This window comes from Aythya ferina, assembly GCF_964211825.1.
Source record: "Aythya ferina genome assembly, chromosome: 2".
NCBI lineage: Eukaryota > Metazoa > Chordata > Aves > Anseriformes > Anatidae > Aythya > Aythya ferina.
The window spans coordinates 100,390,202-100,462,290 of NC_140297.1; the positions used below are offsets into that span (position 1 = coordinate 100,390,202).

A 72,089-nucleotide genomic window follows, 5' to 3' on the forward strand; every position below is an offset into this window, starting at 1 on the left:
TTGAAGTTTATAAAATGCAAATTTAAATAAAAACAATCAAACAAACTGATTTTGATTGGTAACCTAATAACCTTCAGATTAAAAGTTATAATAATCAATAGGTATTTCAGAAGGCACCAGTTATCTCCCAAGAAAACTTCTATGAAGTATTAACTTAAATATTTTTCTGGTGACCTCATAAATTGCAATGCTACTCTGTGGAGATGTAGCTACAGCTGGAAGTTCACCAATCAATTTTTAAGCAAATATTGGGAATATTTTCTAATGTTGTTTTTTAAAAAGTAAAACAAAGCAAAGCAAAGCTCTTGGTCCTATTGTGCAGAACTCAAGGCCGCCCTCATCTAGCTCTCTTCACAGCCTTGTAAATGTTCCCACAGTTCCCACATCCTTCTCACTTTTTTTTTTTTTTTTTTTTTTTTTTTTTTTGTGAGTTAAATAGTTATCTGAAGGCAGAATGTGGCTGGTCTTCTCCATAGCATTACATATCTCTAAATGTTTGTATCCTCTGATTACAGGGCATTTAAAATAAGTGCCCTTCTGAAGATGTATTCAGGTAAAAGGCAAAGAAAAATGTGGAAATAATGTGCTAAATGTAAATTACAATAAACATTGGGAGCTGTGTCTCTTCAGCAGCTTCCTAGATACTGTCTATGTGGAAATAAGTAGCTTTAAATACATTAGGAAACTGCAGGAGAAGGATCACAGCTGTGTGCTTCCTGCATTTTGAGCATTATGTTATAAAATGTGTTTTCTGTCTTTCCACTTTAAAATCATTTCTATGAATGCTTTTAATATAAACATATTGTTAAGGTGTGTGTGTGTTTTTTTTTTGTTGTTGTTGTTGTTGTGTTGTTTGTTTTTTTCCCTGCCTTTCAGCTTTTACAGCAGACTGGTGATGTTTTCAGGTCTTTCCTCTTTTGTTATTTTTTTCACTGTTTTTCTGATTGTTTTCTATCTATCTACTGAACAGAGTGGCTCATTTAGAACTATATTTAACAAGATTTTTTACCAGCTTTTTCGTCATTCCAGGAAATAAGGTAGCTTTTATATAATCAAGTCATTCTCTCACCACTGCTTTCCTGTACTTGCAAGGTAAAATGATAATTTTGTTTGTGATTCATTGAGGGTAATTATAGCATTTGCCAGAGTACATGTAGGCAGGTAAGTACATATACAAGTTAGATAATTGGGTCAATAGTGAACAATTTGTGCTTAACAGGACTTGATTTAATAAAGGTAAGTTTAATTTAAAATTAGATACCATTTGATAGAGAAGTTTCCACAGAAAGCAGAGATTCAAAAGTATCTTGCCAATGTATAAGAAGAGTATGTATGTGTGCTCTTGATATATACTGATATATAAACATAAATGCTATTTTTTATGTTCAAGTCAGTTATTTGAACATCTGCCAAACTCACAAGTGTTGATAATAGTTTGGGGATCAATTTTGGATATCCAGAATTGGCTTTTCTAATGTATATAAGCTTTTGGAGGTTTGACTGTGAATAGCACATATTTTGTCCTTCTACTTTTGCCTTTGATGTAAACCTACAGTTAAGGTGAAGAATGAACAAGAAAAAGGGCATATATATATATTTCAAAGGAAAGACCTTCTGGACAACTGCAATAGCAATCCTGGAATATTGGGGGACTGGCACAGGCTGACTAGACAGGTACTCATGGCTCTGTTGCTGCCATCTGCAGTGTCCTGCCTTCAGCAGCTACTGTCTTCATCTGTGCCTACAGTTTTTATTGACAGCATTCAAATACCCAGAGCAGGGATGCATGAGATGGCTATTTTCAGGATTTTCTCTAAGCTTTGCTCTGCAGTACTTATGTTTTTCATTCCAAGCTTTCAGATTTTTTCTCAAAATCAGAATATACTAATGTAAAAGAGACAAAAAAGATGGCTTGGTAGATAGAGACGTTGTGAGCAGGGGGAAACCCTCATTCAGACCTCTTCTCTGTGTAACTCAAAGCACAGTTTTCTTTTCAGGCTGCTGTGATGCAAACCTGGATCCCTAGCATCATAAGGCGGTTCTCTGGACTATCACAAAAAGTAAAATTAGAAAATTACAAAAAGTAAAAGAAAAATACCCCACTGCTTCTAAATTCAAGGTAATGACCTCTTCCTTGAAATTAAAATGATTTAAATGTTTTAGCTTCTGTAAACAGGATCTTTCATTATCTACTGACCTCCTGCAATCCTTACATGATGGTTCGAGTAGTTGCCATCTACTGAACGACAAATTGAAATAAAAATTACTTGCTATACTTCTCAAATAATTGGTACCAATCCCAACCTCTCTCTGCATTTCCAGCCTCTAAAATGGTAATTAGATAGAGAGAGCACAAACCGAAACTGTCAAACATTTGTGTTCCAAATTTGGATGTGACTGGGTTTGAATCTGCTGCACTTTCTGTAAATGTCGTAAAGAGATAATTTTTTGTCTACAGAACCTATAATGTGTGGGCTACTGTGCATATGTTAAATACAGAACCTGACCTCATCTGTGTGTCAGTGTACAAATTTACACATTTTATATGTCGTGATGTGGCTGTAAGTAATCACATGTGAAACTACGCTCATGGCACAAATGAAAACTAGACTTCACATTGATTCGTTTTCTGTTCTCCAACTTATATAGACATGGTCCCAAAGTTACTGCCCATGTCAGGAAATGCTGAAATGATCCTTTTGGTGCTGAAGTTTTGTTTCTTCCTTTTGTCTTTTATAAACACTTTTGCCTATGACCTGGTATAATACATGCAACTTTTCCCAAATTATAACAAGGAAAAAGAGAAACTTATTAACACTTATGACAAGTTTCTTCTTTAACTAAAGGATTTAACATTGCAAGGTTATTAACACTAATTTCTGTTTTCCATAAATAAAAGTTTGTAATACTGCATCACCTAACAAGTAAAAAAGCCATGTGAGATGTAATATTACATGAAAATGATTCATTATGTGATAATGATTCAAAATACAAAAACGGGAAGTGAGGTTGCTTTGAAAAATGAATCAATTCCAGACCTTGTTTATAAGTTTTTCTTCCATATTCAACTCTTCTCATTTCTGAGTTTGCTCATTTTCTCCATTTCTACTTTTGCACTAGTTCTAACTTCTTGTCAGCTAAGATAAATAGCATTGAAATGATTTTTTACTTAAAAAGAAATGTAAAATTAAAAGAAAATGCAAAACTGCTGTAACAGTTCTGATTACAGTTCCCCCTCTTCCTTCCACTCCTGACAAGAAATGGAGATAGCTGCACTGAATCTTTTTTTTTTTTTTTTTTTCCTTGCAAAGGATGATCTACTTGAACTCCTTGTTCCAGGAGTTTCAGCAAGAAACATGACAGAAATAAAGAGATCACAGACCAAGAAAAACCTAGAGAATACAAGGTATCAGATAATTTGTTGCTTAAGACTTTTGTTTGTGGTGTTTATTATTACCACTTTTGTTATAAAATCCGAAATTCTAAAAGTTAGGTGTAAATTTGTACACTGACACACAGATGAGGTCAGGTTCTGTATTTAACATATGCACAGTAGCCCACACATTATAGGTTCTGTAGACAAAAAATTATCTCTTTACTATATCTCTTATTATAGGCCCCATCACAAGCAGTGTCCTGATTTTGATGCATCACTTTTCTCATTTAAAAGAACAACAGTAAAGGATAGTCCTTTACATCCTAGATGGTTTTTAAATTACATAAAGTCTGTAGTGAACTTGGTTGAACCTTGTGTCCTGAATTCCAGTCCAGTGGCTGGATGACTACTAAGTCATCTATTCTGACTCCTAGAGTTTTTTCCAGTATTCCTCTCAAATTAAGGTGTGTAGTGTATTTATTATTATTATTTATTTTATATTAGGGAACTGGAAACATATATTTTGACTATAAGTGGTAATCCAATTGTGAGTTTGCAATGGTGCCAACAATTTTAAAAAAAATTGTCTTGAGGTTTTATGCTACATATTAACATCTACACAAACAACCTCGCCGAACTGCTTTCTGCTTGTGTGTGTGACCATATTTTGCATTCACTTTACTTACTCTACTTTGATAGCAGATGTGAAAAGGACAGAGAGAAGAAAGGCAGCTATACCAACACATGTTAAAACTGTATGTATTTCTGTAAGAGAGAGAAAACACATGCATTTATGTGCAACCTCTCAACATGTACACTCTTCATGTGTGATAATCTGATTTGCAGTTGCAGTTTTGATGGGCACATCCATTCGTAAATGCAGGAAAGAGCCATACAACTTAAATCAGGATCCCTGTTTTAGTCCTTTTTTAATTAATTAATTATTTTTTTCTTTCTTTTTTTTCTGTGTGTCAGGCAGGCATCCTGGTACCTTTTGTTTTTCAAAGCAATTGGATTGGGTCTTCCAGGCATGCCTACCTTGAAGCTTGTCCAACAAGCTTAATGGCATTTGAACAGCTACATACCATTTTTATTGTGTACTTTTTATGACCATTACCATAGCACCAAACTGCAAAGTATTATGATAAAACTGACTTTTTTTTTTTTTTTTTTATACCTACAGGCTTTTGCATATCTTGTAATACTATATTTAAGCATTCTGTGATGAACCAATTTCATTTTAAAATATGCAAATTATAACAGCAGGCTTTTTTAACATTTTAAATGGTCTTTGTCTAATAAAATGAGTCATTTTTCACTTATCAAATTCAGAAATGCAATTGCATACAGCTATTCTTGTTCTACTAAATGAGAGGAGGAACAATATTTCTTTTATTGCCTGTCAGTTCTGAATTACTTTAAGTGCATTGTGGGTGGACTGTGCTCCTAAGCTCTCTCTTCAGCAGAGCACCTAGAAATCAATCAGGGTCTAAACTCACCTTTTCATTAGAGTGGGTTTGACTGGTGATTCAAAAGAGTACTGCAAATAGAACCTATGATTTTTCTTCAAGCAAAATGATATTTTGTTCCTATTAGTACCTCAGTTCTACTTAAAGTGGAGCATGTCACCCTTTTTCCAACATGGTGGTTGCAAACTGAGGTTGCTAACTAAGACTAGCCATATTCACTGTTAATGTACCAGAGTGTGAGGTCTTCCAGGAGGCCCTTCTTTCTTCCCTGTGATTTTATGTTGTTTAAAAAATAAAAAACAAAAATAGGGATGAACTTTGTTGTCCTAAAAAACAGCATGTTTCTTACGTGAAAATGAATACAAGCAAATTTCTAAAACACTGTATGGCCATGGTATTCAGATAATTTTTTTTCACTGGAGGCAAATTCATCTCCAAGCTGCTATTTATTACTAGGTCTTCTTATAAGCTGTATTCTAGAAAAAAATAAAAAAATAAAAAAAAATAAAAGCGTATATGTATATGCAGGATACTAAAAATATAAATCTATATTGGCTGCCCTTGAGGTCTACTGTCATTGTGGGAAGGTGAGTAAAGCTGACATGAGCTCTTCTAGAAACCATGTTCATAAACTGTTGTGAGATATCTTTCTAATATCTTTATTTACTTTGCCCCATGAAGACCTGTAATATGTGGGATGTTTTTTTTAAATATTCGATGAATCTAAACAACATTAATGGAAGCTGTGTAGTATGTGCTGAGCAGTTTGGTATTAGAAGTTGCTGCAGGCATTAATCTAACACAATAAAATGGTAATACTTTACACTATTTGAGGTGTTCTGTCTTTGTCTTGGTAGGTCTTTCTTATACCTGAAATAGAATATTTCTTGAAAGATCTTGTTAGAATTACATCTGTATTATCCAATGCAAAAGTATGTCCTTCAGAAAGTGCGTGAAGAAATGTTCAAATGTTACTTTGTGCTCATATCAAAATACTCCCTAGATGAAGCTAAGGTGTGTAGGAATTACTGTAACGGCACAAAATAGAGACACTCCTGATCTGTTCTCCAAATAACACATCACCTATCAGGTTTCAAGATGTGGCTGGAATTCGTATAGGTATAACTTCTCTGGCTTTAAAAGAGGCAATTTGGCACTGCACAGAATTATGGATTGTGGGAGACATTTTGACTAAGGACTTCAGACAAACTGCTGGCTCTGTGAAACCCAAGCTGACCTTTCAAACAGATACCAAGGTAATGTATGTCCACATTAGCTGGAATTGCACATCTGGGCTGTGGTAGAGAGATGCCATGAGCATAATAAGCATGGTTCCAGTGTCAAAATCAACCAGGGCCTTATGGGATTATGCAACTAAAGGGTCTTTTAAATTAGGGAAGCAGATAAAATCATGAGAAATTCATTGAGACTTAAATACTTGTGATCAGGAATAGTGCTGCAAGCAGGACCAGGGAGGTGATCATTCCCATGTACTCAGCTTTGGTGTGGCCGCACTTCGAGTACGGTGTTAAGCTTTGCGTCCCTCAGTACAAGAAGGGCATTGAGGCCCTGCAACGTGTCCAGAGAAGGGCTATGAAGCTCGCGCAGGGCCTGGAACACAAGTCCTGTGAGGAGCAGCTGAGGGAACTGGGGTTGTTTAGTCTGGAGAAGAGGAGGCTCAGGGGAGACCTTATTGCTCTCTACAACTACCTGAAAGGAAGGTGTGGGGAGCTGGGGGTCAGCCTCTTCTCATAGATGAGTAGCAATAGGTCTAGAGGGAACGGCATCAGGTTAGAAATTAGGAGACATTTCTTCTCAGAAAGAGTAGCCAAGCATTGGAACGGCTTGCCTAGGGAAGTGGTGGAGTCACTGTCCTTGGGGATGTTCAAGGAAAGGTTGGACCTTGTGCTTAGGGACATGGTTGAGTGGGTGACATTGGTAATAGTGTGATTATTGGACTAGATGATCTTGGAGGTCTTTTTCAATCCTAATTATTCTATGATTTAAGCTTATAGGTAAGAGGTTCTTTAAGATGGATCTTTGATAAAGGAGGGTAAGGTGAACTACAGAAGATTATCAACTTCTTGTCTTTGCTAACATTTCTCAGGACTAACTGGTACAGTGGATGGAAAGATAGTTTTGAAGGGTTGTATTCATGATATAGTAATAGGGATGCCTGTCTCTGTGTTATGGGTACTGACAGTATGTGAATCTGGTAATAAGGCTAATGCTCCACAGTTTTGCCACTATTAGACTCAGGTACTCTGTACTTTAGCTTTTCCAACAACATCTTCATGCTAAGGGTATTTTTTCTTCACACTAACAAAAGAATTGCCCTAGTGATCTGTGATCTCAAAAGTCCTGTTTTTTATAGCTAAAATGTTAATTACTGAAGAATTAGGAAGGCTGAGTGTAAAAACCCTCAGAAATATTTGATTTGTTTATGATTTTTGAAGAAAAAAACATCCAATTTTCACCAAAGGTGAAAACCATAAAAGTACTGGCACACTTTAAGAGTAAACCTGCCCTGGGATGCTGATACCAGTGCCTCATACTGTAGCCTCTTGCTTACATCCTTCAAGGTGATTTATTTATAACATGGATTTTCTCTGTATTTAGTCTGATCTATTTAATCCATTCCTTAGTGAAATACAGGGGTAAGAATGGAGAATTAAGGGATTTTTTTTTGATTATAAGGAAAAGAAGAAGGAAAGAAAAACATTAGAATTATTTTTCAGTTCTGCTCTTTCTTCAAATAATCTTAAGTCACATTTTCGTCATTGCAAATGCCTAGCTTTCTAGCTTTGTCCCTACTTTTAAATGAAATGAATTTATCTTCTGTCTTGGCATTTCCAAGTGAATATATATCCTCTAATTTAAGCAAGATACATTTACATATTGACAGACATAATATCAGCAGTTGATTCTAAGGTTTTTGATTTTTGAAGGAATAAAAACAGTGTCTGGTCCAACTAAATACCAAGGCAGGTACAACCAGTAGAGTAGACTTATGTGGCTGTTCATACAGAAAGCACAAAATGTTTTGCCTTTTTTTTCTTCTTGTTTTGGAGTTAATGTATATTGTAAATTGTCATCACTTTGTTAATATTCTGGGCATCATGTTAGTGCCTTTGGTCTTTGAGTGAGTGCTGAAACAGTTTGTTGGATGTTAATGATCACTGAAATCCTGAAATGCCCAGGGGTGCACTTAATGTGACTACAAGTCTCTTTACACTGGAATATGAGTGTCCTTGTAGCATAATGCTCTAAGGATCTAGACCAAGAAAAGTTTTGGTTTGCACACTTGAAAGTCTATCTAGTTTTTGTTTGTTTACTTGTTTTTCTCTCCCTACTTATGAAGGAGGGCCTTATGAACATTATTACCTTCTTCTTCATCTTGCTTCTAGTGTAAACTGGAAATACTTGAACCCATCCTAGTGGTGTTATGAGTGGCAGCATTCAGGCTAATTTGTCTTGAAGAGTGTATTTCTGAATATCATGGCAGGTGTCATAAACTTATAGTCTGGTGCTTTTCTGTACTGAAGTTACATGCAACAAAATGATTTTGTAGGCAGATAGCTCCTTGCGATCCAACTGGTTTAAAGGTTTGTAGAATATTACACCAGGGCATCTTATGTAGACATATTTAAAGACATATTTGATGTTAAGTGTATTTTTGCTGAAACAGCACCCACAAGAAACAGCACCTTGCAGGGTTAAGTCCCTGGCAAAGTGAGGTACCACTGCAAGCCTGGGAAGATAATCCACTTTGGAGTGATACGATACCTAACAGCCTTCCTCTTTTCCTCTTTCCCCATCCACCTCTTTGCTAAACACCTCATCTCAAATATATCGTGGGCATATGGCGTCATGTCAATTTAGTTACCACTCTAAAACAACAACAGAAAAGGACATTTTGTTTCTAAACTGTTTGTTTGTTTGTTTGTTTGTTTGTTTTTTAAAAAAACTTTTGGCATGTAACGGGGATTTCTTTCTTAAAAATAAAAGTAAATAAGGGTCTCTTTAAAAAAGACATATCTATATTGCTGTGAAGTATTTGGTATTTCTTACAATTATTAGGAATACTTAGAATATCACCAAAAATTTCAGGCTTCTAACTAATTTCTAAAGACAAAAGGATAGCTGATTGATACAATACCTTCTCCTCCAAGTTATGGATCTGAGACTAAACAGTGAACAACCTCAGTCTCAAAGGGGTGAGTTTCAGAAAAAAACACACACCATAAATTGCTAAAATTTGTGCTTTAATCAGAATAGGTCTTGCAACCTTTATTCTCAAGACACTGTAATTAGATCAACTTAGCACATACTTCACTATAAATCTAACAAATTATGTCTGCAATAGGCTTAGTAGAGAGTTCAGTTTTAAAGCAAGGAGAATTAAGCTGATTTTATTGTTTTTTAAGGTGCAATAAGTATAAAATACAGTAGGATCTAATGAAAAATGTAACTTTTATTATGGCAAAACAGCAAGTCTGAAAATACAGTAAAACTAAATTCTTGATGATTAAATTGTGAGGAGGTGATTTTGAGATAATCTGAAGGGATTTTTATACAAAACAGCGTGTTGAACCTGTTGGGGACAGAGTTCAACAGGAGAATGTGGGTAGAACTGAATGTCTCAGAAGAAATTCAACCACTAGTGGAAATTAGAACTTAAAATGAGAACATTGCTTCTGATGAATGCCTTCTATTTAACCTATTTTATCTCAGCTTTCAGAACCTATTCTCTTATTGACTTTAGGATGTTGTAGCAATAGGAGAATAATTATTCTTATTTTAGTTAGAAAAGGACATATAACGTGTTCAGTTTATGTTCCTCATGTAGCATTAGCTGACTAATTATCACCTCCAAAAGTGATAATGGTTGACATTAAAAGCAATTGAAAATGGAAATTTACTCTTCTAAGCCTAGTGAAGAATAGTAATCATATACTACTATAAGTTAGCTTTTGGCACATACAGTTTCTTAGTGTTGATCTCTCTCCTGTTATTTTAAGTCTTTTTCAACAAGAGCACGACTGATCTCTTGAGGGGTATTACCATCTGCTTTTCTGCTAATATAACGAAGTGATCATCCAAAAAGAAAATGAACAATTTCCTCCTAATGAGTATTTCTACCATTAATGTTTAGATACTAAAATGTTGAACTATTGAAACTCAGAAACATTAAGTTATGCAGTTCTTGTTGATTTGTAGCAGCTATCCCCATCAGGGCCTTTTTGATAGATTTGTGTCCTAATCCTAACTGGGAAGTAAACATAATGATATTTCCTTTCCCTTTTCCAGTTATTCTGTCTTTAAAATGTGGAAAGAAACATGTAGGAAATCCAACAGTAATCCTGAATTCTATATAACTAAATTATGGGCAGTCCTGTGATGATCCTTGAAATATTTCCCATTGCTACCTGAGTGCATAAGGTGGTCTTAATATTTGCTTCTCAAATAATTTCCATAGTGATAGATTACTGATAGATTCTATGACTTTCCTTTTTTTTTTTTTTAATTTTTTTTTTTTTTTTTAATTTATTTTTTTAAACAGACAAGTTAAAAATTCTGGCCCATGCTGGTTTTGTTTATGTTTCATTTATATAAATAACAAATCATAGAGTCACAGAATGATGTGGGTTGGAAGGGACCTTAAAGACCACCCAGTTCCAACCCCCTGCCATGGGCAGGGATGCCTCCCACCAGACCATGTTGGCCAAGGCTGCATCCAGCTTGGCCTTGAACACTTCTGGGGATGGGGCATCCACAGCTCCTCTAGTCAACCTGTTCCAGTGCCTCACAACCATCTGAGTGAAGAATTTCCTCCTCATATCTAATCTAAACCTACCCTCTTTTAGCTTAAAGCCATTACTCCTTGTCCTAACCCTATACTCCCTGACAGAGTCCCCAGCTTTCTTGTAGGCCCCCATTAGGTATTGGAAGGGTACTATAAGGTCTTCCATGAGCCTTCTCTTCTCCAGGCTGAACAACCCTGACTCCCTCAGCCTATCTTCTTAGGAGAGGTGCTCCAGCCCTGTGGCCATCCTTGTGGCCCTCCTCTGGACTCATTCTAATATGTCCATGTCCTTCTTGTGCTGGGGGCCCCAGAACGGAATGCAGCAGTCCAGGTGAGGTCTCATGAGAGAGAGTAGAGGGGGAGAATCACCTCCCTTGACCTGCTGGCCACACTTTTGATGCAGCTCAGGATATGGATGGCTGCAAGTGCACACTGCTGGATAATGTTGAGCTGCTCATTCACCGACAACCCAAAGTCCTCCAAAGGGCTGCTCTCAATCCAGTCATTACTCAGCCTGTATTCGTGTTTGGGAGTGCCTTGATCTAGGTGTGGGATGATAAAAATGTTGATAAATATTGTCCTCCAGCTTCTTTCAAGAACAAGGTTACAATTAACTTGGGTAAGAGGAAATCACATAAGGATCCTGGCCCTCCTGTCTTTGTAAACTGCCTCTCTTGTCCATTCAGGAGTATTCAAGAAACTGGGAATATAATCTGATGTGTGTGGCTGGAAAGATGATATGTTTAAGGAGGAAAAGGTGGAAGTCTTTGTGTGGTAGCTGCAGAAGGGAGAAATTAAGCTTGTGTCTAGGAAGCAAAATAAAGGCTTTATGTCACATTGTAACATTTGAGCATTTGAAAATGGTGAATTCTCAAGTCACAAGATCATTCTAAAAATCTGAAATTACACTTTAGAGTCATGTGTTTCCAACTTTCACTTCTCAAGCTGTACTCTTGTAGTAATTTGAAGTGTTTTTTCAGCTATGAAGGCAGAGACTGTAGAAATTAATGGGGCATGATGTTCTCATATAGTCACTTAACTCCTAGTAGGTAAGGTCTCAGAGGAAGATGTATAAAAGCATGCAGTGGAATGATTGCGTTACAACGCAGTGGCAACTGTCAGCCTTTCTGCATTTCCTTTGCCTTTATTTGTTGATTTTATGCGATGTTTTGTGTGTATAGCAACTTAACTGTTTTATAACGCAGCAGTGGATTAATTCTTTCCTTTCTTTTCTAGTTCCGGGGAATAAGCTCATTCAGCCACAGGTGACAACATTTAGATATTGTGAGAAGAATGCAATGGAGCTTTGCCAAAGATCAACTGAATTCAGGAAAAGCGTAGGCTAAAGACTGACCTAGTCAAGTTCTGTTACGTGGATATTATTCACATTCTTGCCACTCTTTGCATATTGCAGAAGTTTTAATTGTAGCTTCTGCTCTTGTTAGTAATTTTGTCACAGTAGACAAGTGACAAAATTAAAAACGGATGCTATAGTATCTAAAACCATACAGCAATTAGCCAGCTGCAATCAGGAATTTTGGCATATGTCCAAATAATGCTAAGCATACCAACTCTACATGTTTTATTTATACATAGTAAGTGGTAGTGTTGTTAAGAAACCTGATACTTAATTACTTGTACAACCTTAATTCAAGCTGGGTTTTTAAGATGCATATATTTTTGTCTTTGGGAAGAATACATCTATCTGAGAAGTCGGCAATTTTAAGGTTGCACCAAATAATTAGAAACCAAATTTTTTCCTAATAGTGTATTCTTAATAGTCCTAATAATGATGGACTGTTGTGAGAAAATAAGTAGAAAATATGTTTTGATGCACTGTTTATCCTTGGTCAGGTGCACCAAAAAGTATATATTTTTTTCTCCATTGAAGTAAAGAAATAATAAATAAAGCAACCAATTATTACAATGGGCGTGGAATCCTACTGGGACCCTGTTTATACATAAACATAATATATTGAAATCTAGGATCTACATGACTAACGGCAAAAATGTGGCAAGAGATTTTATGATATGGATAGTATATTGTCCATTACAATTTGTTACCCCAATAATACAGTTTCTAATTCTGGAGACCAACAATTTCTTTTGTACTTTTTTTTTTTTTTTTAGGAAATGAGATACACTGTCTCACTAGACAAATTCTGTCTGAAGTCAAGAGATGGAAGAATATTCAAGAAAAGTATTACTGCATAATTGCTTATTTTTTTATGCTTAAGTGCTCACTGCTGCTAATCATCAGAGCCAGAAGAAAGTGGGTGAGATGGAGCTTGTTCTGACCAAGCATAGCTCTTGTACAAAGCAACATTATTCTGTGCAGGTCCAGGTGTGTACACGAACAGAGGATATCTGTAGGGAGTTTCTTCTATTTTCAACTCCTTTCACAGTCTTTATAACATGACTGACAGATGTAGATTTAGCTGAGACAGTAAAAGGAAATTTACCTCTTAGTCTCCCACTCCTCTGCCAAAATCAGTACCACTAACCTGATGCTTGTATCAGTCTCCTGGAATGAGCTGCTCTGGGAGCAGTATGAGAAGGTGAGAGAGGTTTGGCAGACCCAGTGTGGGTGCCTTTTTATTAGGAATAACTGTGGAGAAAAGATGGTGTGCAGCTCTCGCTATTTTAATGGGTGAGATAGGTGCTGTTTTGCTTCAAAATAATGAGTGAACTCCTACTACTCTAACCAACAGCAGAACTCTATCTGAATGTAAATCAGAAAGAGATAAGTGTCTTGTTCCATGATTTTTAGTCATTTTTAAGTTTTCAAAAAAATTTTTCATATTACTGGGGATAAAGTATCTAGATTTCAAGAAATAACAGAAGAAATAACAGCAAAAACAAAACAACCAAGCCTTATATACCCTTGTGATAGTGTAGTTTTTTTTTTTTTTTTTTTTTTTTAATGTGTTCTGTAATTTTAACATTTTATATGGAGAAAAATCATCTGATTACTGTGTTACAGTTTGTGTGACTGTAGCCTCCTTGTGAGTTCATCAAAATACTGAACATATTGTGGACTGTTTGATTTTATGGAATTGCATACTTTCCCCCTCCCAGTTCAAACAGACTGGCATGGTTATTTGGGGTGAAGTCACATAAAATTCTATTTCTCTTCTGTTGTTGTTGCAGTTGATGTGAAACTTGCCAAAGTTTAGCTACTTCTGTATCTCTGAGGCTAATAAAACCTCCCAGTCTTTTTAGACAGGTTAAAACATGGAAGAAGAACCTCCAGACCATAGAATAATCAAATACAATAAGAAAAACTCCTGACATCCTTGTTCAGAGGTCAGAAAGATTGACCCAATACAAGGGAAAATGAAAGGGAATGGAAAAAATGTTATACTTAAGAGAAAAGTAAGGATAATTAGTTTAACAACTAAAGAAGTAACTTTTGTAAACTTTTTTTTTTTATTATTATTTTTTTTATGCTTGAAACTAGGGATACTAGCAATCATAGACAAGCCCTACTTAAGAACTGGAGACCCAGGCCTATTTTCAGTTTATTAAATCCACTCAGAACATCTTTGCTATGACCTTTTCATTTCAGATACTTTAAAGGTAATTGTGTTTTGGAAAATTCAGAAGATATTGTACATTTTAGATTAGACTAATATCATACGTAAAATGACCCTGTCAAGAAACAATACACAGGAGTACTTGAAAAAGGTCCGTGAGAATTTTTTTGAAACAACGGGTCATTCTTTAGATTTCCTTCAATAGATACTGAGGGGTCCAATTTAAAAGTCTGTGATCTGAGTTCATTCTCGATGAAACTGAAGTGGCTTCAAAGGCATTACAGCAGGGAACAATCTGTTCCAGAATGCAGTTTTCCCTTAATGGTGCCATAGGGTGACGTAGTGCCATGGCTGTAGGGGATAGCTTCTGCACAGAGAATTCATGGGACTGAAATTGGATATTAAAGTGAAGTTAACCCTGTGGGGGTTGAGTTATCAAGGATGCAGGTATTTCAGTAATGAATACTCCTATCACGTAACTTGGAAATCATACAGCCTGACACTTTGGAAAGACTGAAACTTATAACACAATAAAAATGTACATCACATTAAGAAAGGTTGTGTATTTGAACAGAGTTTGATGACATCAGCTTCACTGATTTTAAAAACCTTATCTGTAAGTTAATTTCAAGGCTGCATACAGCAAATTTAGTGTCAGTGCTGCCTACTCTGTGTTAAATCCATGCTAAGACTAAAGTAAATCTTAGGTATCAGTGAATGACCTGTGGAAAAGGAATACTCTTTATTGACAAAGATTGTTATCTAAGAATGATAATCCACATTTAGCACAATTTGGTAGCCTAAACAAGCAAATTGCAAATTAAACTGTACTGAAGAAGAGCTCACACTTTGCCAAAAGTGTGACATTGTTACGATCGAAAGTCAGATCGTTTCTTTGGTCTCTATTACAACTTTTAATACTTTTAAATGGCGTTTTTCTTTCATTCTGTTCTCTGTTTCCCCCCATGTTCTAATATGTCTGATTTTGCATAGGAAAATATAAAGAAATAATGAAGGACCAGGAGAGGCTGTTGTAATGTTTCAGTTGTTGTTAAAAACAGGTTACTGGAAATGTCAACAGAGACCTGATTCCTATGAGCTCTTCAGCTCATTAAGTTTGAGAGGATGTAAGTCCGTTCAGATGTTTCTCTGAATTAAACCTTGAAATCTTTTGAGATTCACTCATTATTATTTACCCTGGGCTTGAATATGGCAAACCATTAAGTAAAAAAGTCTTGTCTTACTTGGAATAGGAAGGGAAAGAAGGGCTGAAGTGATGGCTCGGGTGAGATGTCAGGGCAAGCAAAATGGCAGTAGGCAAGACGCTAGCAGGATTTGCTCCCACTTTTTGCTTTCTTTCCCCCTTCAGGTGAACTCATTTGATACTTTATTTTAGTGGTTATGTTGTACCCCTGCTCTGTGCTAGTTGCCAGGATTGTAGGGGAATAAAGTGGGATTAATAAAGGTCATTTGCATTTGAGTACATCCAGTGATCTCTTTCACTGATGAAAAAAAATATCTGTTTTTTATTTATTTATTTTTTTCCTGCAGAAATATGAACACCCTCAAGAAAATTTCACAGCAAAGACTAGCCTTCATGTACAGGCTCTTAAGAATCCACTTTCCACTGATATTTTTTTGTAACTGAGGGAAGATATGGACTTGCCTTCATCCACGCAGCATGCTTGATTTTACTGACTTTAAGGCTGTGTTGCAACCAAGTTTGCTACAGGAATGTTAGGGACACTTTCCTACCACTCCCTTCTCTTTTCTCTCTCTCCAGACCCTCTTGCCACTGCCAGAGAACATCATAGTGTGCTCTGTCTGGCACAGACAGGTGGTCTGCTACTGCCAAGGGGATGCAAGCAGCAGCCACTGCTGCCAAATGCTTGCTCTGCCACTGGCTGGGGGCCTGGGCTGTGGTGGCAACCCCTTCCTCACTGCTCAGCTTTCTCTCCACAGTGTCCTGTGGGGAACCAGGAGCATCCTGTGGGCCCTGGTCCAGCCCCTATGTCTCCAGATGGACAGTGCTGTGCCAGCCTAGTAAGCCATTCAGTGCCAAGAATAGATGACTTCCTGCTGTGGGGCTATAGCTGTAGCGTTTTGTAGGAGTGTTGCATTAAGATGTCAAACTGTAACATTCTATGTATGAGTTGTATTTTCCTAGTGTAATGAAGGTTGACCCATCACTTTGGATAGCGTTGAGGGCGATTCTGAATCAGACAGAGCTACCAGAGCTACTTTATTACAAAGCTTTTCTTTCTTGATGTACAAAACTCCAGCTATGAGAAAAGCTGCCTAGCTCTTTATTATTCATGTACTGATAGTAATCAGCATCTTGGGACTGTTTTAAGCAATAGTTTTCTGATTAGACAGGTGTAAATGTGCTTTATTAAACATACCTATAACAAACTTTCTAAATCATTCATTTACAGGTTGTTAATTGTTCATTTCTAAAGCATTCAGAATTTATATTTAGTGTGCTTCTCCACACTGCTAAAATATGATGTTGCAGTTCCTTCATTTTTCTTCAACAGTGTTTCATGACACAGTTATGGTGCATCAGCGTTATATAGCATAGCTAATTAATGAAAAAAATTAACCAAGTTTTAGACCAGAAGAAAAATTTTAATTGTCCCTAATGGAGAAAGTTAAAACTTCAGGCGAAGGCAAGTTGCATAATTAATATGTACTCTTCAGAAGCTCACTATTTTCAGAATATACTTTCAGGCATGTGATTTTGATTTTATGGTGTCTAATAACACCTGTAAACAGTTTGAGTGGGGGCAGTGTTTTCACTCTGAACGATGGCATCTGTGCATAGAAATTGAAGAGAAAAAAGCTTCAGTTATTCATGTCATGTATTAAGTGATACAAAACAAATCTGTCCTTGTCTTTTTCTTCTTTTGAATGTGTAGTTACATTTTCTTTTTGCTGAAGTCTATATAGGATTGGCAGGAAAAGCAGCCTGTTCTGGGGGGGGGGGGGGGGGGGGAATGGAGGGGAAGCAATGTGGCTTTCACCTTTTTGCTAAAGCAGGGGAAGGAGAAAATATGTTTCCTAGTTTGCTGCAATATACTTGATGCAAGTATATTCAGTGTGATGGCTAAATAACTTAACAGTAATGGACATTTTTCAGTCTAATACATATATTAGGGGCATATATAATTATATGCCCCTAATATTTATTTATTTTTATTTATATTTATTTTATTTATTTATTTATTTATTTATTTTATTTATATTTATTTTAAACTAGAAACTCAAGTATTTGATTTAAAGACTTTTTTTTTCTTTTTCTTTTTTTTTTTTTTTTTTTTTTTTCACTTTAAAACCAGGTATTTGGGCAGAGAGCGTCACACCAGTTGGTGTTCCAAAGGACCTGGATATCAGTCTAGTATTCTCAATTTATTTTGTAGCTTTAGCAAAGTGGTACTCCGCTACTACAGCAGGACTGGGTCCCATTGCATCTGAAGGAGAGTGTGAGTGGAGCAGAAGTGTGCCTTGACATACACATCCTCCAAAATGTATCCTAAAGCATAGGTCTAGTAATTCAAAATGGTTTCTGGTCTTTCTGTTTGAGAGAAACTTGACCCAACTGTTCTCTAGGACTTAGAGTAAAGCAATCAGAGAGAAAAAGAATAATTGTACCTTAATCAAAGGCTTTATCTGCTTAGCTAATGAAGTTTTAAATGCTTTGGATTAATAATAATAAACACGTTTTATAAAATTTGGATATATTTGGATTGGATATAAAATAAGTTCTATAGCTTTGATTCAGTGATCCTCCATAAAGTTTCTATTCTTGGCCCATGAAGAGTTGTGCATCTAGGATTGATATAAAATTGATATACAGCTAGTACTAAAAAACAAAGTTATTTTTACCTTGAAATTCATCCAATTTTTCCTATGTCTTGTAATGTTTTGAGGTTTTGGAGGAGGGGCAAGAATGTATATGTGCTGGGAAAAAATTGTAGTGAAAATTGCTAAAGATATCTGAAAACAAAGCTGCAGCTAATAATAATAAAGCTTTCTGCTTTATTTTGAAATATATGTTTTGGACAACAAAATTACTAGCATGTGGAATCATTTCTCAGTGGGAAATAATAAAGACAGAACAAAAAGGTCTTGTAAGAAGAGAGACTACAGAAACAGGTATTTTCAATCAGCAAGGAAAGCTTCCATTTTTTTGTAGTTCCTTCAAAGTTAAGCAAGTGAAAAACTGATAAATATACTATGTGGCAGTGTTCATGTAGAGGTTGTCCTGGAAAAAAATTCCATTTTTGGCTTTAAATTTACAAAAAGAGTGAGAAAAAATTATGATGGGGCTACAGTAACTCTTTCAATTTTCAAGATCCAAACTGAGTATCAAAACTGAATATTAAAAGAGAACTATTTCCTAGATTAGTCTTTTTGCTCCATGCACGCTACTCATACATACTGTATTTTAGTGATTAACCTTAACTTGGGAAGACAGAGAATAGCTGTCTTTTAAACATCTTAAAGAATTCTAAAGTAGATGCATGTACAATACAATGTCTAAGCCAACAGTAAATGGGATGAAGAAGCACTTTTCCTATTTAAAAAAGGAAGAGATCTTAAAAGTGGTCTTAAAGAGGAAGAGTCTTAGCATAGTGTAGTCATAAACTGCCAGAACTGGCTGCACTAAAGAAGATATTGTCCAGCTGGTAATTTTCCAGGCAATATTGCCCAGGCACTAATGAGAAGCTAGCAATACAGCTATGTTTCATAGTTGCATTGTGTTTACATATGATGTATATGTCGATGATCAGTTAGAATAAGCTATTGAAACACAAGCCCAAATGTTAATCTAAATATCTAATACATATATATATATATATATATATATATATATATATATATATAAAAATTTTACTTTAACCATAATGTAAAGGAATATGAAGAAGCTGCTTACTGATTTTTTGGAGGTTTTAGTATAACTTTACTCGAGTATAGGAATGTAGATGCTTTTTTTTTTTTTTTTTTTTTTTTTTTCCCCTCTGTTTGACTGGCATCAAGGATAACTGAATAGAATTCATATTAAGTGTCACCTAGGAGATATATAAAAGGAGCTTTCCTTTACTGTCACTGTTTAGATATTTCAGGAGATATAAAAGAACCTTTTTGAGCTGTCATCTATTAAAGGGAGCAAAAGCAGCTATTTTCTATTAAAACCAAGCACAATATTTTAGGCAGTTATAAGATTTAGGATTAGCCCTAGGGCAAGGCTATAGATACGCAAAACCTCATTCTAGCTTCCAGTTAATTAATTTACTAAGGCATTTGTTTAGAGTACACAAACATGTATTTGCAGGATTTATTAGCTTTCTGCAATGATAATTTGCATTCATAATATCGTGAAGGATTTTTTGTTCTTTTTTAATCAATCAGTTAATATGTGATGCATATTTCTCAACTCTCTTTTGAGGTCCTTTTCAATTTAAGGGTGAGATTACATTTTAAAACACTTTAATCTGACCCTAATTTTACCTCAGTTCCAATATGTTTGAATACAATTTGAATATATATAATGGTTTGATCTGAGACACGTTTCTGTGCCTTTTGTTCAGTGATTTTTTCTTTATATAGCACACCACAAAACACTTTGTGAAGATTTTCATTTTCTTCATGCATTACCTGTGTCAATTTGTAATTTTTCAGTTCTCTGGAACTTGAGTTCAAGTGGCAATAATATTCACTATATTGTACTGGTAGTGCTGGTGAAAATTGCTTTTACAGTTATGATGCCTGAATGACAGACATTAAGAGCATGTTTTTTGTCAATTAGAATTGCTTGGATTACTGACAAAGTATTGCTTTCTATGGATGAAGTGAAAAACATTGTAATTCAATATCAGTGTTTGCAAGGAAGAAGCTTTACCGATGACATCTAGACCTTTAAAAGTATGTTCATAGCAGAGTGAATTGATTATTCAAGCTGTGAGTGGGAAATAAATGTGGAATTGCAATGTTTTCTTGTTGTTAGATTTATCATAGCTGTACTTAGAGACATGTGCATAAAAGGTGCTGATGGAGACCACAGCGCAAGTTTGGGATTAACAAGCCTATATTTAAAATGGCTGTGGTGGGTTGACACCAGCTAGTTGCCAGACTCCCCCTTCCAGCTGCTCTCTAACTTCACCTCCTCAACAGGACAGAGGGAGAAAATATGGTGTAAAAGCTCATGGGTTAAGATGAAGACAGAATATCACTTTCCAGTTACTGTCACAGGCAAAATAGAGCTGACTTAGGGAAAATTAATTTATTTCCAATTAAATTAGAGTTTTACCAAATTCAAATCAGAACACCTCTCTCCACCCATATTTATGAGCTGTCATTTAAGTATACATTTGTCACAAACTCTTCATGAAATTTGTTTGCATAAAAATCAGATTCCAACACTAATATCAAAGTAAAGTCATCACAACACAAACAAATATGGATAATATAGACAGACAATAAACCTCCAGCCCTCACCCCTTCACTGCAAAAAAAAAAAAAAAAAAAAAAAAAAAAGATTCCCTGCAATTATTCCACTCCCTGACAAAGGTCTGGTTCATTTTGCCTGTTTCCTCTCCCAGTTACTGTGGTTATCTTGAATCCTCTAACCCCATGTTGGGTGCCACTGTGGAGGTTTGACCCTAACTGGTAATCAGGTAATCAAACACCCACCCCGCCTCTTGCTCGCTCTCCTCTCCCATGGGATGGGAAGATAACAGAAGCAAGGTGAGAATCTTTGTGGCTTCATATAGAGAGTTTAATAAGGAAAGAAAAAACTACATGTGCTACCAAAGCAAAATAAGTACCTTATTCACTACCTGCCTTGGGTAGTGTTAACTAACATCTTAAACTACTTCCAGGAAGCAGGGCCTTGGTATGTCTAAGAGTTATTTGGGGAAACAGCTACTTAAGGAAGACATAACCACAAATGTCCCCCCTTCCTCCTCATTTCCCTGAGCTTTTATTACTGAGCATGATGTTGTATGATAAAGAATATCCCTTTGGTCAGCTTGGATCAGCTATCCTGGCAGTGTTCTTTCCTGATTTCTTGCCCAGACTGTTGTTTTTTGGTGAGGGGTGTCTGAAGAGAAAGCCTCAAGGCTGTGCCTCAAGGCTCTGCTTAGCAATTGCCAAAACATTGATGTATTATCAACACTGCTTTAGCCACAACACCACATGCAGACACATTACAGTATTGTTCTTATATCACCAGATAAGTAAACTTGTAGTTTCAGGATATACTTTGCTTGTTGATCTCTGATTTAAGTCAATGACATAATAAGAAATGTAACATGAAAGAATATGAAAGAGTAATAAGTGGTGCCATGTAAGTGCACTGACAGAAACAGCCATACTATCTGTACTCTTTGATGCATTTTATGAAGCCAATAACCAAGTCAAATTTTATTTTCCCTGTGATATTCTTTCTGCCTTGTTAGTGTGTTAATGATTTCTTACGTCTGAAGGTAATGGCATACTCTTTGGGAGTCGTGAATTTAAAGCATGGGTGTGCTGTGATATTTTAATAGTTTCATAACTACAAATACCAAGCATTTGTGCACCAAAAGCAAAGTGCTGATAGCTATAAAATAGTCTCCAGGTGGTACTCAGAGAGTCTTGTTAGTCTCTTAGCCCAAGTGAAAGAGAAGGCTGATAGAAGTGATGTTTAGGTTTTGTGCAATGTTAGTGTCTTTGTCTTATTGTTTCACTTTGGGGCTGTGATAGCAGATAGAGTGCTACAGAATTCCTACAGGGAACCAAAGATGCCTCAAAGAGTATATTAGTACTTGTTCTTGTTGGGAACTGCTCAACATGTATGAAAAGAAAAGTAATTTTGAGGTATTCATAGGAAAAAAGAAAACATGACCAATTATCTGTAAAAGATTTATATAGTGGTATTTCTATTTCTAGTATACACAAGCCCAGAATAAAAAGATATTTTAAAATATGTTTGACTGGACTGTTTTGATGTTGTTTATTTGTTAGTTAAGATTTTTTTTTTTTTTTTTTTTCCTGCTGACTTCACCATCCCTTCATTGGGGAACAGCAAACCACATCTCTTTCTCAGCCAGCTGGGGATTTTTCCTACACAATGTAATTTCTGTGAGTTTTGTATTCTCTTGAAGTCCTTGGAGTTTCAAGGTTAAAGGAAAAAAAAAAAAAGATAACAGGTAGAGATACCTGATAGAAGGTAGAGAGATAGAAGTCTCTCTATTTTTTTTTTTTTCTTTTTTTTTTCCTTTTTTTTTTTTAATCCCAAGTAATTTAAAAAATCACTAAAATCAAGGAGGAGACCAAAACTATATGACTGTAACCACTAGAAGATAAGATAGGTCATGTTGAGATTAAAGCTGATGAAGGTTACTAGACATTTCTAATCTTTTTATTACTGGAATTTCACTTGCTTTTCAGCTTGCAGTAAGCAGCTGTGGAATAAAATCAAAACAACAAAAAAAACAACCCTTATTTGTATAAAGAATCAGATATAGTTGTGGTTCTGTAGGAAAGAGATAGTCAAGTATGCTGTAAGAAGCCATAGAGCTATCAGACAATCACAAGTATTTGTTACATAAACAACTTGGCAGAGCAAAGGTATAGTCATATTACTTTATAGCAGCAAAAGTTTCAAAGGCTGTGGGTCACTTTCATTAACAGAGCTTCATGGAGCCTGTATGTGGATTCCCTTCCTAAGATGATGGTTGAACTTGATCTTTAAGGTCTTTTGCAACCTAGATAAATCTATGATTCTATGATCCTTTTTAATATTGTGCTAATTGATCCAAGAATCATGTTCCTTATTTAGAAGAAAAAAAAATAATCTTGTTTACTCATCTTAAAAATCAGATGACTTACCAAACAAAAAATCACACTTACTGAAGCCAAGGATAAGGAAAAATACATAAAACTTACTTTCTTTACTGCCCACAGCAAGAATCATGAGAGCATACATTCCTTGCAGGGGCTGGAACAGACTGTGTGAATAGGATTCAAAGCATTCTTTTCAATTTTTTTTTTTCATTTTTCATTTGTCATACTAAGAGTATTTGTAATCCTTTGTACTGGGTGAATGGTAAAAGCTACAAACTAGGAAAGCCTGCTGCTTTTACCATATTATTTCTTAGATCCTGCTGAAATGAAGATGGGAAATTCAAATACTGATGTGGGGGATTCAAATCTTGTGTGGGAGAAATCTCATAAACGTGGACGTTTTGATCTTATATTTACTGAGAAAACATAGAGTATTCTATTTAGAAAAATAAGATCTATAGTCAAAGCATGAGATTCTCAAAACGTTGAGATTAGGTATAGTTTTCCATCTGTATCACCAAAGACCATGCAGCATATTGGGTAATATGCTAAATGATCTGATTTGGGTAGTGGGAGATGTAGAGTTTTTAAGAAATATGAATGTGGGAAATTACCTGATTTACCCAAACTGTCGCCTTGACAATATCTTTTATTTTCGGCCTTGCAGTGAAAATTCCTTCATGGACACATTTTGTAGGCAGCCACTGCAGATTGGTGCATCAATACGCAAGAGGATGTAAGGGACACAAAAACATTTCCACTAGTACTGATATCCAGTGAAAATACTAGTAGGTTGGCACAAGAATGGTAAGATAGTTAAAGATGATGAGGTAGAAGTGGAAAAAAACAATCTCGAGGGAAAATGTATTTGTGAAAACATATTTTATTAGTATCAAAGTGATCTTTAAAGCATTAAAATGTGAAGCCTGCTACAGGAAAGGGTTTACTTGGTTATAAGTACCTTCCTAAGAATAGGGGGGAAAAAATAAGTAAAAAAATAAACAAAAACATGCCATGTATTTAGTGGTATAATATGCAATAAAATACATGTATTTGAAAATCTTGGCTACAAATCTTGTCTTTTGATTTTAGTTGTGTTCCTTTGGGAAATTTTAAAGAACTTGACCTAACACTGATGGTAGTTGAAAGCTATATAAGACATATCAAATGGGCCCTGCTTGTTTTAGAATTGCCAAGGTTGTAGAGCTCAAATGAAGATATTTTTAACTCAGCAACTTTTATTTCTCTTGATGCTTGCAGCTAAGCATTTTTACTTCCCAGGCATTAGTAGCTTGGGTAAAAGCTGGCATTTTATATTTTAAATACACTGGCTTGTATTACAAGTCAGCTATGGATCAGTGGTTATTGCAATTGAACTTATACTGATCAGTAAACATAGTTTGCCTCAACATTGTAATTTGATCTGTCACATTGGTTTCTAACAGTTGATAGTAACTAATTATAATGATTCTTTGTCTGAAGGTGCCGTACCTCTTGAGATTATGAATCGCAGGCAGAAACATTCTCAGCAGCCATCATAAAGTTGTGTTTAAATAGCTGGGATGTGATTCTGACAAATCAAAAAATAAGATAAATGCTCAATTTGAAACCTATTAATGAAAAATAAATAGTAGAAAAATATTTATTAGTCTGATGTGTGTTAAAATGAAGAGAGATTTCTTTATCAGATCAGATTAAAAAGACATAAATATATGTGACATGACCAAACTAGAATGATTTAAAATTCCATTTGTGCATATGAATCTGTTGGTTTACCTCTCTCTTTAAACTAAGTTTGCCAAATTATATGTGCTTTTTCAGTCTGATCTTAAAATTTAACTTTTTTTTTGCAGTAATCATTGCTCTTAGCCCAGGCATACCCTTTCTTTTTTGAAACTTAGGAACATTTCTGCTTTTCTTGTGCTGGGTTCTCTGTGTTTGTACTTTTCATAAATACCCTCTTTCATTTGTCAAGACATTGCCTACTTATATCTCTTTGCTGCTGTTCTGGTTTGTGTGACACATTTTACACAACTTTGCTTAGGGGGCAATGAAACCAAAACATGCCAGAAAGTTTGGTTTTCTGACAAGTTCATGGGAGATCATCAGAAGAGAAAAACAAAAAAACAAAAAAACAAAAAAACACAGAGATACAGCTCATCAGCAGCTGGTCCCCATCAGCATGGTATTGGGGCTGTCAGGCAGGTGATCCTATATCCTTGGCAGTTACCAGAATTCTTTATCCTTGCCCCTTGTCTGTGGACAGTGCAAGAGGGAAATCACTAGTCCTTCAGCAAGTGAGCTTGTTGGGAACACAGGTGAGGTGACCACTTCTGCAAGTGATTCTGCAGGGTTAACATGGTTTGTTCCTGTTCTGTTAGATGCATAGTGGTAACCGCTTCTGGCAGTGGGAAGCAGGTGTTTTATTTGGAGGCTTTAAAGCTTCCTCCACTTAGCTCTTTGACATGCTGTGTTTCTTTTTGAGGTTTCTTTTTAAATGAGGATCTGCTGCAGCTGAGGAAAAAGACAGCCACAGATCAAATTTGCGTGAGATTGCAGTGGATTACAAACTTTGATGGAATAAAGCCTGGACATCTTTAAGTGTTTAGAAACACTTTCAAAAACTATTTAAACCTATTACTAGTGATACTGACAATGATTTTGCTGTAGTCATAAGGGAATTAACTTATAATACTGGATTATAAAGGCAATTCACTTGAATGAAGTAAACTGCTCATATCGTCACTTCCCCTGCCCCTGAAAGAAACCAAATTAAGCAAAGGATTAAAATAAAATGTGCCTTTGTTCTCGTTCCTCCTTCAGCCCACTGCTGAACTTGAAAGGGCATAGTTCTGTGGAAAGCTGCCATCAGAAGGCATTCTCAGACTCAGAGTAAAAACAAAAACTAGCAAAAATGATGGCATTTCTTATATCAGTGTTAGCCATCATGATTTCCTACAAGAATCTTCTGGAGTTACAGCAAAAGGAAAAGGAGCAAGATAACAGAGAACTTTGTCATCCTGGGGCTTTTTCTCAGACTTTCCTAGATGTTGCTATTCCTTGAATAATAATCTAGAGATCAGTTTTTAGGCAGTGGCTGGAACTCCTCAGAAGTGCTGGTTTTATTGAAGAGGCTGATATTAAAAAAGACCTCCTTTATAGGTCTCCTAGATCAGTATTTTCTTTCTCAAGTTTTATACTTGTCCTCTTGTGATGGAAATGGTGGGAGGAGAGAGATCACATCCCCCTTTTTTTTATCACTCTGTAAGATGCAAAAAGTGAAATAACTTTGGAAAGGGATGTGACAATACCTGCTATTCACTTATACTGTCTGCCTGTATCCCATTGTAAAGAAGAGGGTGATAAGATGTATGGTATTCGTTAGCAGGGAGATACTTTCAGTAGGGACATTTGTTACTGTAGTATCAATAGATTTTAAGTAGAATCTTTAGATACCAGTGCTTTAGCGAGATGCCAACTAGGACGAAGACTCCAGAAACCATACACTTATGCTAAGCTGTTTTGGGCATAGATTAAATTCTGTTCTGAAAAGTTCCTTGAGGAAACTGCAGAAGGTGATATCTGAATATTTTCAGTAGGTGAAGACAAATACAATCTACTTTGACAAATACAGTCAATAGACGGGAGAATAAGAATAATCAGTAAAGCAGATTTGTGAGCTGATGATAGAGACAAGATAGAAGTCGCTTTAGTGTCAGTTGATGCTTTGCATCATGTTAGACTTTCTTCTGACTATAATAAGTATATGAATATTGGGAGGGATTTTACCACTGCCTGTTTATACCTGATATTTGGGTGTGAGAGTTGGCTCAGGTAGTGAGGATTATATTAGCTGGTCAGCTCTGCACAATCAGTGACACATGCAAAAATGTTACTAGATTGGACCATCCTATAGCAATCTTCAGAAACAGCTGTCTTTTCAACGTTTTTACTAGGGCTCACTTTACATGTATCTTGACTAGTTTGTTTCCTAAAGTTTTAGGCAACTCAAATTCACATGTGTGCATACCTTAAGTGAGTTGGTCCCACCATAAATTATTTTTCTTGAACCTGTGTCATCCAGCTCACTAATGACATCAAATACCATAGACATCAAATACCATACCTTATAATTGTAATCATGACACTTTTTAATGCAACATGAGAGATATATCAAAAGCTGAATAATGTAATGGAAGGTAAAATGTTTCCTGTTCTCTTGAGTACTACAATGTGCTTGTGTGTGGCATTAAATATTGTTATTAATGTGTGTAATTAATTCAGGAATTGATGTAAAACATTTTTATTATTTAAAAAGAAATCTATGTAAAGAAATCCCTAGGATTATAAATGGCCTTTCCTTTCCTTTCCTTTCCTTTCCTTTCCTTTCCTTTCCTTTCCTTTCCTTTCCTTTCCTTTCCTTTCCTTTCCTTTCCTTTCCTTTCCTTTCCTTTCCTTTCCTTTCCTTTCCTTTCCTTTCCTTTCCTTTCCTTTCCTTTCCTTTCCTTTCCTTTCCTTTCCTTTCCTTTCCTTTCCTTTCCTTTCCTTTCCTTTCCTTTCCTTTCCTTTCCTTTCCTTTCCTTTCCTTTCCTTTCCTTTCCTTTCCTTTCCTTTCCTTTCCTTTCCTTTCCTTTCCTTTCCTTTCCTTTCCTTTCCTTTCCTTTCCTTTCCTTTCCTTTCCTTTCCTTTCCTTTCCTTTCCTTTCCTTTCCTTTCCTTTCCTTTCCTTTCCTTTCCTTTCCTTTCCTTTCCTTTCCTTTCCTTTCCATAAAATATCTGTTGAAAGTCAACGTGACAAGTCCATTTAGACACAACATAAATTATCAAATACCGTATATTTAACTAGTTGATCAGTGCTGCGATGTTGGGAAGAAAAAAGATACCGTGTATTTAAGCAATGTGACCTGAAAAAAATGAAGTGTATGTCACCGTTTGATCATGTATTGAGCTCTTCCAGGAAACAAGACATAAATGATTTTTGGTGGAAACAACAAATATGCAGCACCTTTTGTAAGATACATGACATAATTCCCCAAGTTTCATTACTATTTTACACATGAGGTGTGAACATCCATAGAAAGAGAAAGAACAGGTGAAACACTCCAAGCAGAAATTTCACAGTTATTTGTGTGGTAACTTTCTCTCTACTTCCCAGATTTTCTATCATACAAATAGCAAGATCAAACATTTCTTTTGGTTTTACGACAGTGCTGTATGCAAAAAGAGCTACTATATCTAGCCCTAAATAAATGTTATATTTATACAGACTTTTGCTCTTTTCTCTCAAGTATTTATGTTCAGTGATGCTGTCACAGGTATTTATCTTGCTGTTGAAACTCATTTCTAAAAAGTTATGCTGAGTGAGAAAAAGGAGATATTTTTTTACAATGGTATTTGAGTGAACTGAAGTTAATGGAAGAGTTTCTAATGGTTTGAATTTTCCTGGAATTATTATTTTAAGACAAGATATTTAATAATTGCATGTTTGAAACATTTATATTATGAATAGTTAATTTCACAAAGAGAAAGCAAGTAATTAATTTGCATATTCTATTTCTTTTTTTCTGTCCAGAATTCATATTAAAGATAATGAAGATAATCAAAATTCTTTAATAAGGGAAAGTATCTGGATTTACACTGCTATATTTATTTGAGTAATTCAATTATGAACTGTTTGTTGCAGGCTCATTCTGATGGAACGATTAAAAAGGGAACAGCTTTTCTATTATAATGCTATTTTGATTCTGTTAAACAGATTCAAAAGAAAAGGATATTTTCATTTACTAAATAAGTTTCTCTCTAATTAACTGCAGTACAACAGACACAGATCGGTTCTACAAGATGAGATACTTATGTATCTCCCACGTCTTGGAGAGCTTCTTCCTCTTGCCAGCTTGCTGCTCTGTCCCACCAACTGGGAGGAGTCAGAGCCCCAGTAGCTACCCCTCTGGAGCTATCTCCTGGGAGATTTTACAATACAAAAGCTTGTGCCAGAAGGAATGTAGTTAAGACCCACTATTTCTTAACCATATATCATTCTTCTGGGCCAATCTTATAAAGAACTCTTGGGCTATGTTGCTTTCTGAACCTCCTCTGGACTGTTTCCCAAGGCCTGCAGGATGCAGCTTGGAAGGCGGCTTTGGAAAGAACTGCCACACCACTACTCTCGCTTTCCCTCTCTGGGAGCCAGGGATAAAGTGCTGTTTCTTACTCCCCTTGTGTTTGACAGAAGTACAGTGTGTGCATCTATACTGCTTTACTTCAAGGCAGAGAGCATCATTCTCAAAATGTGCCCTCTTGTAAGCATCCTGGAGAGATTTGGTGGTCCATGTTGGATGTGAAATGTAGGTATATGCCTGTCTTGAAGTGAACTGATATGCACAGTTTCACTGGGGTGGGAATAGAGAGACAAAAGTAAGTTGACAGGTGTACCGGTATGACTTATTTATTTATTTATGTTTAAAGTTCAACAATGGAAATTCTTGCAGTTAAAAAAAAATACTCTGGGGTTTCTAGAGGAGAATTTGAATGTTAAGATTACCTCATCTTGAAGTATAAACTGCAAGAATCAAAGCAACAAAAACTTATTCTGTGAAAGGGAATACAGACATTCTCCTGAAACTTGATGCCGATAGTTACATACTAAAACTCTTGCTGATTCAGAAATTTCTTACCTGAAGCAGAAATTCAGGGAGCACTGCAGCAGCAACCAGAGGCTTTAACTCTTAAGTTTAGAAATGTTTGTTGTAAGAAAAAAGTGCTATTGGCAAGAATACCGCAGCATGGGATCAATTTAGCATGAAGCAGAACTAAAGGCAGTGAAGCAAGAATTGTAACATATCCCTCTGGATAGGGGGAAGTCACTCAGGAGATCTGAATGACACTCTCATGGCAATGCTATTATCATCTAAACAATAGCTCTGTGCTCGTGCTGACCTTACAAAGTCTGTGCTGGAAACACCTGAAACAAAAATAATCACTTCTTAATAACTTGTGACTAACCTTTCTAGGTGCTGGTGCTTTTTTGGTCCCCTGCCTCCAGGCCTCCCCAAAATGTGATGAAGAACATGCTTGAAATCGAAAAATATTATTAAAAATGAAAATTACCTTGTTTGTACACTACAGTGGGCTTTGAAATTTTTAATTTATACAGTTTGGTGGGAAAAGGAGAGAGATTTTGACTTCAATCAGTTTGTTCTCCAGTGCTAAAAGACTTAATCAAAGTCCTGTTGTTAAGATGATAGGCCAAAAACTGTGGGGTTTTATTGTGAAAATTTGTGTTATGTAATCTGACAGGTGTTTAGAGTGGTCTAAAAATATCCCAGTAAGAGAGGTCTGTGGAAGCTGGGACACTTGGGCACCATTCCTGCTGCCACTGAACTTGTAGCTTTTACAAAATGGATTAGCTTTCACAGCAAGAGGTGGAGCTCATCCCCCTTAGCTAATGGCCAAGTCACCTCTTAGACAATGAAAAGTATGAGCTTTGAATCCTTTCTCCCTCAGGCTGAGCAGTAAATAGGATCTCGGTCTGCTATATTCTCATATAGAGCTATAACTGTTGAGCTATTAAGTGCTACTTCTTTTGGCAGAACAATCCTAATTCTTGTTGTTGTTTGTTTTTTCTTCTAGCTTTAAGCTTGCGATGTATCTGGGGTAAATAAGCCATTTAAAGTGACTTGACATTTGCTGTCCTGCCCCATACTCCTTCTCTCCTTTTTTTTTTCTCTCCCCCCTTCCTTCTTCTTCCTTTTCTCTCCCTCTTTTCTTCTCTCCCTTTTTCTTTCTCCTTTTCCTTCCTCTTTTCTTTTCTCACTCTCATACTCCCCTCCCCTTCCCTCCTCTCCTTCCCTTTTGCCAGCCTCTACTATTAGCATTTTTCTATACAAGACAAAAAACAAACAAACAAACACACAAAAAAAAGCTTTTATTTTATTTTATTTTATTTTATTTTATTTTATTTTATTTTATTTTATTTTATTTTATTTTATTTTATTTTATTTTATTTTATTTTATTTTATTTTATTTTATTTTATTTTTATTTTTATTTTTTATTTTAAGGTACTGGCAGAGGTCCATGTCCATGAGTGGTACAGTTTTTATGTCATGAACTGAACAATTGCTGTGAATCCATATGTGAGAAAAAGGCCATTGACATTACTCTGTTAAAAGACGTTAAGGAGTTAAACACTTTTCTTCATAAAATATCTGATATAAAAGGCAGCATAGAAGCTCTTTTTATGGCAAGGTTACTATATTTTTCACTGCAATGGTAATTTATTTTTATCCTAATGTAAATGTAATGTAATGTAAATGTAATGTAATCTCTGTGGGCTATGAAGAGTTCAGTCTCTGCCTGCACCACTGCTGATGTCCATCAAGGACTGTATCTCAGAATCTCCACTGTTTTTTATAGGTGATTTATTTCAGAGATTTACCTAAATATTCTGAATGGATATTTTGAGACTGACTTAAAAAAAAAAAAAAAAAAAAAAGGCAACATCTGATTTACTTGAATATTAGTCTATTTTAAAATCATGTTTGTAAGGAAAAGTTTTCTATTTTTCAAATTCATGGAAATTAGATGCAGAGCTCCTGTCATACTGATGAAAATTCTGCTTCAATATTTTTCCTAGCTCATCTCTGAAAATATACCTCTGTGTGGCTTTCTGCTATGGATCCTTCCTCCTCCCACAAATAGATCCAATTAGAAGAACTATCACATAGATATAGTATGAGAAGACATAGATTTGCAATGTCAACCAAAGCGTAAAAGGGCTGCTGCTATTTTGAGCATTCTTAAGAGGGAAAAATTGAAGCCAGTGGATGCTATTTGTAAGACTAAAAATGTAGTCCTCTGACAATAATTGGTATCATTGGGATTCTACAAGAAGATAGGGGGATTATCTGCTACTTTAGTTATTGCAGGTATACTGCTGAGTACATCACTGGAAAAAAAAAAAAAAGCATTATCATTAGTTCGCAGCTCTCAGCAGTCACCTCTTATCTGGCTTTTGCTTAATGTTTTCCTTATTTATTTGGCTGTGTGCTGTGTATGCTGCAATCAAATGACTGCAACAGATACTTAAAAGAAAAGGCAGGGCTACAGCAGAAGTTTGACCTTGAAGTCTCTGCCCCACAATGGGAAGTTACAGCCAAGTATACAGAAAATTCTTCTAATTGGTGAATATAGGATATGCTTTATCAGATTCAATCAAAATTACCTACAGTATATATTTGTATTCTTTCTAGAATGCAGTATGGGTTTTAGTGCTGATTACATACCTGCAGGATAGGATACCAGGTGATTTTGGTTGAAGTAGATGTTTTGTGACCGTGTTTTGTTTAACACCTATGTTAAGACTTCCTATGATTTTGGGGGATCATGAATGGTATGCCTTTCATCTGTTAAAGATATCTAATCACTGAGAAGTGATACTGTCTTAAGAAAGTGATTTTTATTTTTGCAGGTATTTTATGGAATGTATTTAATTTATAGACTATATATACTCTATAGAAGTTAGAAACTCTATAGTATAGTAGAAACATCTCACAGGATGTTTCCTTTGAGAGGGACAGTTGAACATAGTTATCCAAGTATAAAATCCTACTGAAGAAAAAATGAGGTGAGTTTTCATCTTAGTCTAGTTAAGATTAGCATATGTCTCCTACCAATTTTACATTTAATAGTTACACTGGCATAAAATTACACCTTTAGTCCAAAGAATAGGATGGACTAAATAGGACTAAATAGGATGACCTGTATTATCCAAATTTAAGTACATACTTTGGAATATGTTTTGAAAATGGTGAAGTTGAAACACTCCAAAAGTTATTTAAGCAGTTACAGAAGTGTATGATATTATCTAAATGGGGAAAATGAAACAAAACAAACAAAAATCAACAACAACAATAAATAATAATTATATGCTACATTCTTTATGCCAAATAAATGGGCAATTAATAGGGCAATGAGTTGAATTTCTATAGAAGTAACTTGCTCTTTTCAGTTTTTCAATCTGTTACAACTGAAAGTCAGTCAACATTCAGTTGCTGGCAAAATGTAAGCTGTATTTCAACAATTTATGATCTTCTGTCACCCACGAACAAGGTGTTTAAGGAGCTTTCTGCTTAGGAGCTAGATCTAAGATCAAGTAGCTCATCTTTAAGGGTTTAATCTTTGTAGAGGAAAAATTACTAAATAAAATAATAATAATAAAAAAAAACTGTTTAAGGAAAAAAAAATTTAATCAAAGCTAATAAAGGTGTGACTCCTGTGGATAGCGTTTCTTTCACACCTTGTAATGATTATCTATACAAATTTTGCACAAGACTTTGATTTGTAGCATACATTTCCCATGTGGTTTCATACGAAAACTACCTGGGGATTGAAAGATTGCTGAATGAAGTTATTTTTATCATTTTCCCATATGGAACAAATTATGCCATAGCTCTTTGGTTTGGAATGGCTCAATTATAGGGAAAAGACTGACAATATTGTATGGTCTGTGGGATCACAATTTGAATGTAAAGGATAGCTATTGTCTTGGTAGAGTTCAAATAGTCTGAGAAGTAGGAATTAATGCTTTTCTTTGAAATTTCTTGCTTTAAAATAGTTCCATATTGCCATTGTGTTTGAAAAATCCCTTTCTGTATTCCTCATCTTTATTTCCCATGGTTGGCCTTTGGTCTTTGTCTTTATGACCTTAACATCAAATTTCCTGCTTGCTAATTCCAAATGCAGTTTCCTGGGAAAAAGGAATGATTTTTGGAAGCAGGTTGATGAGGGAGAGCAAGATGGAGATTTAAGGCAAGGGAATAATTCTGGTTTTTACTTTTAAATATTAATATGCTTTAAATTTGTATTCATCTATATTTGTTTATGTCTAGCTGTTACTAAATTGACATGTCCAATATTTAATCTAATTAAATTTATACAATTTTTTATAGAAGTCATAATAGCTCATGACAATCTGTCCCTAGGTCAAGCTGCTATTTTATTTGCATTGCCCTTCCTTTGACTCAGTTTACATTTCTTGGTCACAATAAAGTTTTGTTTTGTTTTTGTTTTAATTTTAATTTTTTTTTTTTTTTTTTAATATTCACCCCAGTCCAGGGATTAAGGGTTCTTTGTTATTATACCCTTACATCACTGTTAAAATTATGCGCATTTTCATATTCTATGACTAGTGCTAATGAGGAGTGAGGGGAAGCAGGTGATGATGTTATTCTTCTTGCTAAAAAGCATATGCTTGTCTTTTGTGCAGCTAAATCCTCTATTGCCCCACACCCTTGGTAGTCTGTCCAGACATACTAAAGCTGGTCCTGAAGTTTTCCTGCATTATTCGTAGCATCAGGTAGGTGGTTGTTCTGATTATAATTTACTATAATCAATTTTCTGGGTCAAACAGATCAAAGAGATCTTTAATTATGAAATACAAGGTTATACATGGACTCATCTCTCAAGGGAATGTTAAACCTCCTTAACTTATTTAAATTCCCTCAGAAGCTGTTAAACCTATGAACAGGATTAAGCAGTAGCTCCTCAATTACCAGCATATATTACAAGATATTTTTTTTTATCGCTTTCTCCTGAGTGGTAACCTCTTCTCTAGTTGTGCCTTTCCAAAAAGGTGAGAGGCTCTCACTTCCTCACCTTTCTCTGTTAGGTTTGTGAAATGCCACAGTGGAAGTCTGCTTGCACTCACTACTGCTGCTGGCTGGTCCAGTATTGAGTGATAATCCCAGTATTTATTTTCCAGCATTAACTGCACAGTGCTTTTCTTGTAAGCACTTAAGTGTAACTGACTGTCAGACTCTTGAACTCAAGTCAGACACCTGTTTTTTTTTTGTGAAAGGAGGTGTTTGGAATATGAATGCCATGCTTAGACTGAGGGTGAGCTTGCTTTTTCACCATAGTGCTGTGTTGGAATCCTGAGTTTGTGTGCCAGCAACTGAGAGGGAACCATTCCTACTTGCCATTTGTGAGTTATCACAGTGAAGCTGGAGGAAATACCAGCATTCACAATCAAAAAACGATCCTTTGACAGCTTGTTGTTCTTCCTTGCTGACTTTCTCACTTATTCGTCAGTCACTTGCTTTTTCATTTACAAGCTACACCTAATATCCACTGCTTCCTTCGTTCCTTTCCCAGGCAGACCCAGCTTCAGCCTGATGGCTGTGTGCAGAACTGCTCAGCTCTGCTAAAGGGTAATGGGCGAGGGAGACGTGAAGCTTTTGAGGAAGGGTTGATCCTGTTTGACCTTTTGGCTTTTCTGGCAGAGAAGAGTTCACTGTGTTAGATTTGAAAAGTGGATGTATCCTCAAATGCAGCTGTTTGTGATGTATTTTATCATTAAAATTTTCTATGTAATCCACTGATGTTCTTAATTGAAGATATGGATTTGAGAGACCTGAATATCAGTGGTCACCCACTGTAAAGTAATGCCATCAAAAGCTACAGTCAGTTTTATTGCAGTTGGAGAAATCAGCTACGAGCTACTGCCTCTCTGGCAGGAGCAGCTGAGGTAATGTGTGTCCAGTGTTCACTTGCTGTAATTTAGACTCTGCAGTGGTTGCATTGCAGGTGGCAATGTGCTCTAGATGCTGGAGGTGACTGAGGCACTGATGTGTTCTCTTTTGCTGCTTTTGCAAGGGACCCAAGATAATTTTGATTGAAGGAGCCCACATGTCTTCAACAAGCCTGCAGAAATTACTGTGCTTGGTTTATAATTGGGACCTATCACAAGAGGAGTCAGAGGTCAGTGCAGTATCCATCCAAGTCACTGCTCTATTCTTACCTTGTGCTATTACAGTTATAGATTAATATATGCGATGTTGGATAAAAAATGAATATAGTCAGCTCACACTTGAACTTTCCAGTATACAATATTGATTGTCTTGGGTTATTTTAACATTCTTTGCCTAAGCTTCTGTAGCTAGCACCATAGTCTGTTAACTGAGTTTCTTTCTCAGTCCATATGCACATGCAGATATGCATGTATATAGATATATATATAAGGGCAGATGCAAATACTCGGTTAGAATTGTAACTTGATGAGAGCAGTAGAGTAGCAGGCACAATACTTTTAATTCCTTTTGCCTGCTGAAGATTATGTAAAACTGCTTTTCAGGGACTGATGGAAGAGTGATTAGCAGCAGAGCACAGTGCAGTGGGAGGTCACAGAGGTTGAGACCCCTCTCAGGGATCACCCAGTCTTGGTGTAAGTCTAAATGAGTTGAGCAGTAATGCTGCAAAATCTCTCTGCTGGCCTGCTGGTCTGTGGACGGGTAAGAACTGTCACTTCTCTGAGATTGGCTTGAAAACGGAATTGAGAACACAATGCTATGGAAGGGGATAAATAAACATTGAATCAAGACTAAAGCAGAAGAAAATTTATTTGACTAAAATTCCACTTCCTTTAAAATATATTTTGGTTATGAAAAAAAAAAAAAGAGTGTAGTGAGAATTGATTAAAAACCACGCACCGAAAAGCAACAAGCCAAACCAAACCAAACTACTAAATGTTCACACATCTGTAAAAGCAAACTAATGAAAAGAAACCCTCACAGATGACCATGTAATCATACAGTCTCAAGTGCCATAGCACCTACTTTGGCTTGGCTCCCAGTGAAATCCCTTATGGTTTTGCTGTATCAGAAGCACAACACCAGGCTGAATTCCTCGAAGTTCCTCTGCTGAGGTCACTTAAAGAGTAGTGAGGTTAGATGTAAAAATGTGTACTAGAAGAAAATAACCTTGAGAATCCTACTACAGAGTTTTTGAAAATACCTATGGGATTTAGGGGTATAAATCCCATGGATCTTTAATCTCTCATTTGGAGTGCCCTTGGCAACCTCAGTAAATGCAGCTGAGATGTTTCACTTGCCAGACAAGTATTCCTACGGCAAAGCAGAATAAAAATGCTCCTCAAAGCACACTCTCAGAAAGAGATGCAATGGACTACCTCCCTGCACCTACTCAGCTAGTTTACTGGAAAAAAAAAAAAAAAGCAATATTCGATGGAGCTGAGAATATGGGATGGCTATGTGCAGTCAAACTAAAATAGTGGCTGCCCTCAGAGAGATTAATCTTGCCCCTTATGCTAGATCTGATCTCACTGGCCCCTTTTGGGACCTGATCTAGCTCATTTGACAGTACCAAGTGGTTTAGGGTCTTTTTAGTAAGTTTTAGATGTTCTAGTAAGTCAAATTGGCTCATGGTTTGGCTTACACCTGGGCTGGACCAGGTGATCTCCAGGGGTCCTTCTATGCCTCAACCATTCTTTGAGGCAGAGAGGAATTTGATGAAGGAGCTACATCTGGGTTCAGGAATGGCAGACAAGGGGCTAGGAAAGGGAAAGACTAGAGAAGGACTTCCAGCAGCAGCGAACTGTAGGTGGACTTCTCCTGTTTCTTGAAATGGTACTTCATACAAATGTGTATCCTTGCACCTACTTGTTATTCCACTTCCTCTTCCCCGTTTATGTAACTGTCAGCTTAGACTGGAGGCTCTTGATCTTGTTATTCAGTCTGTCTGTAAACTGCCTACTATGCTGCTGGGGATACAGTACTATTTACGAACAGCAATAATATACCTGTCACACAGTCACACACTCTACTAAGTGCTTGCTTTATCTCCTACCATGATTTGCTGTTTTTTTTTTTTTTTTTTTTTTTTTTTTTTGTTTTGTTTTGTTTTGTTTTGTTTTTTGTTTTTTGTTTTTTGTTTTTTTGTAAGGTGGTATTCAAACATGACTTCTTTGGCCAGCAACTGGACTTTGAAATAGTTGAGATTTTGAGATGATATTATTTCAAACCTTACTTATATTGTTACTATTAAATATTTCCTCATAGGTTTTGCATCTCAGCATACAAAAAGAAGGATTTGATCTCTAAACAAGTTGCAGTTTTCCATGGTTGGCAGAAAGCTGACCTCTATACAGTGACCATGTTCTCTTGTGTATTTGAGTTTAACAGGATTGAATTTCAAAGGGTATTTGTTCACTTCCTTTTCCTCTCTCATCTTCAAAACTGCATTGCCACTATTTTAACATAAATGCCTTTGGATGCCTTACTTTCATCTAGTCACTTGTACCAAACGAACCTTGGTTTACCTTCTGCTATAACCAACACCCTTAAGGTACCTGAGAAAAAGGTATACTGCATAATAAATAGTATGCTTTTAAGATCTCATTCCTGAAATGCCCTAGAAACTCTGCTGAATTTGTTAGGCTCTCTTTGCTGTCTTTATGGCAGTCAGTAGTGAAATTTTTACTTTTCTGCCTTCAGTCATGTAGTAAAGAGAGGTCAGAGTGCATTTTCCTGCTCCATACTGAGAGTCTTTAGGTACAGAATTATTAAATATCCTAAAAGCCTGCTTTGCTGATCCAACACCCCTTTAAGGCATGAAAGCTATTGTAGTAGTGGTATGTGCTTCCCCTTCTTCCCTCCCTCCAAGAAATGATAGAGAGGAGGGAAATAAGGATAAAGTAATGGAGGGAACATCACCTGAGGCTGGCTTCCTATCTGTGAATGCATCCCAGTAAGTCTGGGTAAACCCTTCTCCTATAAATGTATGTTTCCTACAGTCGTAGTGGTAAGATCAAGGTAACAATAGTTCATCAGGTCTTCCTTGCAGACAGGATTAATGGTGAGGTGTTGCCATATCTCTTTCTCTCTCTCTCTTTTTTTTTTTTTTTTTTTTTGGTGCTAGTATCCTAAAGTCAGAGCCAAGGTGATTTTAACTACTAGTTCTTGTAGAAAGAGAGAACAGGATAAAATGTCCATGCAGTACAAGGGTATACAAGATACTCTTTCAGGTATTCACTGAGCCAGAAGTCCTCAATGAAAGAGTAGTAAACACATTCCTTAGAGGCACACCAGGCTGAGTGCATGTACAAAAGAGTTCATTAAAGATAGACACTGGGAGTAAGATGCAGATAACCAAGGCTAAGTTAGAGGAAAGTGGAATGTATGGTAGTGAAGAGAGAGGCAGGGAAATCACTATCCATAAGGATGTTCCCAAAATACTCTGTGGGAATAGTTACACTACCCAAAGATGAATCTATACATATTGGGGAAGTGACTTTTGTATCTATAGCATTGCATCCAATAGTTTTGTTGTTGTTGTTGTTTTTCCCCTTGTTAAAGGGTCTGAGGCTTGTAATGGCAGCAGTGTGGGATTCTAAATACAAGGGGGAGGGGGGAGGCAGGATAAAGCCCTCAGTGCCAAATCTTCACTCAAGTTATTGTCTGAACAAGCCAGTTTAAAATTAGCTTTGGCATGCCCACAGCTTGCAATCAGGCACAGAACTGTTGAGCATGAGTGACTGCTGAAACTGTCCACAGGAGTACAGTCCTTAGGAAGGGGCAAAAATTGTATTCAAAAGTAGAAATCAAGTTTAAGAAGGTTAGTAACGGAGGATTATTAAAGAAAAAGATATCCATGAAATGGAACAGAAAATATGTACAAGAGCAATAATAGCTCACGTATGTGCTTATTTCTTGAAAAGAAAAGGTATGCGTATTAGAATGTGCAAGTTGCAGGCAGGTAATTTTCTCCTGCCATAAATTAATACACGTACAACAAGGCAGACTTTGAGGTTCTGTGGTTGTTTGTTTTTAAACGGCTTTCTTCTGTTCCAGCCAGTCAATGAATAATGTGTATTATGAGTGAAGATAAACTGAATGCAGTAGAATAACAGCAAACCACAAATTATTTTTATGGAAGTAACAGATTCCAAGTGTAAATTCCACTTCCATCCCTAGGGCTGGGACTTTCTGTTGGTTAAGTGTGCCCATTGTCTCCTGCTAACCCACAGGATGACAAAGGAATGGACTGCCTGGCTCTTAACCAGGCCCAGCAGGTACTATCCCTCCTATCCCTCCAGTCTGTCACACAGGTTAAGTTATGCAATGCTCTCTTAAAACTTAGTATTGTTCATGGATATTTAGATAAGAAATAACGCATGCAGTTAACGTGTTTCTGTAATGAAAAATAACAACTGCAAGTATTTTTAAATCTGTCTTTTCCTAGGTGTAAATGCTAATTTGATCTAGAAAAAGCTGTCTTTTAACAGGACAAAGGTGTTTTGAGCAGCTCAGTGTACTTCCTAAAAATGCTCATAAACATATCTCCAGGAGGTATGCAGCCTTGTTAGAAATTACATCAGAACTCTGATGAATTAAGAGTGTTTTCTGCTCTGACAGAGAGACTCTTGTGAATGGTATTCCAAAGAATGATAAGCGTAATAGAAGTAGGTCAGGCTGGCAAATAAATAGCCTGATTTATCCACAGGCCTTGATTTGCTGGCATTTTGAGATTCTGGGCCAGCTTTGTACCAAATCTGCTCATCCCATATCATATTTAATCCATACACTTTTTTGTAGCTTGTCAAAGATTTATTTGATATACTGTGTGTATAACAACTAATATTCCAGTGCTGATTTTTTTAGTAGCTAGTTTAACTTGATTCACTGTGACATCCTCATGTGTAATGACATCTTAGCCACCAGTTTCACATCATTAATTATGATATTGCTCTGTACTGTGACAACAGGCCTAAATTAAAACTTGTTTTAAAATGTATAAACTGACATTTCTCAGGGTCATTTATTTCATGAAGTAATGGATATTGCAGGCATGAATGAAATATCACTTGAACTTCTGTGTTTTGCTAGCAGTCTTTTTGGAGCAATAGCTGCTGAATAAACAGAAAAAAAAAAAAATGATGCAAGGGCCCCTTTTTCTTTTTCCTCTCAACCCCAAATCAACGTTTCAAAAGCATCAAGACTTGTGAAAATGTCTTTTTTTTTTTTTTTTTTTTTTTTTTATCTTTCATTGAAGACTTCTACTGAATGTGACCTTACATCATCCACTTAAGCAGATGGCTATAAAGTGTGTTCCAAAAGTCTTTCCACAGGAATTTAAGGATACACAGGCTTAGGAATTTAATCTAAATTGTTTAGGATTAACTACAAAAAATAATCATGATCATTTTATCCAGTGAATAATGGATTTCTTTAATCTGATTTGAAAACTGGATGCAACAGCAGTGCTTGCTGTATTTTTACATGTGGAAAAAGTGGGCTGTAAGAAAAAGTGTTCTGATTATGTGATTTCACCTTTGATACATTGTTTTCACAGCTTTCCATATTATTTAGGGTGTACATTTATTTAATGGAGAAACAACAAAGTATAAAACTATGATTTCCTTTACAGTGCAGGTATCTAATAGATTGTTGCTCTTTTTTTTTTTTTTTTTTTTTTTTTTAATGGAACATACATTTGGTTTGTTAGCAGATGGTCTTTTTTTTTTTTTTTTTTTTTTTTTTTTTTTTTTCCTCTGCAGTGCTAATCAAACTTTGATACATTTGGATTTGCATGAGGGAAAAGCTGACAAGGCTGACTGAACACATCTGCTTAGCTGTTTCTTGTAGTTCCTGAGAAATGATTCAATATTCACTTAAGGCTGAAATGCTGGAATTGGAGAGTCAATATCATGGCAAAATCTTCAGATTCTGTAATCAACTAGAGCAGAGTGGCTGCTCACGCATTACAAAATAACACTCAGGTTGATGGCACCGACTCCTTTTAATTGATGAATTGCAATGTTACCACTTAGCAGTATCTGAGTAACATCCTGTTTGTGAAAAACACCGGCAACCAAGGAATTCCACTTCAGTTATATGAAGGCTTTTCTGAAGCATGTCATTTTATAAACAAGTCAGTCTCAAGTCTCCTTTTTCAAACTTTGTGTGTCTTTTCAAACTACCTTTTAATATGCATGGAGATTCTGTATGTGGAGGGCTTTCAGGACTGAGGATCAAATCCAGCTCTTGATTCACCAAGAACGGGTAGGAATGCTGCTCCAGTAGTCTTCCCATGTGAATAAATGCTGTTGCTTGTATTATGATTATTATTTTTTATTATTATTTTAGCATTTATTTGTTGTTTTAAAACTTCTCCAGAAAAGAAAAAATAGTACATCTTAGCTTTCTGCCAGGCACTCCTTGGTGCCCATGTCAGCAACATACAGGGTATTTGAATTGCTACCAGCAGCTCTCTTTCATCTCTCTTTCACTCTGATTGCATGCTGGTATTGTACTTTCTGGTTACTCAAACTGAGGAAAAACATTCTTTTATCTTTTATCGTTTTTCGTCTCTACCACTTGACAGAGAATGGGTTCCAACTGTATATAGAACTCTAGCTTTTAATTTGTGCAAACAGAAATTTGGACTCTGCTGTGGTAAAATAGGATGAATGATCTCTACTGGCCATGTTCTTACTTAGCAATACTTGATATAAACACACATCCTTCCGCAGGGGAAGGTGAATGCTATGATAGAGAAGTTCAGTTCAGTTTAGCATTGAAAAATAGTTTGAGAACACAATGCTGAAAACTGGTCCATGAGTCCCTGCAGGGCATCCATCATTTGGGACTTCCTTTGCATATCTTTTCTGACTGTTCCAGAAAAGAGGCTTGTAGGAGGACACGTGCTAATAAATACTATCTATTCTTTTGTCAGCTGAAGACTCTCATATGACTTCAAGGGACGTTTCTGGCTCATTTTTATCTCTGGAGTCTGCCCTACAAGTGAGTAACTCTACTTACAAAGTTGCTTATGACCTGGTAATGTTTTAATACTGTAATTATTAGTGAGAACATGTGAAGAATCTGAATAAAAAGGAAAAATAGCAAGAGAGTTAAGGAGATAAGAAAAGACACCATCTGAGTATACAGTGGACGTGAAAGAGCTCTTAGACAATCACATGTTTTCGAACATGCTCATCCTGTATAAATATTTGTCTGTTCAAACTGACTTCTCTAAATTAGCAGTTCAAAGGTAAATTTATAGGGGCAACTCCAGATAATATATACATATATATTTAGATCAAATAAAGTAACTGTGTAATACTGAAGTATTCTATTCACTGGATATAGGAGAACAGGATTTGACTGGTTTATTTGGCTCACCTTACTTCTTAATTTATGTTCCCAATGAATGGATAGCTCTAATCAAATACATCAAAAATAGGATTACTATTTTTTTTTTCTGCAAGATTGGAAAAAGTTAATGAGCTTCATCAACATAATGTAAGCATTCTTGAAATAAAAATGCTAAACAAGGATGGTAAAAAGGTTGGCCTGGTGCTTCTCTGTATACCTATGCAGTATACTGGCTGGAATCAGAGGTTTTGCCTGAAGTTTCTAGAAAATGAGATAAGGCAAGAACTAACTTTTGAGATAAATGCTGTTTTTCTCCCTTAACCATTTTTTTTTAGTGAAAGAAGAAAAAGATGTGAGGAACATTTAGTGACTTAGGTTCGCAGTAATAAATAAATAAATAAATAAATAAGGTTAATGCTTGTAGGACTCAACAACTGCCACTGGCTTGGGCAACTTAGTTCTTAGCTCAGGATAGTACCTTGAGTGAGCTGTGCCATTTCTTCTTGCTATTTTTGGAAAGTGGCATTGAAACAAATTAATGTATGGTTTTCTGATGGTAAGGCAGACCAAGAATTCTATCCTTTCTAAAGCACTTAAGATGGCAGAATAGTCTCCATTTCTTATTTGTCACATAGCATGGTCTCCTAATGCACATGCTTTATGTTTGCCCTGTGTACTAGAAAATAAATGCTATCCAAGATATTAACAGTATGTTTTGGTTTGTTTTAATTTCAGTGTTGCACTCATCGCTCCAATCATTATTTGGGTGATTTTGGTCCACTTTTATTCATCGCGGTTTCAATTCCAGTGCAGTAGTATTACAGGTAGCTCTTGCCAGAATATTCTGCACATTCTGCATATATCACATCAGTTATAGCTGTATTTTAATCCATCTTTATAAGTGAAAATAAAGCATTGTAAATAAATTGTAAATAAAGCATTTGTAAATTTTTAGTAAGATATTTTCTTTCCCTTTCAATACCAGGTCCTCCTAATACCCTAAAATGCATTTACAGTACTGCATTCGTTGTATTCTACAACAACATGCAATAAATAAGATGTTCTTCACTTCTTGGTATATGTGCATCTTAATAATATATTTTGATTGGAGTGGCACAGTTTACCTGTATTTATTTTATTTGTTTTGAAGTGGTATGGCAAATATCAGTTAAAAGGAGAAGGCAAATATCAGTTAAAAGGATAAACTATTACTGTTTCAGGCAGTATTTTTTCTTTATTGCACAGTGGGAGTATTACTTAAGCTGGCATTTTCTGAAGATAGTATACTTTAATCCTTCATCGTTGATCAGGAACTCTGTCTGCAAAGGAGAATATATTCTTTCTGTATATCTTATTTGTGATTTTTCTCTTTATCTCTTACAAAATATCACTTTGTGCCTTGTATAATGTCATGATAAAATTCAGCCTTTCTTATAATGATTGTACACATTGCTGGATCTAAAGATACAAGAGCTGACTTAAGGAATAAGGTTGCAAATAACAGTGAAAAAAGAGGAACTTAAATAATGTTGTTTTTTTTGGTAGTGTGAAAAAATGCAGCTGAAGTTAAAGAACAGAGGTGAAGCAGCTGTGTTATCTAGAACCTATCACAACCAGCATTTCCTTGCTGCTTTAATTCATGCATTTCATAGTTTGTCTGTTATATATCAACGGTGACACATGATTTTATATGATCAAGTATTTTTTTTTTTTTTTTTAAAGTCATAATATTTGTTGGGTTGTCAGATATTAGATAATATTACGATGCATATATCTCTCTCCTTCCCTCTACATGTCCAAACTGATCCATATTTCTGCAATAGAAAAAAGTCCACAGATCAAAAAACAATGGAACTTTTTTTTGAGTAAAGTGGGCTTTTCCAGCTGAAATAGGGCAGACAATGCCAAGATTTGTCACATCACTGTATAACAGTGTTATACATTGACAGTCTTTATATAGACTGTGTTATACGTTGAGAGTCTGTATACATCATATGATGCAAAACTGATGTCATTACCTTCTCAGGCCATTATTCACGGACAGTGACATTATGTATAATGATTTATCTGATTTTTCCTTAACTTCACTTGGACCATAGTTTTGCACACTGTGTTGCAGGGACAGAAGACACAACAGTGCCTGTGATCTTTCCTGGCATACCGGTGTAGCAAATGTCTGTTTATGGTCTATTATAAATTTTATGTTTGTTTTTGAGTGATAGAAAGTGTTCTGGAGGTGTAACAGGTACTCTGTAGCCTCTGTATTACAAATTGGTTCTCTTCATGAGATTCTGGATCTCAAGCTTCTTTTGTCCAGATAAGTTGTGGCTGCCCCATCCCTGGAGGTGTTCAAGACCAGGTTGGGTGGGACTTTCAGCAACCTGGTCTAGTGGGAGGTGTCCCTGCCCATGGCAGGGAGGTTGGAAATAGATGGTCTTTAAGGTCCCTTCCAACCCAAACCATTCTATGATTCTGGAGGACTGAGCTTGATGGCCCAGGTCTTCTCTTGTGTTCTTTATATGCTTTTGCTTTGGAGCAACAGACACCATAACAAATAGAATGAGTATATATGGATTGCTCGGATGTGAATCTGCTTCAGAAAGTGTGCTCACTTATAATGTCCCTCTATAAAGAGAAGAAAGATTCGGAAAGTACTTTCTTGAATGTTTATTTTTAAATAATGTTGCTGGAAATGCTTTCAAAATATCAGATGAAATCTGTAATATACTTGGTAATGTTTTAGTAGCTGAAGATCTCCTTAGCTCACAGTTAGCATGTAAACTGGTAAGGAATGAACTCAGAATGACCTGATTTTTCTCGCAGTTCCAGCTGATATCAAAATCTGAAAAGCCCCCCTGGCTTTTTACCCACTGGGACAATTCTGTGTGTGTGTTATGTGAACACATGCCTTTGACATATCTGTATGCTCTATTTATCTGTATATGCAAACATATCTCTAGATGTGTAAAAGGTGCTAATCCAAATGCAGTCCATGTTCATGCCTGTTGTAAAAACATGTCACACACAAGCATTTCGGTGCTAAAATTCTCCTGCAAGGCTAATGGAATACTAGGATTTTAAGAACTTTAGAGGACACTCTGAAATGCCTTAAAAGAGCAACCACTCATAGCTTTTCAAAAGTCATCAGCCTAATAGTCTGAAGACTCATGTTATATTATTTCTTGGAGATTGAGACAATTTACTTTGCTTTATGAAGGTATCATGAGGTCATATTTGTTAGAACCCAGTTAATCTGTAGAACAATAGCCTCTTAATACACACCACTATGCACAACTAGTGTGCAGCAGTCTGAAAAGGGCATTGGAATAACACATACACCCTCAACTTTGCTAAAGAAACATGAAATAACCATATAAATGAGAAAAAAACTCTACAAATTTACCCTTGTAACTGTGAAGAAATTATGTTGCCTCCGTTTTACAGATGAAGAGAACTGATATGAAGCCTCTTGCAGGAAAATGCTAAAGCACATACCTATCTTTAAGCAGCTTTCTGATTTTATCTTTTAAGAGCTTAGACTGCAATTGACAGAAAATCTATAGCATCATTGCCTGTTGAAGCAGATTTCATGATCACATTCTTACACTGTAATCACAGAACTTTCCTATCTTAGTAGGAAGTCTAATGTCTCCATATCTGGAATTAATGTAGCCTGACTAATCCTGAGGTGTATGGAGCCAAAAGTGAAGTGGGTATGAAGATAACAAAGAAAACATTTATGAAGCATAATTCAGCAGCATAAGCCGTTTCATCTATATCACCTACAGTATTTGAATAGAACCTTAGATTAGAAGTTTGGAGATTGTATAAGAAAATTTCATGAGGATAAAGACAAGATGTGTTGCCTGTTCAATTCTGTATCAAATATCTTTTCAGGCCAGCACAGAGAAAAAATGTTTTAGATTGAAATGTTAACCTATCAAACAAACTATGACTTTGAGCGTCAGGAAAACATTGCCTTATCTGGACAATGGCAGCTGCATATATATATATGTATATATATATTTTTTTTTCTGATATTAAATTAGAAGCTTTGTGGAAGGATAAAAATGGTCTTATATAAAAGGGTCATGGACACTGGTCTACTCAGTGAGCTTGTTTTTCACAGTAGCACCTTGTGTAAATTTGCCAAAAGATAAATGATATAAATTGTCTACAGTATAGTGTAAGCAGATTTATAACAAAACATGCTATATCTTTGAGGTACATGCTACAACTAAAACCACAATGACATGTCTTTATGATCATAAATACGCAATCAGCAGCTGAAAGGGGACTTCAGTACTGTTGTGAATGTTTAAAAGCATTGGTGTCACATAAAAATATATGCATCTTGGTATACTAATCTTTCATTCCATTGTACAGCTTTGAAGTGCTAGGGCCCAGAGGTCTAGAGGGAAAAGGCAGCTATTGTGTGAATGGCACAAGTCTGCTATTACTCAGAAACACAACTTGGAGAAAGAGAGGATCTGAAAAGCAGCAGCTAAAAATTTACAGGCAATAATGATTGGCTTCCTAAATCACTCTTTCTTATCCCACTTCACATAAGTGACTGGGGCAGTAGTATGGTTTTCCTTCGACTGTTAACTCTAGTTTGCCAAGACCCTGCCTCTTTGCAGCTTCACAGCTCTTAAACAGGTGATGCTGGAATACAAACCAAGGCTTTCCTCTAGGCTTATGCACACAAACCCACCGTGACAACATTTCTATTCAGCAGGGAAAACCTGAGGCTCCTTTACCTTCCACTTCTTTCTTGTCTCCATGCCTCCTGCACAACTTTTAGCTCCTGTAGATGAACACCTCCAACTTTTTGTGATATTGATTCATTTCTAAAGCCAAGCAGGAAAACACGTCTGTCATCACATGGTTAAAGACTGAGAAGTTGTATGGGATGGATTTTTCAGCCAGTCAAATATAGCAGAAAGCATATCTGGGGGATGTGTTAGCTTAGTGTGGGAGGGGAATCCAGGAACACTTCTAAACTCCAGATTTGGAGTTCGGTTCGACTACAGTAAACTTCATGAGGTCTGAAAGTGCTACAGCAAGCATTTTTCTCTGTCTAATGGCAAAACTTTCCTCTTGTCCTTCAAACGAATGTTCTTCATCCATTAATTGATTGGACCTTGACAGCAATAGTGCTGTGTGAGGAGGAATAGTGAGGAGCTATATTTGAATACTGCAGAATCTAAAGTCTCTGCATTCAGAGCCATTTCCCTCATGGTAGGCTGTAACTCTGCTGATACTTTCCAAGGCCATTCTGCATTTTACTTACCATTCTCACAAACCTTTCTTATGTAAAGTATTCCTCACAGTAACAGGAGCAACTTATTTTCGATTGAATAATAGGCTTACCTCCCTGCAGCTGTCATAGGCCATTTGGAGCATGACTTTTAAGAGCAATGGCAAGGTAATTCTTACGACAGCTTTCTCTGGTGATTCCACTCCCTTGTCTGGTGGAGTGAATTTGTGCATTCTCCATTTGACCACGTGTGTGCATGGCTTTTAGTATCCATGGGTGTTGCCTCAATGAAATGTATCTAGTTTTTAAATAAATGAAATATTTATGTATGTATATACATACATAAAAATGTATGAAATCATTGTGCTGAAATCTTGCTTAGTTTGCTGTAATGATTTTAACAGAATGACAGGAAAGTGATTTCAGATTTCAATTCAAGAGAATATTTTAGCATTTGCTGAACTCAGTGTACATGCTTAAGTGCTGGAATGAGTAGGAATGAAAGCAAACTATTTCATGAAACAGAAACATACAAGAAAATGGCAATGGTGCAACTGGTGCATTCAACTAACTGCTACATGCTTCGCTAACAATATAGAAAGAATTACTGCTCCATTGATGTAAATGAAAATGTAGATGCTTTAGGGGGCTGGGCTTTGATGTATTCAAGTGAGTCACTTGGAATGTCATCCTTCATCCTTGAACTTTACATCTGTGTGTTTCTTTATCCTTTAGTTCAGCAAGTGTTCAGACTTTGTTCCTACATACTCATTGACAATATTTGCATATAGGAATCTCTCTGGTCTTTGAATTAGTATGGTTTATAACGTTTATATTCAAATGGCTCCAAATTCTCTGCACAGTTCTTAGAAAAAATCTTGTCTTGGTTGCCAGAATTTAACGTGGTGATGACACAGTGTATCTGTTTTTAAACAATTTTATTAATGTGATCTTATCTAAGAGATTTTAGGATTTCCATGACCTGTAAAAATAAAATAATTAATAAATAATTTCTTCTCATAGAATAAAATTATGTTGTGTTCTAGAAAGGATCCTTAAATAGTGATAAAAGAAACATTTCAAAGAGCCTTTAATGATTTCTGTAATACCAGTAATATTTTGAAGTTTCCTCTTTTCCTTCCCTGATTTTTTTCAACCACACTGTTACATTATATATTATGCAATCACTGTATATGTACTAATGTATATTTTGTATAATTTTAATAACGTATTAATTATATGTATACTTTTTTTTTTTTTTTCTTAAATGAGTTTTGTTGTTTTGTTTTAAAGTTTCATCTCTTTTGTCTTTTTGGTTGTTGCTCCCAGGCTGTTTTAGGAATTTTACTTAAATGTTTAATACAATTGAGTTGTATTACAACATTATACATTATAAAGACATTACTACATTATAAAGACATTATTGTTATTATATACAACATTATTACATTAGAAAGACATAGAGACACCTACCTTGCTCTGTACTGCAGAGCTTACTAAATATAGATGGGGAGATGCAGAACTGATGTCCCATTTCATGGTAAAGAGGGCTTAAGCGTATTTTTCAGTCCTTACTTCAGTAGCTGTGCTCTACCAATTTCCTAGGGTGTTCTGAGCTAGACACAAAATAGTTGCCTTTGTTACTGTGCTTTGAATACAGTTTGTACAATCTCTGACTTCGATTTGACTTACAGCTTCTCCTGCATTTCTCCATGTAACAGAGCCTTAAGATAAATGAAAAGGCCCTTAGAGAACACATTCTCTACTAGGGGTATCACTGGTGAGTTCACCGTCCCGTAAAGGTATGCACAGCTGAGTTAGGCTAAGGGTTCTTTGCTGCCAGAAGGGTCAGCCACACTCCTTCCCCAGTGACAATGCAGTGGGCTCTTCTCTGAACCAGTTCCACTTGCTGCCCCATTTGGACATATATTCCTTTGTCTTTGGGCAAATGAGTTTTCTGCTGCTTTGGTTAATTATATCAACTGGGCAATGGGCAGGGGGTACACTGAGTGCCTGAACTTAGCCAGGGATGACTTAGATAAACATATCTGTTTCTTTAAACTACTTGCCTCTTTTCCACAGGGCTATCCAACCTTGCTTTTTATGTCTTCCTCCTCCTTAACACCCCACCCTTTCCCCCCCCAATCTCTTTCATGATTTAGAGCTTTGGACAAAAGAGGCGTGATAGGGGTTGTGGTTTCATGTGGGTTCTGTGACCCATATGCCTTGTGTCACAGAAGAAGCAGGAGAAGCAGTAGTATTTCAGTTAGTTGGAGCAGGAATTCAGAGTAGTTGTTTTGTTTCACTCCCATTCAACTCTCTTTTATTGTTTTCTTTCCTGTTTTCCAGTGGACATTATTAGGATTTACTGGCATGACTTCTATTCACATAAGTGGAAATTTCAAAGCTCAACCTGAATCCATGAAAGTGCCTACAGAAATTGCTTTTCTTATTGCACCCTATATAAAATATAGCAATATTGTCTTCTAAAGAAGAATTCTGTGATCTAGGGACTGGCTGTTGGCAAAGAAATAACATTGTTTTATTTTCCTTTTCTGCTCCACTCTTTTCTCATAGATATTTGGGAGAAATCGGGACTTTGAGGGGAAAAAAATATAAATTGGAACTCTCTGGATCAGTCATTTTGTTTCATGTTGGCTTCAGTGCACTTGACTGAACAAGTAAAAGATGTAAAATCTAAACAAGAAAGCCAGTATTACCTGTATATCCCATTACATTTTCCATCACAGCAAAAGCTGTCAGTACTAGCAGGAGATGATGGGAAGATACACTGCTGCTCCCGTTTCTCCTCTTTGTTGTTAGTATCTGCTTTGTCAGTGGTGCATAAATGTCCTGATAGAAATTGCACAAAACACTGTTTGCCAAAAAAAGCTTTACAAGTGAATTCTTTAACCTTCAAAATGAGAAGGTCACAGAACCATTCTTAGCATCATCCACAAACTAAATACAGAAGGATCTAATTAAAGAAGTTGAACATTGTCTATTTCACTGTGCACAGTACTCATATCCGCTCTGAAGATAACCAGAGATGTCTGCGTTTATATTGCAAAGCATCAGAGGAAGAATATTGCTAAAGCAGGGCTTGTATAACTCTGAAAATTATGATTTAGAAAGAGAAAAGTTGTTTGGACTACACCTATACATTGCCAGGATTGAATTTTCCAATTGTTTTGTTTTCCTCAGCGAACATACTATGAACATTTCTGAAATTTATACTGTACTACTATAAAGCACATATTATATTGATTTTCTTTTCTAATAAATCTAGTTTTAATTACCTGTCATCTAGGAAATTTCTGTGATTTTCTAACTTACATTCCTGTACTTGTAATCAAGTGATCTCCTCCTCCTTGATCATTACACCTTAAAAACAAGCACTTGTCTTAAAGTTCTCCACTGATTTGGATCTTTTTTGTTCTTTCTTTTTGTTTTATCTCTGGTTCAGTCTTCACATTATGAATGGAAATGCACACCCAGGGGCCATGCTCAATGCATAGTAACTGCCCAATGTGTGTTTCCCTAGCTGATGAGGTATGAAAACAGCAGCTTTTCCCAGCCAGCCTAAAAATCCTTGTTCAAAAAGGCATAGTAAACAGAAGTTCAACAGTCAATGGGTTGGCTGGGTGATGGAGAAAGCAAAAGTAACATAGATTAACAGCAGGAGGAGACTTTCCTCTACCAGTAATAACATGTTGCTTTTCCTAACTGTCTTTGTTATGTCACCTTCTTGGGCAGCATTTACTGCTACCTATTAAAAGGCTTTCCTTCCCTTTGATTCTGACATGCAATGTCTTTTAGATAACAGTTTACACCTGCATTTCCTTCCTCTAGCTTCCTCATTATGTTGAATTCTAAATATGTATAAATTACTGTCAACGCTCTTTCTTCTCAGCTCTTCTTCTCCTTTCACTGCACAGTTTTGCATTGAGTTTCATTTCCCAATGACATTTCACTTTCCTATTTCCTCACTGCATTTCTAACATTCTAGCTTTTTCAGTTTCCTTCATATCAGTATCTTTATTCTCTTTTATGTTTACATCAGTGTTCTATTTAGAACCAACTAAATGCATGCAATTAAGGGTGGTAGTTTCTCACCTGTCAGATAATTGAATTAAATTTGCTTAGAAATAAGAAATCCATTTAGAAATCCACTGGATTCTGATTTCGGAAACTGATATGTTTTGACTGCAATCTGACAGTTTCTGAGGCTGATTTATCAACCAAGTTAAATTGATTTTTTTCTTCTTTTAAACAAAATGAACATTTGTGCCCTTTTTTTTTTTTTTTTTTTTTTTTTTTTTTTTTTTTTCTCCTAGTGCATTTTCTAACCCATTGTTAATTCCTTTTCAGGAAGAGAAAGTGACCTGTAACCTCCTGGTGTTATTTCTTTTTATAAGGCTAGGAGTTGTTTGTTCCCGAAAAAATAGAAATACTGATTTTAGGATGATCTCCGTGGTTTAAGAGATATTGTGACAATGGTTCAGACCTATTTACTTTGTCAGTTTGCATTTCACATCATGAAAGAAGGCTCAAAAATAACTATCCAACAGATGTGTGAAAGCCCCCAGGAGTGCCCCTGCAGATAGACAACTGGACTGTCTCAGCTTCATATACATTCTGGGGAATGCTTAGCACCTCAGAGAAGACACAGCTCGTGTTAACTTCTCTCCCTGTGACAGTCTGAGGCAATAGTAATGCCAAAAACTAGAATCTGAGAATCTGTGTTTTTTGGTAGTTACTGTTTGTGTGTTTCAATGCTGTCAAAACTTCTCTTGCTGGTAGTATGACGGTACTGTGGGTGACGTGATCTGTGATAGTTTTAGTAGCTGCAGATCTTTTTTTTTTTTTTTTTTTTTTTTTTTTTAATGAACCTGTACAGGAAAGAGTGGATATATATGAAGGTGTAATGACGAACTACAGAGGGAGTATTTCCATTTGTAGTTAAACCAAATTAAATTAGATTTATTATTCCCCTCCAAGTTATGCTTGTCATGGAGATAAAAACACAATATTCTTGATGTCTCTCGTTATCTTACAAATAAGACATTAGAGTTAAATAGAAGAAAGAAGGAGAGTGCAAAACATTGTTTACAAATATATGAACAGCTGTTTTGCAAGCAGAGAATACTGCAGATTCCCATCATTAGTTCTCTGTTTTCATACAGAGTGGATGCTTGAGAATTGCCTTTTCCTGAGGAAATAGTCATCAGTGTGATTCTCCTGCCAGTCAGTTTATAGCCTATATAGTATTGATACTGGAGACTATTTTGGCATGATAAGAGAGCACTGTATGTCAGGCAGGATATATTTGATAATATATGAAAAGATGGACTTAGGTGGCATCAGCTGTTTATAGAGAAAAGTCCCATTTAAAGAAAATGGGACTTTTTGCTTTATTGTTCAGCTGTATAGTAAATACTATATATATGCCAAACAGTCCATTCGGACATTTAGTAAATTCACTTTGACTTTGTTTGCTAAAAAATGACATCAGAATCCCATAAGAGGCAAAAAATTATCATGGATATTATTTGCAGTTTGTCCAATTCTATTATTTTTTCTTTTATTTTGCTACTGGTGATCATTTCAATCCTTTGCATAGTGAAAAAGGCATACACTTTATTAGGACATAAAATGTGAGTGACTTTCATCTACAGTCTAAGACCTTGCTAAAACTGATGGCAATACAAAATGCATAAGGAATAAGAGACTTGGAGACAGACGATTGTTAGGATTGAGAAATTTAAAAATGGCGAAAATTACAATAAGTTGGATGTTGCCCACACTCGGATGTTCCCTGCTGAAAAGCAAGTAGAAAACCATGAATGTTAGGCAAAAAGCCAGAGAAGATGCAAAGCACAAGAGTCTGTCTCAAATCTTGCTCCTTCCAGATGCTAGAAACTGTTCTGCTTACAGGTGTGGGGACTAAAAGCCTTCCCATGACAGATACACATTGGTGTTTGTTGTGAAAGAACAGAGCAGGTCTTCTTTCTGTCAAAATATGCAATGGAACAGTCTCCAAGTAACCTGTTTTGCCTAATGATCTGCAGTCAGTGAAGGCCAGAGGAAATTAAGAAATGCTCTGTAGTCCAGCAATTAAGAATTATACCTTGAGGGGTGGTGAAGGAAGGGAATCTCATTTTCTAGTCCCACTTTCACAACAATTTACAGATTTTAGGTTCAGTGGCCACTGAGAAGAACCTGGAGATTGTCCTGTAAGCATGAACCAGAACCTGGAATTCTCCACCCTATGTTGGTCTCCCTGTCGGCACAAGAACACGGACTCAAGTTCCGTATTCTATTCTCTTCACCTTTATTTTCTCCCCCAGCCCCCGGGAGAGGGACAGTTCCAAATGAAAAGAGAATGCACCTGACTTAGACTGATCACCTGACAGCTGCTGCTGTCTTCTTTCTAAGAGATGGAAGACACACGAGAGATGAAAACAAAATTTTAACATTCTTATGCAAGCATTTGATCAACCAAGGTATTGTTTCTACAATACCAAAACACGCAGGCAAACACCTGAGGTGAGCAAAGCTGAAAGCACAGTGGGAGAGGGCTCCAGCAGACCCTGTGGCCTCTTCCTGGTCTTTGCTGGGGCCCCTGGGGCTCCTCTATGCTGAACACAGTGCCTCAAGGTGCCACACTGCCAGGCAAGCAGCTCAGTGTAAGCATGGGTCATTGAGAGGCTGTATGGGGGCTTTTGGCCTGTGCTGTCCCTCTCTACCCTGGCCTTGCCTTACCAAATGGCTGCCATGGCTCAAGCTGAGGCTGGCCCCTTGCATATTGGTCACCATGGCTGGGCCTGCCCAGCAGCCATCTCCCTTCAGCCTGGACCCTGCACACTGCATGGCGGTGCCCTCCCACTGCTCCCGAGTGGGACTCTCCAAATACTAAATGGGTTCAACTACTTGAGTGACTGGTGCTGAGGGTGTTTGTAGGTGTCTGAGCTGGAAACAGGAAGAAATGCCACCCACAAGATGGCAGGTAAACAAGGAGCTGTTTTGGGCAGCTCAGAGAGCTGCACTGGCTGAAAGACATCTTTAAAATTGTAAAGTAGGGTTACTTCTGAGGTCTTTTGCTGCTCAAGGTAATAAGGCTTTCTCTATGTGCTTTGCAAATAAGATGTTTTTGGTATTTTTGGCAATATATTTGTCATTTGTATGATCAAGTTATCTTACTGGTTTCAAGAGGGTTGTGAGTACAGATCAGACCAGGAGACGAAAGGGGCTGTATGTGTACTGTTCTTGCAATGTACAAGGTGTGACTTCATTTTCCCACTGACAACTACTTGTTTCGTGTATAGGTAGGTATTTCCTATATGTTATGTCATACCCATACAGTTACATAATGATGGCAACAAAATTTCTGAGTCAGGCTGTGAAAATGCAGATGTACTGGTGTGCTTTTGTTCATTGTGTTTCCAAAGACTATAAATGTATGAGTATGAGTATGAAAACTCACCTACATTTTGCTCATGTATACTGACAAGTCAGCATGTACCAATCTGTGTGCTACATGTTCTTCTGTGTACTGTTGTCTTGTCAGACACTGTGTCTTTATTTGCTTCAGTTTGTCAAACCGCTTCATTTACCTACATCCTTTATCTCAGCCTGATTTCTCCAGAGCATCTAAAGACTTGCTGGTGATGGGATGACATTTAAAACTATCTTGTAAGGTATATTTAAATGCTTTGCTGTATCTGAAGCCTAATCCCTTAGGTAGGTACATTAGATTAACCATCTCAATTTATTCTTTTGCATAATGATACTTCTATTAACTGCAGTACTCTGATTATCTAAGTTCCTCAGGAGTTCCAATAAGCTGTTAATTTGGCTTATTTTTAAGAAGTGGTGCTTTTGCCATGGAAGAAAAAATAACAGTGAGCTTTAAGCAGATAAAGTCATCATTATTAGAACCTTTCTCAGGGTTTAACACTTCAAATAAAAGCATCTGAGAGTAAGCTGCTAAAAGTGAAAAATAACATGTAGGTCAGAACACAACCAGCAAATACATCTCAGAATCTGATTTTGTCAGTTCAATCAGACTCAGATGGATTCAAAGAGTGAACTTGTCCAGCTTGAATGTTTCTTCTGCTTCTGAAACACATGGGTCCTAAATGGCAAAATGCATCTTTTTTCTCATTGCTCTGAAAGATCATTTTCTCTATAGCTGCAATGTCTCTGAATAGGAATGTCAGTCCAGGTCAACGTTCTTACCTGTTGAACATCTTCTGTACAATGCATAAATAAATGTCTGCAAAACTATGATTTCTATCATAGTATTGATAATGGTTTTTATTATAATGGATTGAGTTATATTTTCTGTCAGTTGAACTAGCTTAACTCATTAAAGCATTTTTATGCCTTACCAACCTTTACTTTACTCAATCTAAAACTCCTTAGCATTTGACATGAGGTTAATTTTTTTGTAATTGTTTAAACCATTTTTTTCTCTATTTACCTGTTCTTTTTAAATGAATAATTTATCTGGCTTATGTTACTCCGGGTTCACATTAATTCCTGATTTATCTTGGCTGATAAATTTTGAACCAAAGTACGTAGTGTTATATATGGAGTGGTAATTTGTGTCGAGAAAATGGTTGATATTAATAAAGAAGGGGGAGATTTGGGAATGTGGCCATGGGGGTGGGTCGGAAAGCCCCGTGGTTGAGATAACATTCGACTCTTAACGCTGAGGCCATCAGGAATATAAAAGAGTTTAGAGGGAAGAAAGAAGGGTGATTCAGGAGACTCCATGCAGTCTCCGGTTGGTGTCTTGTTCTCCAGCCCTTAAGGCATGGACGTTTCTGGGTGTTTACTGTTGTTGTTATATTCAAAGTTGTTTGACCAATGAAAAGTTGTGTTGAAAAGAACTGCTGTGGAGAGAAGGGTATAAGAGGGGAGCCTGCCCTCAAGACAAGAAAACAAAAGAAAGGCAACACGATGTGTTGAAGTTATGTCATCAACAAAGAAGCAGAAAGAAGGAATGAAAAGGAACAGGCTAGCAGAACGGAGACCAGGACGAGAACAGGCACATTGATCGCCTCGTGACGATAGCTTCGGGCAGACTCAGCAAACCGCTCAGAGAAGCGCGTCCAGAAAGTCACTGGAAATGGGCGCACGGGAGCTGGAGAGAAGCTCGAGCTGAGAGAAGTGTACCCGTGCACACAACTGCCCTTCACTGCTAAGCAGCTGCGCATTATGGGGAATCATATAGAAGTCTAAATATTACAAAATTCAGATTGAGTTGAGACTTCATTTGTAACACTGTGGAGAGGCCCCTGGTGGAGCAGGCTGTCCCCCTGCAGCCCATGGGTGCCACATGGAGCAGATCTCCACGCTGCAGCCCCCCCGTGGATGGAGGAGCCCCCGGTGGAGCAGGTGGATGTGGCCTGGAGAAGGCTGCGGCCCATGGAGAGCCCCCGCAGGAGCAGAGGGTCTAGGGGGAGCTGCCCCCTAGGGGGACCCGTGCTGGAGCAGTTTGCTCCTGGGGGGTGGATGGATGGACCCCGTGGTATGGAGCCATGTGGGAGCAGTGCTTGAGGAGCTGCTGCCTGTGGGCAGCCCATGTGGGATCAGCTGGGGAAGGACGGCATCCCGTGGGAGGGACCCCACGGGGAGCAGGGGCAGGGAGGGACCCTGAGGGAGCGGCGGGGACAAAGCATCAGGGACTGACCGCAGCCCCCATTCCCCCATTTCCCTGTGCTGCTAAGGGGGAGGAGGTGGAAGAGGGCAGATGGGGAGAAGGCGTTTTTGCTTTCTTTCCTTTGTTTCTCACTTGTCTAGTTTGTTGGTGGTAGGCAATAACTCTTACTATCTCCCTACGCTGAGTCTGCTTTGCCCGTCACGATAATTGTTGAGCGATCTCCCTGTCCTTATCTCAGCCCTTGAGCCCTTTGCACCGTATTTTCTCCCCCTTTCCCTTTGAGGAGGGGGAGTGAGAGAGCGGCCGTGGTGGAACTCGGCTGCCCACCCGATTCAGACCACCGCAGTTGCAAAGGACTGGAAAAGTTTTCCGAAGAAACAAGATGTTTAACAAGGAAATGCATAGTTTCCTTCTTCAGGCTTCCTGGAGAATTGGGGTTCTTTCATATTGCCAGCTCGGAGGAAGAGAGTTGTTGATGTCCCCTTCTTTTTTCTTACATGGAAATCAAAGGTGAACTGCTCTCCAAGTACGGGCAACGTATCGGAATCAAGCTCTTTTTGTCTGTAATCCTTTCTCAAGGAACAGATTTATCCCACACCTTCCACAGACGTAGGGGAGCAGAGAATAATTTGGGAACTACTCTAATTAAAGTCAGTGTGGGCATAGTGGTACTTCTCTAGCTGTTGCTGAGACATACGCATTAGCTACAGGGAGTGTTGTGCCGTCATTGCGAGGCGCCTGCGGTGACGACTTCAGAAACAGACCTGAATTTTGTCACCACAGCACTTTGGGAACAGCTGCCTCTGTGCACGTTTAGCTGGGAGGGACAGAGAAGGGTGCTGGATGTGACGAAAGCACGTGAGGATTTGTGGATCTCCCCTTGAGGTGCACAGAGAGGGCCCATGCCCTTCTGTAAGTGTTTTGATGCTTGGCTGAGGAAAAAAGTGTGTTTTTTGTTTTGTTAAGCATAAACAAGAGGCTTAGGAGTACCCCTGTCACGTTCAAATTCAGGACAGCAATGGACTTCATCACATGGGCTGGCCTGTCGAGTAGTGTCTCAGGCTGTGGTGTATGAAGATGCACTCCATCTGCTTTCAGGCTAGCACTTGCAGTAGGCAAGCTGCCTGACCTTAACATTTTTCATTTCATTTTTCACATGAGTTTTGCTTGTTCCCCACAATTCATCCCTTCTCCGTCTAGGAAAAAAAAAAAAAAAAAAAAAAAAATAAAAATAAAAATAAAAGGATTTCCTTTCCATTAATTCCATGTTCTTAACTTGACAGATTTGGTTCTTGACTTGGAAGGCAAATATCTGGGCAGACTGCAAGATGTATGCTCGCAGCGTGGGACAGCTCTTGTAAAGGTGATTCAGGGTAGTTTCTGGAAAACAAGACATCAGCTCTCCAAAGCAGCTTTCTTTGTGCTAATGTAGGAAGGGCGAGTAAGAGTAAAGGTGAGAGCCCAGCTACCGTAAGAAGCAGCAAGTGTGAAGGAAACTTCCTTCTGGCTGATACAGCTCCATATCTAGTTGTCAAGTATGAAGACAGCAGTTCTAAGTTTCTTGGGGAGAGGTAGAAAAGAAGAGACTGTGAGACTGGAAAAAGAAAAAGTGGGATTAGCTATTTCAGGAAATCATAGGAAGTGGAACTAGAGATTGGAAGAGTGCTTTAAGCCAAGGCAGAAACGTATCAAACCTAAAACCTAGGAGTTGGATGAACCAAGAAACGAACACATTTTGATTATGGAGTTGTGTCCAGTGTTATCTTGGGAAACATGGTTTCCACCTAAAATGTATCTGGTGCTTGAAGTTTTCCTAAGGCCCTTCTCTGTGTATTCCCTACTGTTTGGTAAGCGCTGAGGTCACACTGCAGACAGCAGCACGTCCTCTCCCCACCACTTAGCTGTCTGTCTTCACAACATGTCTAGCAACAGAATGGCTTGGACACAACTGCGCCTATGACCGAGTTCATTCAAGCTGGTGGACAGCATAAGCTCGAAGTCCTGTTTCTGTTCGTAACAGGCTGGTACAGTAACATGTCACATTCGATGACTTTGCAGCATAGATGTCAGGAGTGCAGCTTGGGATCACCTCCTTCTACTTGGAGTTCAGTTTGAAGGGATGAGCAAGTAATTTGTCCTGGGTTGACGGAAATCTGTTTCAAGGCTGTTTTCTAACACTCTTACAGACACTTCTCTGTCCATCGGCCTGTCCTGCCAGCTCTGGTGTGAGTGTGAAGCTGTGGCAAGAGGGGTTTCCCACTCCTGTTTGACCTGGTGGACACCAGCTTTCCTAGGAAATTGCTGATGTTGCTGAGGAGGCAGCAGTACCAAAGGCCTTGTTGGTGAAGGTACAACAAGCTGGGGAGGCTTTGGCATTTCTGCACAACGCTGCTCCCTGACTGTCACTCCAGACTCAGATTCGGAAAGAAGCAAAGCAAGCTAGAGGAAAACTGGATGTCCAGGTAATTCTCGTTTATTTATTGTTTCGTTCTTCACTTGGAAGAAAATCTAAGTCTTTAAACCGTTTGTTTGAAAACACAGCTTTATGGAAATGCTTCTGGGTGTGCTCCTTCACCTTGTTTGGAACCTGCTTCACCTCGCTTCAGCTAGAGGACACCTACGCTCAAATGTATGCTTCCCATGAGAAAGCGGTGTGCTTTCGGTATTCTTTTCTGTGATGGTTGCAGGTGAGGTTGACAAGAGTTGTCAGTACGATTCTTCGTTTCCTTTGCAGTATCCAAAAGTCCGTATCGCAGCGGATCTTCTCCTCTGATCCGAAAAGCTTCACAGGCCAAAAGAGAATTGAGATGAAGAAGGCAATAGAGAATGCAGACCAATACTTCCAATTGCCACCCGTAAGTTTTGTGAAGGAATCGGGTGCAGTTCTGTAGTGGTAGAAAGTTAATACAATCATGATCGTGCACTTGAAGGCAAGCAATGCTCTAAAAACGAAGAATGCAAGGCCCTGGTTAAGGACAATCTTCAGGCTGCTTCTCGATCAGCAAGAATCTTATTTGCTTCTTCCACACCCTCATCTCCACTTGCTTAGAAGTTGTGAAGGTCGGAAGCGCACTCCGTGTTTTTCATCCCCTCTGTGTATCTTTTCCCTGACAGCAACTTCTGTCTTGGCTCTTCACATCCAGCCAGAGCAGTTTCTTTGCCTCCGGAACCTGCAGGCTGTCCTCGCGTGTGTACCCGTGGTGGACTGAGGGTAATGCTTGTAACGCACACAGATGCTGTATTCACTGTGACTTTGAGAAAAGAGAGCAAGAAGCTAACCTGCGCAGCAGTTTCTTAGGTTTCTGTATATCTATCTATCTCTCTGCGTATATATTTCATTACTTATTTACTTCTTTAAAGATCCTTTAAATAGAATAGATACTTTAAGAAAGCTTACTTGTTCTTCTCCTTTACTTGTTTGTAACGTTTACTTTTCTAACCAATCCTTAATGTTACAGCATTGGATTTATTTAGTTCTCAGTTCTTAGAAGTTCTCCAAGCACATCAGTGATTTCTATATTTCTCAATCTTTCCATCTGCATTGAGACCTCTTATCTTACTTTAGGTATGAGGTGAAGAAGAACACTGCAACCAGCTGAAGCCGCATCGGACACATGCTTCTGTTCTGCTAGGAAGTAATCCGGAGTGATTCCACGGTGTACTTTAGACAGATTTCCTCTGGTCCTCTGGACTCAGCATCCCTAAGGGATATTTCAAAGCTCTCTGAAGGCCCTGTCAGTATCTCTGACACCGCAGTCTCCATTAGGAAGGGGTAAATATTCCTTGCCCTTGTGGAAAGGAACTACTCAGTTAGCTGTTTCTAACCCAAATCTCTTTGTTGTCTTCTATTGACAGACACCAGCCGGCTAGCCAAGCTAACCCATTGAAAATGGAAGTAGTGGGACTACTTCCAAACCCTGCTGCCGCTTCTAAGCAGGACTGCGCTGTAGGTGGGGACACAGCAAGAGGACACGTCCAGGCCAGGCTGGAACTGAAAGGCACCTGTCTGAGCCACAGAACCAAGTCAGCGATTCCCACTTGGAGACTGTTGCTCGACCAGTGACACAGCAGCTGGAGCGCTTCTGGTTGCTGCTGCTGGGTTCCCGTGAATCAGCCAGGGATAGGAGCTATGAGAACAACTGAAGCGATCTGAAGTTACCTGAAAGAAAGAAGAGAGGAGAGAAGAAGACAAGAGGGGAGGGGAGGGGAGGGAATAAAAGGAAAAGAGGGAAGGGGAGGGGAGGGGAGGGGATGGGATTGGAGGGGTTTGGAGGGGATTGGAGGGGATGGGATTGGAGGGGATTGGAGGGGATTGGAGTGGGGGGGAGGGACAGGGAGGGACAGGGAGGGCAGGGGAGGGCAGGGGAAGATAGTGTAGGGGAGCGTAGGATAGGGTTGTGTAGCGTAGTGTAGCACAGTAGAGGGGAGTGTAGGAGAGTATAGGGTAGTGTAGGGGAGCAGAGTTTAGGGGAGCGTAGGGTAGGATAGGGGAGGGGAGTGTAGGAGAGTATAGGGTAGTGTAGGGGAGCAGAGTTTAGGGGAGTGTAGGGTAGGATAGGGGAGGGGAGTGTAGGTGATCGTAGGGGAGGGGAGCATAGGATAATGTAAGGTAGTGTAGCGAAGGGAATGTAGCGAAGGGGAGTGTAGGGGAGGGGAGTATAGGGGTGTGTAGGGTAGTATAGTGGTAGTATAGTGGAGGGGAGTGTAGCAGAGTGTAGGGACAGGGAGCATAGGGGAGGGGAGGGAAAAGAGGGGAGGGGAGGGAAAAGAGGGGAGGGGAGGGGAGGGGAGGGGAGGGGAGGGGAGGAAAAAGAGGGGATGGGAGGGGTGGGGAGTGCTACCATAAATAAAATTGCCAAATACATGACATTTTGGATCTGCAGCCAAATATTTGCGTTGCTGAAGGGATGCGAGACACGGACTCCTGATGGCTCTTGAACAGGAGGCGTTTATTGCCCTTTTTCACTCCTACATGTCCTCTCCCCGTAGCCCCACGTGCTGTCCACGCGCCCGAATCTATCCCACAGTTGGTCAGAGACCCTCAGGCACGTGCCTGGAGCCAGCCAGCAGTTGCCCACTGCCCAAAGGTCCTCTTTAACACTGTAGCCAATTCTTGATCTCAGCCTTGCTCAAGTTTGTGTTTCTCCCGCTTGTTTCCTCATTATCTCTAACTCAGGCACCTGCGAAACAGCGCCACGCCACCTGCAAATTCCTTCCCCACACGTTGCCATTCATTCCACAACCTGACTTATCGCTGCCATCCGTGCCTTGCACAGTGCCATGAAAGGTTTGGCGTGCACAGAGGTGGCTGAGGATTTTCAGAAATAACTTTCCTTAAGAACTGCATCAAGACTTTTGCTGGAAGGCAAAAGATCGGCTGATTGATTAACATCGGGATGGCAGCTGAGCAAGGGAAGCATCTTCCAAACTTCCAAATATTGCCTGTATACAGAACTACAACTCCTCTGCTCTCCGGTTAGGAGTTTCTGTCACCTGCTTAGGAAGCAGAAGCAGTAAAATGGGATTTAGAGGATCCAGCTGAAGCATCAGTGCCAGTCAGAGGAAACCATCAATTTACGGGCTTTGAAGAGAGCTTGACCGGTTTTCCAAGGAACACGTCCTAGTGCTGCATATGTATGTATCTAAATATCTCTACAGCTGGCTTGTATCAGAACTAGAGTGGCCATCAGGACTAGGGAAGCGGTTGTCCCTCTGTGCTCGGCTCTGGTGAGGCCGCACCTCGAGCACTGTGTTCAGCGAAGACCTCGAGGTGCTGGAGCGTGTGCGGAGAAGGGCTCTGAAGCTTGTTAAGGGTTTAGAGAACAAGTCTGGTGAGGAGCGGCTGAGGGAGCTGGGGTTGTTCAGCCTGGAGAAAAGGAGACTCAGGGGAGACCTTCCTGTGCTCTACAGTAAGCTTAAAGGAGGCTCCAGAGAGGTGGGGATCGTTCTCTTCTCCCAAGCCCCAAGTGACAAGACAAGAGCAAAAAACCCTTAAGTTACACCAGGGGAGGTTTAGGTTGGTTATTACGAAAAATTTCTTCACCGAAAGAGTTGCTCTGGTGGGTTTACGTGGCAAGGTTTTGGTAGCAGGGGGCCATAGGGGTGGCCTCCGTGAGCAGAGCCCAGCAGCTGCCCCATGTTAGGTAAGGGCTCCACTGCTGGCCAGAGCCGAGCCAAGCAACTCTGTCGTTTGTTCCTCTGTGAGAGCGTAATTAAGAAAGGAGAAAAAAAGAACCAAAAAAAGCTGCTTCACAGGGAGAAAGAGAGGAGAAGCAGCCCTGCAGCCGCCCAAGGTGAGTGCAGCAGGAGGGCAGGAGGTGCTCCAGGCAGGCAGCAGCAGTTCCCCTGCGGCCTGTTGTTATGTATGGAGTGGTAATTTGTGTCGAGAAAATGGTTGATATTAATAAAGAAGGGGGAGATTTGGGAATGTGGCCATGGGGGTGGGTCGGAAAGCCCCGTGGTTGAGATAACATTCGACTCTTAACGCTGAGGCCATCAGGAATATAAAAGAGTTTAGAGGGAAGAAAGAAGGGTGATTCAGGAGACTCCATGCAGTCTCCGGTTGGTGTCTTGTTCTCCAGCCCTTAAGGCATGGACGTTTCTGGGTGTTTACTGTTGTTGTTATATTCAAAGTTGTTTGACCAATGAAAAGTTGTGTTGAAAAGAACTGCTGTGGAGAGAAGGGTATAAGAGGGGAGCCTGCCCTCAAGACAAGAAAACAAAAGAAAGGCAACACGATGTGTTGAAGTTATGTCATCAACAAAGAAGCAGAAAGAAGGAATGAAAAGGAACAGGCTAGCAGAACGGAGACCAGGACGAGAACAGGCACATTGATCGCCTCGTGACGATAGCTTCGGGCAGACTCAGCAAACCGCTCAGAGAAGCTCGTCCAGAAAGTCACTGGAAATGGGCGCACGGGAGCTGGAGAGAAGCTCGAGCTGAGAGAAGTGTACCCGTGCACACAACTGCCCTTCGCTGCTAAGCAGCTGCGCATTATGGGGAATCATATAGAAGTCTAAATATTACAAAATTCAGATTGAGTTGAGACTTCATTTGTAACACTGTGGAGAGGCCCCTGGTGGAGCAGGCTGTCCCCCTGCAGCCCATGGGTGCCACATGGAGCAGATCTCCACGCTGCAGCCCCCCCGTGGATGGAGGAGCCCCCGGTGGAGCAGGTGGATGTGGCCTGGAGAAGGCTGCGGCCCATGGAGAGCCCCCGCAGGAGCAGAGGGTCTAGGGGGAGCTGCCCCCTAGGGGGACCCGTGCTGGAGCAGTTTGCTCCTGGGGGGTGGATGGATGGACCCCGTGGTATGGAGCCATGTGGGAGCAGTGCTTGAGGAGCTGCTGCCTGTGGGCAGCCCATGTGGGATCAGCTGGGGAAGGACGGCATCCCGTGGGAGGGACCCCACGGGGAGCAGGGGCAGGGAGGGACCCTGAGGGAGCGGCGGGGACAAAGCATCAGGGACTGACCGCAGCCCCCATTCCCCCATTTCCCTGTGCTGCTAAGGGGGAGGAGGTGGAAGAGGGCAGATGGGGAGAAGGCGTTTTTGCTTTCTTTCCTTTGTTTCTCACTTGTCTAGTTTGTTGGTGGTAGGCAATAACTCTTACTATCTCCCTACGCTGAGTCTGCTTTGCCTGTCACGATAATTGTTGAGCGATCTCCCTGTCCTTATCTCAGCCCTTGAGCCCTTTGCACCGTATTTTCTCCCCCTTTCCCTTTGAGGAGGGGGAGTGAGAGAGCGGCCGTGGTGGAACTCGGCTGCCCACCCGATTCAGACCACCGCAGTTGCAAAGGACTGGAAAAGTTTTCCGAAGAAACAAGATGTTTAACAAGGAAATGCATAGTTTCCTTCTTCAGGCTTCCTGGAGAATTGGGGTTCTTTCATATTGCCAGCTCGGAGGAAGAGAGTTGTTGATGTCCCCTTCTTTTTTCTTACATGGAAATCAAAGGTGAACTGCTCTCCAAGTACGGGCAACGTATCGGAATCAAGCTCTTTTTGTCTGTAATCCTTTCTCAAGGAACAGATTTATCCCACACCTTCCACAGACGTAGGGGAGCAGAGAATAATTTGGGAACTACTCTAATTAAAGTCAGTGTGGGCATAGTGGTACTTCTCTAGCTGTTGCTGAGACATACGCATTAGCTACAGGGAGTGTTGTGCCGTCATTGCGAGGCGCCTGCGGTGACGACTTCAGAAACAGACCTGAATTTTGTCACCACAGCACTTTGGGAACAGCTGCCTCTGTGCACGTTTAGCTGGGAGGGACAGAGAAGGGTGCTGGATGTGACGAAAGCACGTGAGGATTTGTGGATCTCCCCTTGAGGTGCACAGAGAGGGCCCATGCCCTTCTGTAAGTGTTTTGATGCTTGGCTGAGGAAAAAAGTGTGTTTTTTGTTTTGTTAAGCATAAACAAGAGGCTTAGGAGTACCCCTGTCACGTTCAAATTCAGGACAGCAATGGACTTCATCACATGGGCTGGCCTGTCGAGTAGTGTCTCAGGCTGTGGTGTATGAAGATGCACTCCATCTGCTTTCAGGCTAGCACTTGCAGTAGGCAAGCTGCCTGACCTTAACATTTTTCATTTCATTTTTCACATGAGTTTTGCTTGTTCCCCACAATTCATCCCTTCTCCGTCTAGGAAAAAAAAAAAAAAAAAAAAAAAATAAAAATAAAAATAAAAGGATTTCCTTTCCATTAATTCCATGTTCTTAACTTGACAGATTTGGTTCTTGACTTGGAAGGCAAATATCTGGGCAGACTGCAAGATGTATGCTCGCAGCGTGGGACAGCTCTTGTAAAGGTGATTCAGGGTAGTTTCTGGAAAACAAGACATCAGCTCTCCAAAGCAGCTTTCTTTGTGCTAATGTAGGAAGGGCGAGTAAGAGTAAAGGTGAGAGCCCAGCTACCGTAAGAAGCAGCAAGTGTGAAGGAAACTTCCTTCTGGCTGATACAGCTCCATATCTAGTTGTCAAGTATGAAGACAGCAGTTCTAAGTTTCTTGGGGAGAGGTAGAAAAGAAGAGACTGTGAGACTGGAAAAAGAAAAAGTGGGATTAGCTATTTCAGGAAATCATAGGAAGTGGAACTAGAGATTGGAAGAGTGCTTTAAGCCAAGGCAGAAACGTATCAAACCTAAAACCTAGGAGTTGGATGAACCAAGAAACGAACACATTTTGATTATGGAGTTGTGTCCAGTGTTATCTTGGGAAACATGGTTTCCACCTAAAATGTATCTGGTGCTTGAAGTTTTCCTAAGGCCCTTCTCTGTGTATTCCCTACTGTTTGGTAAGCGCTGAGGTCACACTGCAGACAGCAGCACGTCCTCTCCCCACCACTTAGCTGTCTGTCTTCACAACATGTCTAGCAACAGAATGGCTTGGACACAACTGCGCCTATGACCGAGTTCATTCAAGCTGGTGGACAGCATAAGCTCGAAGTCCTGTTTCTGTTCGTAACAGGCTGGTACAGTAACATGTCACATTCGATGACTTTGCAGCATAGATGTCAGGAGTGCAGCTTGGGATCACCTCCTTCTACTTGGAGTTCAGTTTGAAGGGATGAGCAAGTAATTTGTCCTGGGTTGACGGAAATCTGTTTCAAGGCTGTTTTCTAACACTCTTACAGACACTTCTCTGTCCATCGGCCTGTCCTGCCAGCTCTGGTGTGAGTGTGAAGCTGTGGCAAGAGGGGTTTCCCACTCCTGTTTGACCTGGTGGACACCAGCTTTCCTAGGAAATTGCTGATGTTGCTGAGGAGGCAGCAGTACCAAAAGCCTTGTTGGTGAAGGTACAACAAGCTGGGGAGGCTTTGGCATTTCTGCACAACGCTGCTCCCTGACTGTCACTCCAGACTCAGATTCGGAAAGAAGCAAAGCAAGCTAGAGGAAAACTGGATGTCCAGGTAATTCTCGTTTATTTATTGTTTCGTTCTTCACTTGGAAGAAAATCTAAGTCTTTAAACCGTTTGTTTGAAAACACAGCTTTATGGAAATGCTTCTGGGTGTGCTCCTTCACCTTGTTTGGAACCTGCTTCACCTCGCTTCAGCTAGAGGACACCTACGCTCAAATGTATGCTTCCCATGAGAAAGCGGTGTGCTTTCGGTATTCTTTTCTGTGATGGTTGCAGGTGAGGTTGACAAGAGTTGTCAGTACGATTCTTCGTTTCCTTTGCAGTATCCAAAAGTCCGTATCGCAGCGGATCTTCTCCTCTGATCCGAAAAGCTTCACAGGCCAAAAGAGAATTGAGATGAAGAAGGCAATAGAGAATGCAGACCAATACTTCCAATTGCCACCCGTAAGTTTTGTGAAGGAATCGGGTGCAGTTCTGTAGTGGTAGAAAGTTAATACAATCATGATCGTGCACTTGAAGGCAAGCAATGCTCTAAAAACGAAGAATGCAAGGCCCTGGTTAAGGACAATCTTCAGGCTGCTTCTCGATCAGCAAGAATCTTATTTGCTTCTTCCACACCCTCATCTCCACTTGCTTAGAAGTTGTGAAGGTCGGAAGCGCACTCCGTGTTTTTCATCCCCTCTGTGTATCTTTTCCCTGACAGCAACTTCTGTCTTGGCTCTTCACATCCAGCCAGAGCAGTTTCTTTGCCTCCGGAACCTGCAGGCTGTCCTCGCGTGTGTACCCGTGGTGGACTGAGGGTAATGCTTGTAACGCACACAGATGCTGTATTCACTGTGACTTTGAGAAAAGAGAGCAAGAAGCTAACCTGCGCAGCAGTTTCTTAGGTTTCTGTATATCTATCTATCTCTCTGCGTATATATTTCATTACTTATTTACTTCTTTAAAGATCCTTTAAATAGAATAGATACTTTAAGAAAGCTTACTTGTTCTTCTCCTTTACTTGTTTGTAACGTTTACTTTTCTAACCAATCCTTAATGTTACAGCATTGGATTTATTTAGTTCTCAGTTCTTAGAAGTTCTCCAAGCACATCAGTGATTTCTATATTTCTCAATCTTTCCATCTGCATTGAGACCTCTTATCTTACTTTAGGTATGAGGTGAAGAAGAACACTGCAACCAGCTGAAGCCGCATCGGACACATGCTTCTGTTCTGCTAGGAAGTAATCCGGAGTGATTCCACGGTGTACTTTAGACAGATTTCCTCTGGTCCTCTGGACTCAGCATCCCTAAGGGATATTTCAAAGCTCTCTGAAGGCCCTGTCAGTATCTCTGACACCGCAGTCTCCATTAGGAAGGGGTAAATATTCCTTGCCCTTGTGGAAAGGAACTACTCAGTTAGCTGTTTCTAACCCAAATCTCTTTGTTGTCTTCTATTGACAGACACCAGCCGGCTAGCCAAGCTAACCCATTGAAAATGGAAGTAGTGGGACTACTTCCAAACCCTGCTGCCGCTTCTAAGCAGGACTGCGCTGTAGGTGGGGACACAGCAAGAGGACACGTCCAGGCCAGGCTGGAACTGAAAGGCACCTGTCTGAGCCACAGAACCAAGTCAGCGATTCCCACTTGGAGACTGTTGCTCGACCAGTGACACAGCAGCTGGAGCGCTTCTGGTTGCTGCTGCTGGGTTCCCGTGAATCAGCCAGGGATAGGAGCTATGAGAACAACTGAAGCGATCTGAAGTTACCTGAAAGAAAGAAGAGAGGAGAGAAGAAGACAAGAGGGGAGGGGAGGGGAGGGAATAAAAGGAAAAGAGGGAAGGGGAGGGGAGGGGAGGGGATGGGATTGGAGGGGTTTGGAGGGGATTGGAGGGGATGGGATTGGAGGGGATTGGAGGGGATTGGAGTGGGGGGGAGGGACAGGGAGGGACAGGGAGGGCAGGGGAGGGCAGGGGAAGATAGTGTAGGGGAGCGTAGGATAGGGTTGTGTAGCGTAGTGTAGCACAGTAGAGGGGAGTGTAGGAGAGTATAGGGTAGTGTAGGGGAGCAGAGTTTAGGGGAGCGTAGGGTAGGATAGGGGAGGGGAGTGTAGGAGAGTATAGGGTAGTGTAGGGGAGCAGAGTTTAGGGGAGTGTAGGGTAGGATAGGGGAGGGGAGTGTAGGTGATCGTAGGGGAGGGGAGCATAGGATAATGTAAGGTAGTGTAGCGAAGGGAATGTAGCGAAGGGGAGTGTAGGGGAGGGGAGTATAGGGGTGTGTAGGGTAGTATAGTGGTAGTATAGTGGAGGGGAGTGTAGCAGAGTGTAGGGACAGGGAGCATAGGGGAGGGGAGGGAAAAGAGGGGAGGGGAGGGAAAAGAGGGGAGGGGAGGGGAGGGGAGGGGAGGGGAGGGGAGGAAAAAGAGGGGATGGGAGGGGTGGGGAGTGCTACCATAAATAAAATTGCCAAATACATGACATTTTGGATCTGCAGCCAAATATTTGCGTTGCTGAAGGGATGCGAGACACGGACTCCTGATGGCTCTTGAACAGGAGGCGTTTATTGCCCTTTTTCACTCCTACATGTCCTCTCCCCGTAGCCCCACGTGCTGTCCACGCGCCCGAATCTATCCCACAGTTGGTCAGAGACCCTCAGGCACGTGCCTGGAGCCAGCCAGCAGTTGCCCACTGCCCAAAGGTCCTCTTTAACACTGTAGCCAATTCTTGATCTCAGCCTTGCTCAAGTTTGTGTTTCTCCCGCTTGTTTCCTCATTATCTCTAACTCAGGCACCTGCGAAACAGCGCCACGCCACCTGCAAATTCCTTCCCCACACGTTGCCATTCATTCCACAACCTGACTTATCGCTGCCATCCGTGCCTTGCACAGTGCCATGAAAGGTTTGGCGTGCACAGAGGTGGCTGAGGATTTTCAGAAATAACTTTCCTTAAGAACTGCATCAAGACTTTTGCTGGAAGGCAAAAGATCGGCTGATTGATTAACATCGGGATGGCAGCTGAGCAAGGGAAGCATCTTCCAAACTTCCAAATATTGCCTGTATACAGAACTACAACTCCTCTGCTCTCCGGTTAGGAGTTTCTGTCACCTGCTTAGGAAGCAGAAGCAGTAAAATGGGATTTAGAGGATCCAGCTGAAGCATCAGTGCCAGTCAGAGGAAACCATCAATTTACGGGCTTTGAAGAGAGCTTGACCGGTTTTCCAAGGAACACGTCCTAGTGCTGCATATGTATGTATCTAAATATCTCTACAGCTGGCTTGTATCAGAACTAGAGTGGCCATCAGGACTAGGGAAGCGGTTGTCCCTCTGTGCTCGGCTCTGGTGAGGCCGCACCTCGAGCACTGTGTTCAGCGAAGACCTCGAGGTGCTGGAGCGTGTGCGGAGAAGGGCTCTGAAGCTTGTTAAGGGTTTAGAGAACAAGTCTGGTGAGGAGCGGCTGAGGGAGCTGGGGTTGTTCAGCCTGGAGAAAAGGAGACTCAGGGGAGACCTTCCTGTGCTCTACAGTAAGCTTAAAGGAGGCTCCAGAGAGGTGGGGATCGTTCTCTTCTCCCAAGCCCCAAGTGACAAGACAAGAGCAAAAAACCCTTAAGTTACACCAGGGGAGGTTTAGGTTGGTTATTACGAAAAATTTCTTCACCGAAAGAGTTGCTCTGGTGGGTTTACGTGGCAAGGTTTTGGTAGCAGGGGGCCATAGGGGTGGCCTCCGTGAGCAGAGCCCAGCAGCTGCCCCATGTTAGGTAAGGGCTCCACTGCTGGCCAGAGCCGAGCCAAGCAACTCTGTCGTTTGTTCCTCTGTGAGAGCGTAATTAAGAAAGGAGAAAAAAAGAACCAAAAAAAGCTGCTTCACAGGGAGAAAGAGAGGAGAAGCAGCCCTGCAGCCGCCCAAGGTGAGTGCAGCAGGAGGGCAGGAGGTGCTCCAGGCAGGCAGCAGCAGTTCCCCTGCGGCCTGTTGTTATGTATGGAGTGGTAATTTGTGTCGAGAAAATGGTTGATATTAATAAAGAAGGGGGAGATTTGGGAATGTGGCCATGGGGGTGGGTCGGAAAGCCCCGTGGTTGAGATAACATTCGACTCTTAACGCTGAGGCCATCAGGAATATAAAAGAGTTTAGAGGGAAGAAAGAAGGGTGATTCAGGAGACTCCATGCAGTCTCCGGTTGGTGTCTTGTTCTCCAGCCCTTAAGGCATGGACGTTTCTGGGTGTTTACTGTTGTTGTTATATTCAAAGTTGTTTGACCAATGAAAAGTTGTGTTGAAAAGAACTGCTGTGGAGAGAAGGGTATAAGAGGGGAGCCTGCCCTCAAGACAAGAAAACAAAAGAAAGGCAACACGATGTGTTGAAGTTATGTC

The 72,089-nt window shown here is 39.0% G+C and overlaps 1 long non-coding RNA gene across 1 annotated transcript; it reads left to right on the top strand.

Moving 5' to 3' along the window:
- The first annotated feature begins 1,197 nt into the window (after positions 1-1,197).
- On the top strand, positions 1,198-60,099 carry LOC311431443. Its single transcript, XR_014689436.1, has 3 exons — positions 1,198-1,236; positions 42,544-42,611; positions 60,082-60,099. It is a non-coding gene; the product is annotated as an uncharacterized lncRNA (long non-coding RNA).
- The last annotated feature ends 11,990 nt before the right edge of the window (positions 60,100-72,089 follow it).